Source organism: Malania oleifera, chromosome 3, assembly GCF_029873635.1.
Source record: "Malania oleifera isolate guangnan ecotype guangnan chromosome 3, ASM2987363v1, whole genome shotgun sequence".
Lineage (NCBI taxonomy): Eukaryota > Viridiplantae > Streptophyta > Magnoliopsida > Santalales > Ximeniaceae > Malania > Malania oleifera.
The window spans coordinates 34,988,089-35,060,177 of NC_080419.1; the positions used below are offsets into that span (position 1 = coordinate 34,988,089).

At 35.6% G+C, this 72,089-nt stretch overlaps 1 protein-coding gene across 4 annotated transcripts; it reads left to right on the forward strand.

The window, feature by feature from the left end:
* Positions 1 to 12,906: 12,906 nt before the first annotated feature.
* Positions 12,907 to 34,255, forward strand: LOC131150549 (glycolipid transfer protein 1). 4 transcript variants are annotated; one of them, XM_058101333.1, is made up of 8 exons: positions 12,907 to 13,195; positions 13,299 to 13,357; positions 14,716 to 14,842; positions 16,264 to 16,319; positions 31,109 to 31,239; positions 32,123 to 32,258; positions 33,561 to 33,692; positions 34,058 to 34,255. In XM_058101333.1, the coding sequence occupies exons 3-8, from the start codon at positions 14,725 to 14,727 to the stop codon at positions 34,091 to 34,093; spliced, it is 609 nt and encodes a 202-aa protein (XP_057957316.1). In that variant the 5' UTR covers positions 12,907 to 13,195; positions 13,299 to 13,357; positions 14,716 to 14,724; the 3' UTR covers positions 34,094 to 34,255. The 4 variants fall into 4 exon arrangements, with proteins under 4 accessions (XP_057957316.1, XP_057957318.1, XP_057957317.1 ...); XM_058101334.1 differs by having other exon boundaries at positions 12,968 to 13,195; positions 13,282 to 13,357; XM_058101335.1 differs by lacking the exon at positions 13,299 to 13,357 and having other exon boundaries at positions 12,914 to 13,195.
* Positions 34,256 to 72,089: the final 37,834 nt, after the last annotated feature.

Below are 72,089 nucleotides of genomic sequence, written 5' to 3' on the forward strand. Positions count from 1 at the left end.
GATACAAGCTTATGGCACCGTAGACTTGGTCACGTGAGTGAGAAGGGGATGAAGATGCTGTTGTCAAAATGGAAACTACCGGAATTGAAGTCCGTTGATTTTGACTTGTGTGAAAGCTGCGTCTTAGGAAAACAGAAAAAGGTGAGTTTCTTGAAAAGTTGTAGAACACCAAAGGCTGAAAAATTGGAGTTAGTGCACACAGATTTATGGGGTCCTTCTCCTGTTGCATCCCTTGGGGGTTCAAGGTAATACGTTACTTTCATTGATGACTCAACCAGAAAGGTATGTGCTTATTTTCTGAGAAATAAATATGATGTATTTGAAACTTTTAAGAAGTGGAAGGCTATGGTTGAGACAGAGACAGGTTTGAAAGTAAAGTGTTTGAGGTCGGACAACGAAGGAGAGTACATAGATGAAGGGTTCAGAGAGTATTGTGCTGCACATGGAATCAAAATGGAAAAGACTATTCGTGGGACACCACAGCAGAATGGTGTGGCTGAGCGCATGAATAAAACTCTCAATGAGCGTGCTAAGAGTATGAGGTTACATGCTGGACTACCAAAAATTTTCTGGGCTGATGCTGTCAGTACTGCAGCTTATCTGATAAACCGAGGACCTTCAGTTCCCATGGAGTTTAGACTTCCTGAAGAGGTTTGGAGCGATAAAGAGGTAAATTTTTCTTACTTAAAAGTTTTTGGTTGTGTTTCTTATGTTTATGTTGATTCTGATGCTCGTAGTAAACTTGATGTAAAGTCCAAAATATGCTATTTCATTGGCTTTGGTGATGAGAAATTTGGCTATTGATTTTGGGATAAACAAAACAGGAAAATCATCAGAAGTAGAAATGTGATATTTAACGAACAGATTATGTACAAAGACAGGTCAACTGTAGTGTCAGATGTCACAGCGATAGATCAGAAAAATTCTGAGTTTATTAACTTAGATGAGTTGACTGAAAATACTGTCCAAGAAAGGGGTGAAGATGATAGGGAGAATGTAGAATCGTAGGAAATTCAAATTACACCTGTAGCTGCGGTCCTTAGATCTTCCAGGGCCACTAGACCTCCACAACGTTATTCACCTGCTTTAAATTATCTTCTGCTAACTGATGGTGGTGAGCCAGAGTGTTATGATGAAGCCTTGCAGGACAAAAGTTCAAGCAAGTGGGAGTTAGCCATGAAGGATGAGATGGACTCCTTGTTGGGGAATCAGACATGGGAACTAATTGAATTGCCAGTAGGGAAGAAGGCTCTGCACAACAAGTGGGTATACAGAATAAAGAACGAACATGATGGTAGCAAGCGCTATAAAGCCAAGTTAGTTGTCAAAGGGTTTCAGCAAAAAGAAGGCATTGACTTTATAGAAATATTTTCTCTAGTTGTGAAGATGTCAACAATTAGACTGGTACTGGGAATGGTGGCTGCAGAAAATCTACATCTTGAGCAGCTAGATGTGAAAACGGCATTCCTTCACGGTGACTTGGAGGAAGACATCTACATGATTCAGCCAGAAGGGTTCATTGTCCAGGGACAAGAGAATTTAGTCTACAAATTGAAAAAGAGCTTGTATGGTCTAAAACAAGCTACAAGACAGTGGTACAAGAAGTTTGATAGTTTTATGCATAAAATTGAGTTCAAGAGATGTGAAACTGATCACTGTTGTTATGTTAAGTTCTTTGACAATTCTTATATCATCTTACTGCTATATGTAGATGATATGCTTATTGCAGGGTCTAGCATTGAGGAGATTAATAATCTGAAGAAGCAATTGTCAGAATAGTTTGCAATGAAGGATTTGGGAGCTGCAAAGTAAATTCTTGGAATGAGAATTATTAGAGACAAGGCTAATGGTACATTGAAACTTTCACAGTCAGAGTATGTGAAGAAAATTCTCAGTAGATTCAACATGAATGAAGCTAAACTAGTGAGCACACCCTTGGGTAGTCATTTCAAACTAAGTAAGGAACAGTCACCAAAGACAGAAGAAGAAAGGGACCATATGAGCAAGGTGCCCTATGCTTCAGCTATTGGCAGCTTGATGTATGCTATGGTGTGTACAAGGCCAGACATTGCATATGCAGTGGGAGTTGTGAGCAGATTCATGAGTAGGCCAGGAAAGCAGCATTGGGAGGCAGTAAAGTGGATTCTGAGATATCTGAGGGGTTCATTAGATACATGTCTTTGCTTCACTGGTGCAAGTTTGAAACTGCAGGGTTATGTAGACGCTGATTTTGCCAGTGATAATGATAATAGAAAGAGTACTACTGGATTTGTATTTACTTTGGGTGGTACAACTATATCTTGGGCTTCAAATTTGCAAAAGATTGTTACTTTGTCTACTACAGAAGTTGAGTATGTTGCAACACATACAAACAAAATACCACTTTATCCGTTATCTTGTTGAAGATAAGCTAGTAATACTTGAAAAGATATGTGAATCTAAGAACCCAGTAGACATGTTGACTAAGGGTGTTACTATTGAGAAACTGAAGCTGTGTGCAGCTTCAATTGGTCTTTTAGCTTGAGGAGTGGAGGTTGAGTTGCAAGGATGAGGGATTGTTTGTTTAGGAGGATTGTAGTTAATATTGGTGATTGAACTAGTCTCCAAGTGGGAGATTTGTTGGGCTTTTGTGGAGCCTAGTTGTGTTTTAATTTGGACGATGACCTGACCTCTATTTAATTAGAGATTTCTATCCTAAGGCTTAGTCCATGAGAGTTGCGGCTTGGGCTGTAAGGCACAAGCCATACTCGTGGGGGTCCAGGGGCAACGCCCCAGGGAAATTTTTTTGGAGCACATTCGGAACGGAACCCTAGGCGCAACATATAAAAAGAATTGCTTTCGGGTGATTAGGGTTGGCGTTGTTGTACCTGCGAGAGAGCGAAAGGGTAAGCATTGTATCGTCGCACTCTCTGTGTTTTCTTTCTGATAATATTGAAATCCCTGCAACTTTGTGGACGTAGTCAAAATTTCCGAACCACGTAAATATTATCTTGTGCGTGTGATTGATTTTTCTTTGGCATTATTTTTTCTCTATTTTTGTTTCTCACAGGTTTCGGGAATTTGTTCTTTATTCCCAACAACGACCAATAGTTTTTTTGTGCTTAGATATTTTTGCATGCATTAAAATGTGAATGGAGATTTGTGTGAGATTCATTATGAAGAGGAAGGGATGGGAAGAAATTTGGAGAGATCATAGCAAGGCTAGAGGAATTGAAGAGAGGGCGAGATGGGTGTAGCGAAAAGGAACTTAAAATGTGAAGGAGATTTGTGAGAGTTTTGTTATAAAGAGGAGGGGATGGGAGGAAATTGGGAGAGATCATAATGAGGGTTAAGGGGATTGAAGAGAGGGCGACATAGGTGCTGACGAAGAGGAAGATTCTGATACAACTATTAGCCATCTTGAATTAAGCAATTCAATAATTCAAAATTAATGAAAAATTTGAATTAATAAGTTAGTCAATAACAACTAATAAAATTGTGCATAAACCAATCATAAATTAAGAAAAAAATTTCAGGCTTCCGAGGCCTGGTTGATGTCTTTTAATATATTAATATAGATTTGCATATATGTATGAATGTCAAAAGAAGCTCTAAAATACTTATATATTTGCTATAAATAAACCATATTGAAAATAAATATTTATATATAAATTCATATTAGTAGAGTAATTTAGTTATTGGCTACTAATTTAGTGGTTTTTTTTTTTTCCAATTCGGATGATGGGTTTAGGTTAGAATTAAATCCTTGAGTTCAAATACTGACTCCAAACAACAATAATTCTTATTTCTATTCATGGTTCTTATGAAGGATCATAAGTCATACATAATAATTGTTGAGGAAGATTTCAAAACAAATTAATTAATTGTCCCATATCTTCCCAAATTATGTAATATTTATTATACCATAATTTAAAATTTTAATTAACTGAACACATTGGGTTCAATCCTAAATTAATACATCTTCTAAGAGGAGGAGGAGGAGGAGGAGGAGGAGGAGGGGCAACGATTTCCTTACAAATGAAATTAATATTTATAAAGAACATGTCAAAGTAAATGAAGAGCTACTGGTCATCATTTTATCAATTTTCATCATGGTTCAAGGGTTTGAATAAGAGATATTAGAATAAAGGAGAGGAAGAGTTAGTAATGAGAGAAAAGCATAAAAGGGGTGGCAATTTCCTTACAAATGAACTTTGCAGTTATGAAGAACATGTTAAGAGTAAATGAAGAACTATTGGAACGTCAGTAGTTGTGAAAACATGACATGCATTCATTTATAGATAAAAGAGAAGGGGTTTAGGCATAAATAAGAGAGATTTATAATATTAGATATACATAAAATATAAATAAATTTTGATTAACCGATAATATTCAATATGTATGTATTTTAAAATAAAATTTAAATGCAAAACTGCAAAAAAATAATTAAATTATTAAAGAGCCATTAATAGGAATTCAAAAGTAAAAAAAAAAAAAAAAACTAACCAATTAGAATTTAGTTAAATAATTAAGAAATTTTAAATCACGAGAATTAAATTGTTAAATGAACATTAAAAGGAGTTCAAGAGTTAAAAACTAAGTAATAAAAATTTTAGTTATATAATTAAAAACAATTAACACTATAATAAAATTAGATTATAATTTTGGAGACATTTGAGAGCAGAGTGACCTATTTTAGTATATAGTTGTAATTATATTATATTTAAAGAAATCAATTTGTGGATAATGTTAATGGTCTTGACAATAAAAGAATATGATTTGAACATGACAATGCATTAGTATTTGATCTCGTGGATGTTGGCAAAGAGGTTGGCTAGCTAGTGTCGATACCTAATTAACCTAGAGGCTTTTTACAATGATTAATGAGCTTAAGAGAGCTTTAGGCCCCTTTAGGGAGTTTTTACTACAATTTAGTGTCTTTCAAAGTCTCTAAAGGCCTTCAAGGCCTCTATGGTCCTTTTTTTGGGACTCTCTAAGCCTCAATAAGTGTCATAAGGGGGTTCTTACAACCTAATTGGGCCTATAGATCCTCAAGAGCATTAGCCTTGAAGGGCAAGGAGGCAATTATCCTGCCCCTTAGGATGCTCTAAGCATTCTTAGTGGAATCCTAGCTCCCTCTTGCCTATAAATAGGAATGGAGAGCTGGAGGAGAGGGGGCACACACATGAGCTAAAGGAGAGGGGAGCTTACCTAAAAAATCAAGGGAGAAAAAAGATAGAGAAAGAAAAAAAAGGGGAAAGAGTTGACATGAAAAAGCAAAAACACAAAAGAGAGAGTGCTTACACAAGAAGCAGAGAAAAAGAGAGAGAAAATAAATAGAAGAGTATCTATATATCTATATATATATATATAAGAGTTGACGTGAAAAAGCAAAAACACAAAAGAGGGAGTGCTTACACAAGAAGCAAATAAAAAGAGGGAGAAAATAAATAGAAGAGTATATATATATAGAGGGAGTGCTTACACAAGAAGCAAATAAAAAGAGAGAAAAAATAAATAGACGAGTATATATATATATATATACAAAAGAGTTGAAGTGAAAAAGCAAAAACACAAAAGAAAGAGTGCTTACACAAGAAGCAAAGAAAAAGAGAGAAAATAAATAGAAGAGTAAATATATATAATGCACGACTACAAGGTTAAAATTTAGAGAGTAGGAGAGAAGAGAAAGAAAACAAAGAAAAGAAATAGGGACTGTAGGGAGTCGTTTACTACACTGAATAAATGGTAGAGCTAGTAGTAACATTGGCCACAAACTCTAGCTACAGTAGTAGTTGCCAACAACAACTATAACTACTAGTTTTTGGGTTTCAATAGGTGGATATAAAATGATTTGGGAGGAGAAGGAGGTGGCTAGGGTTCCTAAAGGAGGAATATAATAAGCCGTTGAATGAGGTTTTTTGTTTTGATGGCTTAGTTAGTATTGGGATTTTACTATTGCTTGATTTGCGTATCTCTCATTCACATAGAGTTTAAGCTTTCATTAAAATTGAATGCATTCAAAGTACACATTGTTGATGATATATGGTCTAAGGTAAATTTGAAAGTATGATTGTTAAGAATGCTTAGATTGCTCATGTATACTTGTTAATGATGTTCAAATTGCCCATGTATGTTTATAAATGATCCTCAATTGCTCATATTCCTTGATATTGCATTTTGTGTGTCTCCAAAAGTAGTTCATGACTTCTTAATCCGACTAATGAGATAGGGAAGATCTCACCATATGGTAACCTCACCCTTCTTAACATTAGGTAAGAGACAAGTGCTCACACTTAAGCCTGTATGGGTGAATGGGAGCCGATGCTTGCACTGCGAGATTGAGAAGCTGAGAGTATACTTGTAATTCTATTACCAAAATCCTTCTTATTTAAAATATCATTTAAACAGTTTCTCTCAATGGCCATTAATTAGTTTATAAAGTTTTTGAAAACATTCTCTTCTTTATCAAGCATATCTCCTAAAAAATGAAGCATTCCTTTTTTTTTTTCAAAAGGTCAAACTCCCTTTCATAAATATTGATTGCCCCAATGAAAGAGACTCAATCCACCAATTAAAAGGATGAAACTAATAGAGAGAAGTCTCCAAGCTGTGGTCATTAGTGATGAGTGGTATTCTTATAGAAAATACGATATTAGGGAAGACATGCATATGAATGAAATCATTTTAAATGATGTTTGGTAGAGAAAATAAGATTATACTTTATCTTTCACCTACCTTATCTATGATATGCTTAAAGCAATTGATATTGATAAACTTATGTTGCTCTTCGTATATGAAATGTGGGACACCATGATTAAGGAAGTAAGGAAGACAATATATCAACGTGAAGGCTTGGTGGCAGGGGATTCATCATCCTTTTATGAGGTGGTGTGTAATATATTAGTTGCTTGATGGAGAAAAAATTGCACACCACTTCATTGCTTGGCTCACTCTTTGACTCATATGTGACCTCTATATTTTTATTTTACAGTTCCAAAAATTATATGCTTGTTACTCCCTTTTCTAACAAAGCTATGTAAAGTATTAGAGGTTTTATAGCCAACAATGGCTTACTGTGGGGTTGCTCCAAATGTACATAGTGAAATTTCTTAGGAAAGGAACAAATATATTTGAAGATTTTTTCTTTCCTAACCTTGAGGAAAGCAAATGCAAAATTTGCAAGATTTTCTAGTTCCATGGATGTTTTTGGTAGTCCCTAATCAATACAAGATGGATGCACTTTGGAACCAAACTATTAGTGATATGTCCAACACACATGCTTTAATTAATATCCTTTAAGATTCTAGGACAACCTTGCTCATCCCCTTGTTGCGAGAGGAATTGGAGTACCTATTCATTTATCCACTTGTTTAAGATAAACAAGATGGTGACAAAACGTGTTGAAGATTTGGTAAATATGCATACTAATCTTCCGATTTTATCAAGAAAAATAAAGAATTCAAAAAAGAGCCAAACAAGTTATGGGATATTGGAGGAGATACTTAGGATGAGCCATTTGGAGGTGCTACGGTGCTTAAGATTGTGTGCCTTTCCCTTGATAAACTATATATTGAGGTTGTGTTTTCCAGAGATGGTGATGTTGAAAATGATGATTATATATATTTGATAGATGTCTTATGACTTATTATGTTAACTAGATTTGTCACAATTAATGGATGTATTATAACTCTTTTTGTATTTTTTTTTTATTACATATGAACTCCAATCATCAACAAGCCTTTCAAACCCCCTGGTGCGGCACCAAACCTATGGATCAACGTCCTCTGCCCCTAGGTCTCGCTGATCAAGGTAAAGTCCAGATGCAAACACAACTTCTGTGCATCAGTTGGACGTTCGGCCAACCCGACTCCCAGGACACATCTCCACTACCATCCACGATCCCCGCTGGCTCACAAAAAACTCTCACCATCCACGGTCCCCGCTGGCTCACAAAGTGAACTCTCACCATCCACGGTTCCCGTTGGCTCACAGAGTAAACTCTCACCATCCACAAGTATCGCTGGCTCTATGAGTGTATCTATCTGGAATTGAACGTTTGATGCTCCTTCTTACTTGCTGATGCCTTTCCACATGCGTCATGCTGTGGGGGCAACTCTTTTTGTATTTCGCTTGGAAGCCTTTAAGGTTTTGACCACTCTTTTTTTTTTTTTATTGTTGATGAATGACGAATGTTTCTTTAAGTTCTTTAATATCAGTTGTTAATGATTATGTAAGTAATAATTGAGCAAGAATAATACCCATTACTTTCAAGGAAAAACATGCCTAAAGATATGTTTTTATTAATTAACTAACATATCCCCATCGTTTTGTATCCTTGTTTTTACAAAATTACCATATCGTTGTATCAGTATCATATCATATCCATATCTCATTTTAGTATCAGTGCTCCTTAGGATTTATAATAAGACCACAAAAACACTTTGTACATCTATGACAACTCCATAATTAATGAGTGTTTCCCAATAAAACTCCCAAACTACATTAGGCCCATCAAGTCCTTTTAACACATGCCATAGATGGCAAAACGACACCTATAACGCTAAACTTCAAGAGAAGAAAATAAAATGTTGTGAAGCCTCATAGAATCCTTGACCTAATTATAGATGTCTATAGTTGCAATGCATCCAAGAAAAAAATGATCTATAGGCTTTGGTGAGTTATGACAAATGATACAACTATGAGAATTAACCTTGCCCTATAAGTATAATTTATCTCTTTTTGTTAGGCTATCTTAACTAGCCAATGAACAATAATGTCTAAGAATATAATGCTTAAATCAAAAGGCAACATGCCAATCTACTATTTCTTTTCTTTCCATGAAAGGTCTCAAGGAGTGGAAAAAGAAATCAACCATTCATTGTTAAGAAACCAACAAATTTTATCACACACGACTGAAATTGGAAGGAAATAGAGGTGGATTAGTAGCAATAACATTACAATATAACAATATTTTTCCAAATCATGAGTCTTTAGTGATTATGTTTGAAACTTTAGTAGAATTTGCGAGTTGAAACTCAAAAACCAATATGAGAATCATAAAACTCATTATAAAATTGCAAAGTGTCCTTGCCTATGCAAATATGAGACTTGAAACAATAAAAAACTAGGGCCTAACTTCTAAAATCATTTTCTCGGTCCAAGTCAACTTGAAGGGGTTTAATGGCCTCTATGCTCTTGCCCTTTGACATATGGGTATTAGTCCAAAAAACTTGAAAAAATATTTTGAAATGTGGATGTTCCATAACATGTTCAAGGATGAAGCCTAATTCCAATACTCAATGAGCTTGAGGTCCAGCCCACCCTCTCAGTAGGCTTTACAAACATTTATCCAACTAAATTTACGTCACCCTTGTTTGATCACTTCCTTTCTAGAAAAAACCTTCAAAAAGCTATTCAAGACCCTCTATAACTACTTTAGGAAGAAGGAGGCTAGAGCTCCAAAGTCCTTGAATACTAATAAAGATTGATTTAATTAGTTGTGAACAACCAACACAAAAAGGATAAGAGTAAAATAGTTATAAATCCATGGAGTAATCCTTTCAACTAAGAAAATGTAGTCAAAATTGCTAACTCTCACTGTCATTAGAGGGAAACCAAGAAATTTGTTTTGATTATTTTGTACCTTTGTTCTTTCAATGTTTTGAAATAACTTCTTTTTTGTTGTTTATTTATGGAGAATAAGTGACAAGATACTAAAAAATAAGAAAATGCTTGATCATGCTTTAGATTAAATATCATAAATAAGTCATGAAGAAAATGCTTGTTAATTTATGCATAAAAAAATAATTAACATAAGCATATTCTAGTTTTAGTACTTATGCTCCTCAAGTTGGCTTAGCAGAAAATCTTAAGAGACAATTTTGGGAAGATATGGATAGTATTATATAAGGCATACCAGGGACTGAGAAACTATTTATAGGAGGAGAACTGAATGGACACGTTGGAAGAGATAATAAAAATTATGAAAGGATACATAGAGGATATGGATATTGAGAAAAAAATGAGTCAGAGGAGATGATCTTAGACTTTACTATGTCATATGATTTTAGTATAATGAATACTTGCTTTAAGAAGAGAGAAGAATACTTAATAACCTTTAAAAGTGAACAAAATAGAAGTCAAATAGATTTTTTTTTTTAACTAGGAGGGTAGATCGTTTATCATGCAAGGATTGTAAAGTTATTCCAGGTGAAAGCCTAACCACACAACATAGAGTCCTAGTGTTAGATATATGTATTAAAAAATGGAAGAAAAATGATAAAATAAACCAGTGTAGGAGAACTAGATGGCAGAACCTAAAAGGAGAAAATATAATAAAATTTAAAGATAAAATGATCAAAGATGGGGATTAGACCTTAGAGGATGGGATAGATACAAATACTCTTTGGAATAAATTAGCTAGTTCTATTAAAAAGATAGTGAAAGAGATTTTAGATGAATCAAGGAGAAGATTCTCGAATAGCAAAGAAAGTTGGTGGTGGGATAAAGATGTACAAAAAGTCATAAAGACAAAAAGAATTTGGTATAAAACGTGGCAAAAATGTAGAAATAGAGATAACTTTGAAAAATATAGGGAGGCAAGAAAAGATGCAAAAAGGGCCGTTAGTGAAGCTAAATATAGATCATTTAATAGTTTGTATGATATATTAGGTACAAAAGAAGGGGAAAAAGATATATTTAAACTTGCTAAAGTTAGAGAAAGGAAGAGTAAGGACTTAGGAAATGTAAAATGCATAAAAAGTGATGATGATATTGTCTTGGTTCAGGACGAAGATATTAAAGAAAGATGGCAAAGTTACTTTAGTAAGTTGTTTAACGAAAACTAAATAGAAGACTTAAACTTAGAGTTGTCAAATGAGGAAAAAACTAAAAATATAAGATTTATTCACAAAATTAGAGTTAACGAAGTTAAATTTGCACTAAAAAGGATGAAAAATAGGAAAGCTATGGGACCAGATAACATCCCAATTGAAGTTTGGAAATGCTTGGGTGATAACGGAATTATATGGTTAACTAATTTATTTAATACAATTGTAAAAACTAAGAAAATGCTAGATGAATGGAGGAAAAGTACTTTAATACCTATATATAAAAATAAATGAGATATTCAAAATTGTAATAACTATCGTGGAATTAAACTTATGAGTCATACGATGAAACTATGGGAAAGAGTTGTTAAACAAAGATTAAGGTTAGAAACGAAGATCTTAAAAAATCAATTTGATTTTATACTTGGGAGATCTACCACAAAAGCTATTTATCTTTTAAGAAGATTAATGAAAAAGTTTAGGGAAAAGAAGAGGGACTTGCATATGATATTTATTGATCTTGAGAAAACATATGATAAGATACCTAGGAAAGTTCTATGGTGGGTTTTAGAAAAAAAAGGTATATGTTGTAGGTATAACGATGTCATTAAGGACATGTAGGATAGAGTAATGACTAGTATAAGGACTATATATGGAGATACTAGAGAATTTCCAATTACTATAGGTGTACATCAAGGATCTGCTTTGAATCCTTATTTTTTTGCTTTAGTGATCGACCAATTGACTAAGAGTATTCAAAAGGAGGTTCCATGGTGTATGTTGTTTGTAGATGATATTGTATTAATTGATGAAATTAGGGATGGAGTAGAGGCTGAGTTAGAATTATGGAGAGAAGCTTTAGAATCTAGAGGCTTTAGGATAAGTAGAAATAAAACAGAAGATATGAAATGTAATTTTAGTAATGATAGGAGGAATGTTGGAGACAAAATTAAACTTGATGATGAAAAAATAAATAGCACTTGTAGATTTTGATACCTTGGATCTATTATACAAGTTGAAGGAGAAATTGAAGATGATGTAGTGCATAGAGTTAAAGCAGGTTGGGTAAAATGGAGAGATGCTTCAAGTGTGCTATGTGATCGTAGAATATCCTTAAAATTGAAAGGGAAGTTTTATAGGACAGCTATAAGATCAGCTATGCTATATGGATCAGAATGTTGGGCGATGAAGAAACATAATATCCAAAAGGTAAAAGTTGTCGTGATGAGGATGCTTACATGAATGAGTGGTATAACATTGAAAGATAAATTAAAGAATGAACATATTCATGGTAAGTTAGGTGTAGTTCCTATAGAAGATAAGATAAGGGAGGGACGACTCAGATGGTATTGACACTTGCAATGTAGGCCTTATAGTGCACCTGTGAGGAAGAGTGACTTAGTTACTGTGGAGGGAAGTAGAAGGGGTAGGGGTAGACCTAAAATAACTTGGGAGGAGATAGAGAGTAAGGATTTAATATCCTTAAATCTATCAAAAGAAATAGTCAATGATCGCATAAATTGACGGAAAAAGATTCATATAACCCACCCCACTTAGTAGGATTAAGGCTTGATTTTTTTGTTGTTGTTGTTGTATATGCTAGTTTTAAAAAATATTGAGCCCAAACAAAGTGTAAAAAAAGGTTATTCTTTCTTTTATCTTGTCATTTATAAATGGAACACGCCACATTTTTTTTTTTGAAAATTAAGCTATCAAGATTTATTTGGTTGATTTTAAATGTGAAGATCCATTTTTATGCCTAGAATTTGATCAAATTGTTCTCCGCCTCTCGACAGGGATGACTATTAGTTCTACTGATATTTCATTCTTAAAAAAAAAAAAATACAATTATAAGATGTTTCTCCAAAGTGTTTCATGTAATGAGAACTTTTCTTAGTAAGCCAAACATAAATATTTTTTTAGCACAAATATAATAAGAGAAACATATTTATTTATTTATTTTTATGCACTCCCAAGCAATATTAAGAATACTAAATCCATAACTTTTAGAAAGAAATTTATAAAAGATGAGATACTTTAAAATTTTGAAAAGAATATTTACTAAACTCATTATTCCTAATTAAAATAAAATTTCATCCAAAAAAAGAATGCCAAACTCACTTTATGTTGATCACACTTTTAAAAGTTGACTCATAAAAAAAATATTGTATCCAATAATCAATTTTGTTGGAAACCTTGTCAAACGGTCCCTTAATTAATTATTCATCCCTCTCGCAGATTATGGTGGCCGTGTTACGGGGTGCATTTACTGACAGTGTGTTTGAGCTGCAACGCGGGCTGATCCTCTCCAAGTCTCGTCTATAAATACTTCCATCCAAATCGTTATCAGAATCCGATACCAATCCAAACAAATCAATCACAAGGTCAGATATCATGAAGAATCGATTCGAAACTACATTTTCTTTGTTTTTCTCTCTCTTGATGTTGATTTTAATTTCTACAATTATAGTCTGCGATCTCTCTTAGATCATCGCTGTTCAAACCAAGCCTTTCGATCTTGTGAAAACTGCAGAAGCTTGTACAAGGCGAATGCTCGGCTCTTTCCTCTCTCTCTCTCTCTCTCTCTCTCTCTCTCATCATCATCATCATCATCTTAAAAATTTACGTTTTGATCTAGTTGCTGTTGATAGATCTGATTGAATTTGAATTGTTGTAGATGGGCTATATTCAGATTAACTGAATTCAAGCTGACACACACACGACATTGGTTTTGGTCTTGACTAGAATTGATGTGTTTGGATAGGCGTGCGTGCTCTCACAGAGATTATGTGCGATTTGATCAATGCTATGCTATTATGAAATTTCCCTGCCTTTTATTTCGTTGCTGAGTTGAGCTGGGAAAATAGATGAAGTTTTGAATTTTTTGTTTTAAGGAAAAAAAAAGTAAATGATTTAATGAGGCTTAAACGAAGAGAGTTTTTTGTTTCCTTTGCTCCCAAATGTGGAATGACCTCTTATCTGTAGAAGTCTCTAGACTCTGTTTCTGTGAGTGAGTGCTTTATTAAGCGTTCTGTTGGGTTGACAACGGTATTCTGCCCTAGATGGCAAAGGTTTTCTATTTTCCCTTGTTTTTTTAGTTCAAGTGTTCAAGTGAGGGACACATGCCTTGGCTTGTGGTAATATGAGGGAAGCATGGATAAATTGATGCGGTTTCAACAAATAAAAATAAACATTCGAAATTGATTTGGTTTTTTCCTGTGGATGAGGAACCGTTTTATTTACAGTTCTGATTTGCTCTATGGAAGTGTATGCAGTTCCATGGGGTCCTTGGTTGGAACGTAATGTGTTGATTTTTCTAGGAAGAAGTTGAATTTGTATTTGGTGTGGGAAAAGATTCAGTTCTTGACTTCTTGATGGTGTATCAGTTTTGGAATTATTTGAGAAGCTAGCTTGCAGGATTTAAATAGGGGGATTGGAGGAATTAGTTGGTTTGATTTCTGTTTTTGATGTTTTAGTTTTTCTCTGGTTTGTTCCAAAATTTTTTGGGAGATGCCTTTTCTCCTCCTTGTAAATTCTCTTCCCATTAATGAGTTTATTTTGCTATAGAAAAAAAACCCTGGATTTGCCAGGCCAACTGACATGGCATGTTTGCTTGCTTGGAAAAGGGGATAGTGACAGTCAATTTTGTTTAAAATGAACATTAGATTTAAAAGATTTAGTTCTGTGAAATTGTTATGTATTGTAATTTTTTATTGATTTGAATTTTATTGTGCATGAATAAATTTCATTGGTAGTGCCTTAGTGGCAATTTCTGTCAAAAACTGGGTTGGATGTTTTCTTTTTGATGCACTTCTCAATGCACTAGACATTCACTGGTTAATGGAGTGTCTTTTTGGACACTAAGGCTTATTCTGCCATTTTCTGAAATCCTCTGATTATGCAGAAGTGTAAAATGGAAGGAACTGTTTTCACCAATGCTTTGGAAGGAATGAAAGATGTGAAGACCGAAGAAGGGAAAATGCTGACCAAGCCTTTTTTAGAAGTGTGCAAACATATATTGCCTGTCATAGGTGTGTTTACAACACTGAGCTTGGTCATGATGAAAATTGGGTGAAATGTATGTTTATTAGAAATGCACTTGAAAAACATGCACTTGTTGGTTGGTTTGTTAAATCCTGCATGCAGTTTGGATAGTAAATTTCATTGCTCTGTACTTGTTGAACTTACGGACATTTTGTTTCAGTATGAGAGGCAGCAGCAATGTGATCCTTTGATGAACTATAATTAACATTACCATTGCTGCATTTATACTATTTGTAATGGGGAACTTTGTTCTCTCTTCATTGTGAATTTCTCTCCCATTCAATGTCATGAAATACCTGCTATAGTAGTTAAAATGGTAAACAATCACCATCCAACTGCATATCCACTATTCCCTTGCCATTGCTTGTCCAGACACCATATATGATCCACTTCTAGCATATTACTTACACTAAATGCAAGGTTCAACATGATCACTTCTTACATGTCTAATGCACATCACACATAAACACTACAAATGTGTTCTCTGCTTGGCTATTTGAAAGCTGCTGTCAGTGTATAAGTCTTTGAATTTTAGAAGGTATCCAGTTTCTAAATAAATCATATGTGCTATATTAGAATTTATACTTTTCTTTCAACTTTGCCTGGTAGCATGCATATGAGATATTTGTCTACTTTTCTTCTACATGCACAACATGATTACTTCTTGATTGAAAAAGGAAATTGTCATTGAAGAAATGGGGAGTCACCTATAACTCATGTATACTGGGCATATTCAAGGTAAAAAATTAACAAAGAAATTATGTCCACAAATTTAAAATAGAGCATTACCATTTTTCTCCAGTTGACCAAAAATTTCTGTTTGGCATTATTTCTGTTACTTGTTTTTTGTTTTATGCATTGCTCTTTGCTAAAATAAAGTTAACAAATTTCCTAAAATATCTAAAACTTTGAAAAAAAATGAAAAAGAAAGTTCATGGGAAAAAAGAACTCCTCCAATTTTCAACCTTCATGCATAATAAAGACTGCTTAGAGGACTAAAGAGAGTTAAAAAATATAATTATTAGGTAAGATCATTATTAAATGATACCTTTTTTTATTATAATTTCTTTGAATTTGTATTTCATTTGCATTTTCCATTTTTCTAATCATATTTTAATTGATTTGAATTTTAAATTTATATCTAATGTATTGAGGTTTAATAATGAGACCATTAAATTGCTTAGTACTTGATGAAAAGTTTTATGGTGATTGAAGGATAGTATGATTGTTAATTGTTATCTGATTAAGGGGAAAAAATGATCATGTATATAATCACATTTTTAATTGGTTTGGTTTTGGTAACATAACCAAACAAGTTAGTTTTTAGTTTATGTTTTCATAATCTTTGACAATGATACTAGAATGGCTCCATAAAGTATAAATCAACTGTTATTATTTCTGATCGTAGATAAGTTTGGAGCTGCTTTGGCCCTTGTCAAAAGTGATATTGGCGGTAATATAACAGTAAGATCTCTTTCATATCATTCCCAATTAAATATTCTTTGATATTTTCCAATTAATTATTCTTTGATATTCTTATGTTTAAACTTTTCTATTTTTAGTTTTGCATATTAGAACTCATCATTTGCCAATATCTGCTAGTAGTACTATGTGACACTGGTTTTGAGATTCAAAGAAGAGGGCCAAGCATAAGCCTTTATTTTTTGGGCTGAAGCATGTCAGGACTTGGATTAGATTAGCTTAGGAGGGGTAATTTGTTGACCTGTCTTAGAACTTTCAAGCTTGTTGTGTTCCCATACATAAATTTGAACCGCTGCCAGGATTGAGAAAACCAGCTAAACCATATATGCAGAGGTTGGAGGTCAAAATTGCTTAGGCATATTGGTAAGATTGTATCATCATTTGCTTGTCAACATGGGTTGTTTAAAAGAGAAGTTTTGAAATCGAAAGCTGGAACAAACAAAATTAAATTTGCATTTCTTGTTTAGTCTTCGTCAATTTTGATGGTCTTAAGCTTGTTTCTGTAAACTGTCTCTAGCCATTGATTTTGACATGTAGAAATTGTTATAGTAACAGGCTTATGCTGATAGTTTAGTTTTATTTTGTTTAAAGTTAAACATGCCATAATATCCAAGGAGAACATAGAAATGTGTCGCGACGTTCCCGAGAGCAAGGGTGCTCCGGGATGGGCGAAATAAAAAGTGTTTGATTTTCGTGAAAAATAGAGGGTGGAGTCGCCACTAACCTTTTAGTGTGTGGTTAAAACACTTGATTACTACTCAATTAAGGGTAGAATCGGTCTGCGTATACCAACAGGGATTAGAAATTCGGTTACGTGAGGGGAAAGGTATTAGCACCCCCTACACGTCTGTTCTACGAACGGTACCTAATTAATAAAAAATTATCCCTCACATTAAATTCAATAGCCTTTTAAATTGCTCCTTTGAAAAATTGCAAAAATACACATACACATGCAAAATACTAAACCACAAAAATATTTACATAATATACATATAAATATTTCCCTTAGAACTGAGGCATACAATACTCCAAAGAGCCTATGCCCCCTTTTAAAATCATATAGACAAAAAATCGAGAAAATATTTAACAAAAATAAACTCCCAGATTTTTTGAAATTTTATGGCATTTTTCTAAGTATTAAATGATATATTTTTTTTGAAATTCTTGGGAGGTTTTTTGGAATTTTTCGGGATAAAGAGTGCAAAAACAATTTCTCGATCTCAAAATATTTTTCTAATTTTTCTCAAACTTTTCTGAATTTGTTGTGATTTTTCTATATTTTTCCCAAATCATTTTATAGAAAATAAATAATATACTACAAAAATTATTAAAGAAAATAAGAAAACCGATTTGAAACCGGTTCAGTGGGTCAACCATGAGAGTGTTCGCGGCTGTGTGTTAACAGTGTGTAAATGTGTGTGTTAACGGTGTGTGTAAGAGTGTGTTAACAGTGTGTTAAGTGGGTGTGTGTGTGTGTTAGTGTGTGTAAAAATGTGTGCAGGAGTTAAGAGTGTGAGTTAGTGAGTGAGTTAGTATGTGAGTTAGCATGAGTTAGTATGTGAGTTAGCGAGTGAGTTAGCATGTGAGTTAGTGTGTGTGTGTGAATGGTGCGTGAGTTCTTTCCTCCAGTTGATAGAAGAATGACAATTCTAGTGCACAGACCAATAACAAGTGCGGTGACTGACTCATTCATCCATCGGTTCTTCTCTAGACGATGACCAATTACAATGCAAGCACAAAGTAGTGCTACAAATGGATTCAGAGAATGTATGAAACCTTGATCAGAGGTCGGAGTTGCCCCCATTCTCAGCAAAACAGAACCCAAATTAATAACAATGTAAGCACTTCAGCCTTCAAATCTCAACACAGTCAAAAGGTTCACTCCGCCCAAACTCAAGAAATCAACTCACTCCAATGTAATTGCACACGATTTACAACTTTGTACATTACCTTTCACACCAAGCCAAGGGAACAACCTTTTTTTCTGCAGCTTTCTCGCGAACCAAACGCAGACAATACAAAAACGTAGATAGAGAAGGAGAGTGGAGAGAGACGGCAGGGGGAGAGTTGGTGTGTAGTGATGAAGGCTTTGCTATTTGAATTTGGGAAGTGAAGTAGAGGAGGCGAGAACCGTCTTTGCTGAAAATCGACCAGTTGATGGATTCGATGATGAAATTGGGTGCGTTGTGAGGAAGCCGTGATTGTTTGGGGACGAAGAAGGGCTCGACTTGGAGAGTATCTGAGAGAGTCTCATGGATTCGTGGCGGCAAGGAGTGGGGGAGTACATCTCTATCTTCCTGGGCTCTCTGGGAGCCGGAATCTCGAAGCTCTTCGTTGGCGGTGCTCTATTTGGCGAGGAGGGCAGGTCTAGGGTTTCTGTTGTTAGCGAGATTATCCAAATCGAAGGATTTCTTGGGCAAAGAGGAAGAATGGAGGAAGCCAGGTATGAGATTGGCGAGAGGTGTCGGAAATCGCTGTGAAAGGTGATGATGCTAGCTCTAGGGTTGAAATTCGTTCAATTGCGATTGAATCATAGAGATAAATCGAAGAAGAAATGAGAAATGGAGTGATTGGTGGAGAGGGAGACAGAGGGTGGCTGTGGTGGGCAGCTGGAATGCTCAGCGCTGGTGGAGGGGGAGACAGAGGGTGCGGGCAGTGTGTGTGAAAAGGAGGCGGAGAAGAGAGAGAGATGCAAGTGTGTTGTGCGAGGACTGACTGAGAGAGAAGAGCTGTGGTGAGCAGTCGAGGTCTCCGTAAGGCCATGGGTGTGAGGGGAGAAAAAGGGAGAAGGTGAGAGTGAGAGGGAAGAAAATGGAGAGTCCCCCCTGAGAGTGTGAGTGAGTGCTCTGTTTATAGGAGGTTTCGGTGCGGTATTCCTGCCAGATTCACTCTGTTCTTTTTGCTAACACATGCCTTTGTTATATTTGGCACGGACAAAATGGGGTGTCTACAAAATGAATTATGAAATATGAACAATTCAGCCAAACCTAAATAACTGGAATAAGGATTTGTCAATAATTCAACAAGTCAAGTTTAGAATAGTGTGTCAAAAATCATTTTAATTGGAAGTGTTGATGTTTGACACTAGCCTTAAAGACTGGGGAACAGAAAATTGATATTTTTTGACCTAAAAGGCTTGATTATTCTTATTAAAATTAGATGACTTGTAACATATATTTGAACTCAATTAAAAAATGAGTTAAAATTTTTTAAGAATTTCTTAAGATTTGTTTTATTTGTTATGCTTGTGTGTTTGGTTTAACCACTCTGAAAAATATTTGTAATTCATTTTTTGCATAGGAGCCTGGGCAGTTTAACCCGCTATCAATACTCCCTTCTCTTTCGTATACTCCTCTTCTCTAGGTCAGTGACAATCACATTGACAAGGTGATGCAATATGCAGGATGAAGAAGTTGATTTTTGTACTTTTTTACTATTTTGTTCTTGTTTTCTTTATTTATGATATTCTTAATTTTTAATGGGGTCATATCTTTAAGATTTAACTATTCTAGGATATATATATATATATATATATATATATATATATATCATATCTTGTTTCCTAAGCAGTACAAGCCTATAGTATTATAGAAGGCTTGTATGTGTTAGAATTATACTATTGTCTGCAGTTGAATTTGGAATCGAAGTTCACATTGGACATTTGTCCCACATCAAGTGGTATTGAAGCATCTATGATCCAACATTGTTGTCAATGTTATTTTGACAGGGCCTGCAGTTCCAACTAAAATTTCCATAGATGTGACTGTTTGATAGGGTGGTTTGTGATTTTCAACTTAAATTTGCATGTTTTGCAATTTTAAATCAAATCACCTTTGTTGTCAATTTGTGGAGTCCTGTTGAGATTTATCCATGTCACATGTAGTTGCTGCTACTCCCAATCCATCACCACCATCTTCCTTAACACAATCAGTTCCTTTTTAAAAAAGAAAAGATAATTTTTTTCCAGAAGCTTACTCTACAATTTCTGCCCCTTGGCACTGCCACTTCCGTCAAACTCTTTTGCAGCACTGCCACCATGATTGACACCAAGTCCCCTTGATCAGCCAAGCACTGAAATATCTTGCCACCATCTGACCATGACAATTCCTTAATGTGCCATCTGAAAGCCACTGACACAGGAGTGCTCAATGAGTTCAAATGAGCTTGAGCTGTTGGGAGATGGCTTAACAACACATACATTCAGTTCTGGAAGTTGTGGGCCAACAGGTTTTGGCCTAGTTTTGAGCCCATTTTCGTAAAGGTTCTGAAACTTAAAAATTTGCATGGCACATATGGAATTGAAGTTGAATTAGTGATCTTTTCAATGGTTTAAATTAGACATTAATTAAAGTTGTCTACTAGAAGTTATGATAGTTTAAATTTTAAGTGTTCAATCTACCAGTTTAAGCTTTTTATGTGTCTTTTCTATTCCCAATGTTAGGAAACATGTTAGGCTCTTCTTTTGAGTCTTTTTCTTGCCAAAGTAAATTATATTTAGCTAGAAAACGTGGAGTGTTATTTTCCTAAGCCTAGAGGGTTTTTCCAAGACTATTAAAGTACCCGAGGCATGTATTAGCAAAGAGAAGTGTGATTTTGAACGAAAATTGGAGACTTTGGCCTTGCCTTGTTTCTCGTCACTTTTGATGTATCTCCTTTGTGAGTGGTGAACTTTATTTTTTAAACTATCAATAAATTGGTGACTTGTCCGTATCTTTAGAGTGGTGAGTTTTCTTTGTTTTTAGCTCTTTGGTGGATTCCATTGAGTGGTGCAAAGCTACCTGTGTGTGCATGTGATATGCTACTTCCTCATTTCTAGCAGCCTGGCATTGGTTTAGTATCCGAGCACAGTTCTCATGGCTGTTCATGGTTGTTTTGTGCAAGAACAATATAAGAGAGAGATTCGTTATCTTGAAATAGATGAGATGAGAAGGCAAATCCAGGAACTCCAGCAACGTCTTGAACGTTATGAAAATCACATTGGTGATGATACTAGTTCTAAAAATGGTTCCAAACAATAATGATGGCGATGTTAATCCTTTCCATCATGTTCTAGATCATCTCTCAAGTGGTGACTCTTCTTCTCTTCGCTATAGAAGAAACAATTGGAAGTTTTCTAGAGATTATGATGTGAAAGTTGATATTCCAAAATTTGAAGAAAGAATGCAACTTGATGATTTCGTTGATGGGCGTCAAACTGTTGAAGGTCTTCAATTCCAAGGAGTTATCAGATGAATGCAAAGTTGAAAGTAGTTGCTGCAAAACTTAGAAAATATGCTTCTTTATGGTGGGAGAATCTCAAGAAGAAAAGATCTCATGAAGGAAGAAGCAAGATCAAGTCATGGGAGAAAATTAGAAAGGAGGTAAAAAGGAGATTTTTGCTAGAACATTATAGGCTAGAAACTTTTCTAAAATTTCATAATCTGAGGCTAAGAGATCTATCTGTGGAGGAGTACACAACGGAATTTTGAGTGACTAATGTTGAAATGTGACAGTTGACCTTGAAGAACAAACAATAGATTGCTATTTGGGTGGGTTAAAAGAGGAGATCACTCAAATAAGTGAAATGGTTAGTTTACAGCATAAACTTGCTCTGAAAGTAGAAAAGCAGTAAACTAGAGTTCAAAGGAGTGGTTTAAAATCTGGAGTCAAGGAGAGCTCTTCAAACCAAGGGAGTGCATTCATCTCGAAGCCTAATACATAAACTAAAACCTCTTCTTCTATGGCACCAGGAAGGGGGTACTGTTAGGGATGTCCCTAAGTCGGCTAGTTTATCAAATGGTAGCTCAAAATAGTGTTTTAAGTCTCAGGAGTATGTAGTATGAGCATATTACTTCTGATTTTCCAAATCACAAAATTTTCTCTGTTATAGAGGAAGAGATAAAAGATGGAGATGGCTCACCAATTGGCTCAGATAAGAAAGAGAAGTAACTTATGCTGACCAAGGAGATTTGCTTGTCATTCAAATGAGTTTGAGTGTTGCCTAAGAGGAAGATGAAGACTGGGCTTGCTGCAACATTTTCCACACCAGATGTAGTTCTAATGGGAAGGTTTGTGATGTTATTATTGATAGTGTAGCTTGTGCTTATGTTGCGTCCACAGAAATGGTAGACAAGTTGCAGCTTGAAACAATGACACATCCTTATCCTTACGAATTGATGTGGCTTAAAGGCATGAACTATAAAGGTAAAGAGGAGGTGTCTTGTTTCATTTTCAGTTGGTAAGAAGTACAATGACCAGATCTTGTGTGATGTTATACCTATGGATGCATTTTATTTGTTGCTTGGCTGTCCATAGCAGTATGATAGGAGAGGTTATCATTATGGTTACAAAAAAACTTCCTCTTTTGTAAAAGATGGTCTTAGGTCCTTCTAACTTGAGATTATTTCCAAACCTTTTAAAGGGGCGGAAATTAATATAATTACATTTTTTGAACTAGAAAAAAATTGGGTAATTAATAAATGACATATGCTCTTGTCGTTGTTGAAGAAAAATGTAAAAGTGAGTGGGTTGCCACCTACGGTGCAACCTTTACTTGATGAGTTTAATGAAATTGTTCCTGAAGACATACCTCCAGGTCTTCCTCCAATGCAAGACATTCTGCATTGCATTGATTTTATTTGTGGTTCTCTGCTTCCAAACAAGGCAGCCTATAGAATGAGTCCAAAGGAGCATGAAGAATTTCGAAGACAAGTAGATGAGCCTATGGCAAAGGGTTTGGTGAAGTAAGAGCCAATGTGCTGTACCAGCTCTTCTTGTGCCCAAAAAGGATGGATCATGGAAAATGTGCATTAGAAAGCAGGGCAGTGAACAATATATCTATTAGTTATTGCTTTCCGATTCCTTGCCTTGATGCTTTATTAGATCAACTATACAGTGCTGCCACGTTTTCATAAATTGATCTCAAAAGTGGTTTTCATCAAATTAGAATGAGGTTAATGGACTTGGTTCCTATTCCATCTATCAATAATTTTAGTGAAGAAGCAGAAGAAAGAGCTGAATACATTTAAAAGCTAAATGGACAGAAGATTGTGAAGCAAAATGAGAGGTATTGTGGCCAAGCAACCAGGCATTGAAAATATGCTGAATTTAATGAAGGTGATCTGGTTTGGGTTCACCTTGGAGAAGGGTGTGAGCGGAATTCAATTTCAATATTTCTTGAATTCTTAAAATATGTACATCTCAATCTTACAATATATAATACAAACAATGACTCTAAACAAGGAAACAATCTCCCTATAGAATAATACAATTTTCTACATTTACCTACTTTCCTAATTTACTCAATATTGTCAAGGATACTCGGGATTTCAACACTCCCCCTCAAGTTGGATCATAGATATTAATCATATCCAACTTGCCAATGAAATCGTCAAAGTTTTGGCGTGCTAACCCTTTAGTAAAGATATCTGCAGCTTGTTCCTTGGTAGGTACATAAGTCATACAAATGATTCCTTCTCCAACCATCTCTTTGATAAAATGTCAGTCCACTTCCACATGTTCATGTTTAGTCCTATCATGTTGAACTAGATTGAGAGAGATACTGATGGCTGCTTTGTTGTCACAATTGAGTTTGATAGGAAATTTCACCGAAACCTGTAGCTCTTCCAAGGGTATCCGTAACCATAGTCCTTCACATATCCCCTGTGCAACTGCTCTGAATTTAGCTTCAGTGCTACTTCGAGCCACCACATTTTGTTTTTTACTCCTCCAAGTTACCAAATTTCCCCATACAAAGTTGCAATATCCAGTGGTTGAACTTCTGTCTTCTGCCGATCTTGCCCAATCCGCATCTGTGAAGATTTCCACGTCCTTGCTTTCACATTTTTTAAAGAAGAGTCCCTTGCCTGGAGAACCCTTGAGATACCTGAGGATCTTATACACAACATCTAGATGAGTCTTTTTCGGTGAATGCATGTGTTGACTTACAACACTTACCGCAAATGCAATGTCGGGTCTGGTGTGCAATAAGTAAATTAGTTTACCAACCAATTTCTGATACCTGTCTCTTTCTACTGGTATTCCACATTCTTCGACCTTCTTTACTGCTTCAATCGGAGTTTCACTAGGTTTGCATCTAAGCATGCCAGTTTCGATCAAAAGATCAAAGATATACTTTCGCTGAGAGACACTGATACCTTTCTTTGATCTAGCAATTTCTATTCCCAAGAAGTATTGCATTTGTCTCAGGTCTTTAACTTCAAATTTAGCAACTAGGACTTTCTTTAATCTTTCCATCTCCACTTTATTATCTCCGGTTAGAATTATATTATCAACATATATTATTAGAATTGTTTTCTTACCATTTTCAGACTGTTTGAAGAACATAGTGTGATCAGATTTCCCTTGTCGATATCCCTGATTTTTAATTACCTTTGCAAATCTGTCAAACCATGCTCTGGGGGATTGCTTGAGTCCATACAAGGACTTCTTGAGTTTGCATACTCTGTTTTCTTCACCTTTCTTACTGAATCCTGGTGGTATAGTCATGTAGACTTCTTCTTCTCGCTCACCATTTAGAAATGCATTCTTAATGTATAGTTGCTGTAGTGGTCAATCCAAGTTAGCTGCTAATGACAGGAGTACCCGAACTGTGTTTAGTTTTACCACTAGTGCAAATGTTTCCGTGTAGTCAATGTCGTAAGTCTGTATAAATCCTTTTGCAACGAGTCTGGCTTTATATTGTTCAACTGTCCCATCAGCTCTATATTTCACTGTGAAAACCTATTTGGAGCCAACTGGTTTCTTTCCACTCGACAGGCTCATAACATTCCAAGTTTCATTTTTTTCAAGAGCCCACATTTCTTCCATAATGGCTTCCCTCCATTAGGACTTTCCAGAGCTTCCTGAATATCTTTTGGAATTTTTATCTTGTCAAGGTTAGAGGTAAAAGTACAATACCCTGTAGACAGAGTTTTATAGGACATGTATTTTGACCAGGGATATAGAGTATATAACCTAGTTTGTTTTCTGACTGCTATGAGTAAATTTATGTCATTGGGTGTAGACTTATCAGAAGAAAGCTCATGATCATTGATTACCTGATCAGGATTGGGCGTCAACTCATGGTTGCTTGGAGCAATCACCGGTTCCAACTCTTTTGGTGCCTTAGGTATGAGATTCTCCCTGTGCTTTGTTTTTGGCTATCTGGAGTAAACAAGTATTTCCTTTTGTTTTTCTACATCTCCCCCCGAGTTTAAGTGATCATTTGTATATGGTAGGTCAAGATATGCAATGGGAGACGTAATAGATGGGTCAGGGAATGAAGCAATGGGAGACTCATTAGATGCCACAGATTTAGTATTTAAGAAATCAAAGAACCGATCTTCACTCCACTTTTCCCCCCTAAAGAGAGGGCTTTTGGAAATAAGGAGTGGTTTCAAAAAAAGTGACATTAAGGCTAACAAACATTTTTTTGGAGACTGGGTCATGACATTTGTAGCCTTTCTGGGTAGGAGAGTAATCAATAAAGACGCATTTAACGGCACGAGGTTCCAATTTATCTCGGTTGTGAGCATGAACATGAACAAATGCAGTACATCCAAAAATTTTCAGAGGAAGACTGGAGTGGAGTCGAGAGGTAGGAAAATATTCCTGGAATTTCCGGAGAGGAGTTGTAAAGGAAAGAACTCGACTCGACATGCGATTAATGAGATGTGTAGCTATTAAGATAGCATCGCCCCAAAAATAGTTCTTCATATTTGAATGCTCGAGCTACTTTAAGTATATGTCTGTTTTTTCGTTCAGTGACCCCATTTTGTTGAGGGGTATCCACACAAGAACTCTGATGTACAATTCCACTTTCTTGAAGATAATTTCCTAGACTATCATTAAAACATTCTGTACCATTATCAGTATGTAGAATTTGAATGCGAGTTTGAAATTGTGTTTTAATCATGGAGTGAAAACTCACAGAAATAGACTGGACTTTAGTTTTATCTTTCAACAAGTAGACCCAACAAATACGAGTATGATCATCAATAAAGGTAACAGACCATTTTGTATGAATGCGATTGGGGGAGCGTGAGGGTCCCCACAAATCACTGTAAATCATAGTGAATAGGCGGGATGATTTGTATGTGGATTTTGGGAAAGAATTATGCTGGTGTTTTGCAAGCTCACAAACTTCACATTGAAAATCAGAAGACGTTTTATTTAAAAAAATAGAAGGAAATAGACGTCTTAAATATTGAAAATTTGGGTGACCCATCCTATAATGCCATAAAAAAAGTTCCTTATCTCTAGAAATAGATGCAGAATCACAAATTGCAGTATTACATTGTTCACTCGTATTTGCCTCCTCAAAGTAGTAGAGTCCCTCACACGCTTTAACACTACCAATCGTCTTCCCCGATGATAGGTTTTGGAAAACACAATGAGATGAAACAAATTTAGCAGAGCAATTGGAATCTTTTGTCAACTGACTAATGAATAACAAGTTGCAAGATAGCTTAGGAACATGTAGGACAGATTTTAAAGTTATAGAATCGGATATGTGAATACTTCCTTTGCCAGCAACAGGTGATAGAGATCAATCTGCAATTTTTACTTTTAGATTTCCAATACATGTTGAATAGGATGAGAACAATTGATAAGAGTCATTCATATGATCAGATGCACCCGAGTCAATTATCCATGGTGATTTGTAATGGGATATAGTATTTAGGGCTGGCAAAAAATTACCTCGGTCAGCTAGAGAACCAGTGGAAGACTGACCCAATGTTTGAATTGAGGGAAACATTTTATATAGCTGATCCAACTGCTCAGGACTGAATACACCACTTGGAGTGGTATTATTGGTTTTTTCACCTTGTGATTTTTCAGTTGAACTGTCAGTAGTAGCTTGATACCCACGATTTTTTTGATATTGTCTCGGCTTTCCATGAATCTCCTAGTAGGTATCTTTTGAATGACCTGGCTTTCGACAGTGCTCGCACCATATTTTACCTTTTTGTGATCTTTGCCCAGATCCCGCAGGGCTTTTTGATATAAGGGCCGAGATGTCATGCCCATTGGGATTCGGTCCATTCCCATTTGTACTCTGATTTTGGACGGACAGGTTCGGCCTGATGCGATCTCCTTGGGGCCTCAACATCACTCGTCTCCTGTTCTCCTCCCTCCTTACCTCGGTGAATACTTCTTGGGTTGAAGGCAGAGGTCGCCGGCTGAGGATTCGTCCTCGCACGTCGTCCAAATCTTGTTTGAGGCCGGCCAAGAACTCAAAGACTCGTTCGTTTTCAAGTCTCCTCTTGTGTCGCGTGCTATCACCGGAGCACTCCCATTCCTCTTCGATGCTCAGATCGAGCTCCTCCTAGAGATGGGTCATCTCCATGAAATACTCTGTGACATCTCTGTTGCCTTGCCTTATCTGCCACAATCGTGTTTTGATTTCGAAGATTTGCGAATAACTCTCGACATTAGAGTAGGTTTCACGAATGGCGTGTTAGGAATATACGATCAAATTCCGAAACCTGTGAGAAACAAATAGAGAAAGAATAACGCCAAAGAAAAATTCAATCACACGCACAAGACAATATTTAAGTGGTTCGGCAATTTTGCCTACGTCCACGGAGTTGCAGGGATTTCAATATTATCAGGAAGAAATCACAGAGAGTGTGGCAATACAATTCTCTCGCTCTCGTTCTCTCTCGCGGATACAACCACCGAAATCCTAATCACCCGAAAGCACCCTTTTATATGTTGCGCCTAGGGTTCCGTTCCGAATGGGCTCCAAAAAATTTTCCCCGGGGGCAACCCCCACAAGTACGGCTTGTACCGCTTAGTCCATGAGCGTTGCGGCTTGGGCCTTCGCTCCATGGACTAAGCCTTAGGATAGAAATCTCTAATTAAATAGAGGTCGGGTCGTCATCCAAATCAAACATAACTAGGCTCCACAAAAGCCCAACATGGCGTCCCAGACATCCTTCGCCGTAGGCAAGAACAAGTAAATTTTTTCAGATCTCCGACTTCATTGAGTTGATGAGCCAAGCTGTGACCATGGAGTTTTCGAACCTCCATTTTTGCAAGGCGACAACATAGGTAGGGTCTAGTCTCTGTTCGCCGGTAAGGTAACCCAATTTCCCTTTTCCTTCAATCACCAATTTTATAGATTTGAGCCCATTCACGGAAGTTTTTTCCGTTCATTTTCTCCATTGAGAGTGGAAAGGCTGTATTGTCCAGCCCATTCAAACCCCCAGTGGATGTAGCCTCCAAATCCTCGTCAGGTTTTCTAGAAGAGGTCGACCCTCTACTGGTGCTGCTAGCCATCTTTAGCTAAGGTTGAGAAACCCTAGCTCTGATACCATGTTAGATTACCACTTTACCTATAAGTTTGAGCTGTTAGGTTGTGGGTCAACAATGTATATCAAGCTTTAGCACTCTCCCGCACGTGCAGCCCGACAACACGTGGAGAGATAAACACATGATAAATAGCACCCATAATAAGGAATGCAATATTATTTTTTTTTAAAAAATTGCGGGCAACAAGACTAGAACCCAAAACCTCTTGATAACCAGCTCTGATACCATGTAAGTGGAATTCAATTTCAATATTTCTTGAATTCTTGAAATATGTACATCCCAATCTTACAATATATAATACAAACAAAGACTCAAAACAAGGAAACAATCTCCCTACAAAATAATACAATTTTCTACATTTACTCACTTTCCTAATTTACTCAATATTGTCAAAGATACTCGGGATTTCAACAAAGGGCGATTCCCTTGTGGCAAATTTGGAAAGCTCAAGCCAAGGGCTGGTGGTCCAGTCAAAGCTGTCAAGCCAATTGGTGAAAATGCCTGTAATATTGAACTTCCTATTGATTATGATGTTTCAGACACTTTCAATGTTGTTGATTTATATCCTTATTATGGTAATGATAGCACATGACTCGAAGATGAATCTTCTGCAACCAGGGGAGCATGACACAGTAGTGTGCTCAACAAGTTCATATGAATTTGGGTTGTTGGGACATGGCTTAACAATGCATACAAATTCAGTTCTTGAAGTTGTGGACTAGCAGGTTGGCCCAATTTTGAGCCCATTTTCATAAAGATTCTAGAGCTTAAAAATATGCATGGCATATATGGAATTAAAGTTGAAGAAGTGGTATTTTCAATTGTTTAAATTAGACATTAGTTTGAGTTGTCTACCAGAAGTTATGGTAGTTTAATTTTAAGTGTTCAGTCTGCCAGTTTAAGCTTTTTATGTGTGTTATATTCCCAATGTCAGAAACTGTGCTAAGCTCTTCCATTGGGTCTTTTTCTTGTCAAAGTCAATTATATTTAGCTAGAAAATGTTAAGTGTCATTTTCCTAAGCTTGGAGGGTTGTTCCAATTCTATAAAAGCATCAGAGGCATGCATTAGCAAAGAGGAGTGTGATTTTGAATGAAAATAGGAGACTCTGGCCTTGTGTTGTTTCTCTTCAGTTCTGTATCTCCTTAGTGAGTGGTGAACTTATCTTTTAAACAGTGTCTCTAAAGTGGTGAGTTGGCTGTATCTTTAGTGCGGTGAGTTTTCTTACTTATGTATCTCTTTGGTGGATTCCATTGAGCGGTGAGCAAAGCTAACAGTGTGTTTGATCTGCTAGTTCCCCATTTCTAATGACCCGGCATCAACCTCTCATTACTGTCCTGAATTATGTCAAAGACCCAGTTTATGTTTTGACTCTGCATGTGTTGTGCACCCCATGGAAAAAAAAAAAAAAAAGCAGCTGGCTTGGAACTTGCAAGAATGAAAAAAATTGGTGATTAACTTCGCTTCTATTCTGTGAGTTTGATGCTGGGATGCACAAACTTGAATTCATGCTTTGCGATCTCATCTCTGACTTCAATCCTGATAGGAATATGCCAAAAGATTATCATTTAGACAAGAGGCTTACATTTGGGCTCACAAAAGAGGAAGTACTCGAAGAAGAGGGGGTACTTGAAGACACTATTACTGAAAATGAAGCACCAACTAAGAGAATAATTGAAGAAGCATCAATTAGAGCTTAAACCATATCATATTAACTTTTATCATTCTAGGCAAAATTTTCAGTTGTGCCTCCAGTGACTTCTCTATCATACATTTGTATTGTGTTTTGAGTCTTGCAAACTGCATTAGTATCTTTCAAGTCTGCTTGCAATCTTGGTTCTTGATCCTGAACATTTTAAAAGGTTCAAAAGTTTTTTTTTTTATTATATAAATTTTAATTAATAATTTTTGTTTTCATCATCTTTTTGCTTTCCTTATTTGAGAAATTTTTTTATTTGAGATATTTTTTATTAGGATCATGTCTTTTGAATTTTCAGACATTTTAATTTAAGATAGTATTTTAATTTATTTTGGATTTAAAAAAAATAATTTTCTTGTTTTGCTTACATTACATTCCTATAAAAGGCCTCCATGTATTATTATTTGCATTGGGCGCTTGTTTTCTTTGTTCTTATGTTGCAACATGCTTGGCAGTGGGTGTTTTCTTTGGACTCATGTTCTTGTTTTTAATTTGTCAGTATTTTTTAATTCAAATATTTGTGCTTGTTGGTTGAGAAATTGGAAACTCATCACATGGGGCATTTAGGCACCATATGTTGCACCCAAGCCCCAAGTACATTATGCTTCTTGGCATGCCACTGTGCCTTGCATCTTTGATAATTGTGAGATTGAGTTATTGTTACCCTACAACTGATCTTATATATATATATATATATATATATATATATATTATGTAGTCTAGTGTGACATGTAATTTGAAATATTGATACATATTCTACATTGATTTCACTTGTAGAGGTTGGAATCTAAATATTCTTCAAATCCATCTGAATTCAACCTCTTGTACAGTATGGTACAAGCAGAGGTTGAAGCTAAAACAGCAAAAGGATCATCCAGTTATACCAATGGACTTCTTTGGCTGACAAGGTACTTGATTGATCAGTATATTCTGGTTCTGTTTCTGGGTCATTTATATTTTAATCTGTGGAAAAAACACTTCATTAAGATGACAAGTTTAAATTGCGGAAATGTCATTACAGAAGGAAGAAAATAATGAAATAGCACAATATTTATCTCCTCCCTGACAGAACAGAATATAGCTAGAACTTTTTCTTTTCCAAAAAGAAATAAATTATTGTTGAGATTCTTAGCCAGTTGTAGCAGTGAGACAAAAAGGTGTTCGTCAAAGTGCTCCTTGTTATCACCTGGTCATCACTAGTCTATGGCTCCTTCACAATCTGTGGCTGAAACTTATATCATATATATTGCAATGAAGCAGGTTAGCTGACTGGCTAGTAAACTACGGCTGTAGTGTTCCGCAATGCTACATGGTCACTGCTTGTCCGTGGCTCCATTGCAATCAATGTATTTTTAAGTTATGCCACATATGTTGCAAATGTAACAGATTGTCTGGCTGGCTTAGTGAATTCAGTTGTAGTCTGCCCCTTCTGTTCCCTGGTTTTTTGGATTTCTTGATGTCTTCTATACTTCAGATAGATATAATGGGAATTATGGCTGCCGGAAGGTGTGCTTTGTAGTTTTGTGGCCGACCCCCTCTTAAAGCTTCTTTTTAAAAAGAACTTTTAAATCTTTTTGGATCCATAGCTTCAAGAAATTAAGCAAAAAGGAATAAATGAAGGAAAATTAGCCCTCTCTCTCTCTCTCTCTCCGCCACCCACCCTTCCTGGGGCGGTAAGGCATGGCGCATTTTTCCCTTTTCTAATGTTTTCCGACGAGACAAGTCACACTTTTGTATGCTTTGTGATAATGCTAGATGTATGATATTGTTTTGATAATTTTCACTGTGCAGAGCAATGGATTTCTTGGTGCAGTTATTTCGCAACCTGATTGATCATCCAGACTGGACAATGTCACAGGCTTGTACTGATGCCTATGGCAAGACACTTAAAAAATGGCATGGCTGGATTGCCAGTTCAAGTTTCACTGTAATTCCTTGTGCCTGCTGACTTAATTCTGAAATTTCTCTATAGAAATGTACATTATTCCATAAGCTGCTTTGCTTACTGCTCGCTTAATTAATTCAATTTATCCTTGTATGCTTGACTTTGAACTGCTGTTGTGACGATTTATTTTTGATATATTTTCTGAAATTGAGTACAACTTTAACCCCATGTATGGGAGTTTAGGCTCTCTTGTTGCTGCTGTCTATTTCAATGTCATCTGAAATCTGTTTCTCCTTTGTATTATGACTCTTGGTTGTTGGCACATTCTTTTGTTTTAGGTAATGTTTTAAAAGGCTAGGCTCGCCTCGAGGCTGAGTCTAAATTATCAAATCCCAAAAAAGGCCAATGCATTATATATGGAAGTTTACTCATTTGTACAGAAGGCCTACATTTGGTGAATTGTTAGTTTTTAGTTGAGACTTGCATATGTCATGTGTGTAAATCCAAAGTTAGATTTGTTTAGAAAATTTAATCTCATATTTATAATTGTCCTAATGCGAGTTGACGGCTCAACCTTTCGAAAATAATTCAGAGTTGCATATTACTTGCATCTCAGATCATGAGAATAATTTGAACCATGTAATATTATGACTACTGTCTTGTAGAATGAATTTAAGAAAGTTAGAATTCTTGGAATGGACAAGAATTAGTGTAGAAATTACATATACATACATACATATACATATATATATATATATATATATATTTTAAAATTCATTTTCAATTTTCTTTACTTTTGTTATATTTTAAAAACATATGTAATTTATTGCATATTTTTTTTACCTAAAAAATAAATTTCCCAAAAGGAATATGCCTCAATCCCTTGAGGCTTTTGCCTTACCTCATAAGGGGTTATATGCTTGCTCTAGCCTTTGCCTTTCAAAACATTGGTTTTAGTTATTTCATCTAGTTTAGTGAAAACTTGAGTACCTATCACTTCTCTTATTAGTTTTAGTAATGTAAATGATTGAGAGAACATCCTAGATTGATGAGCCATGAATGCCTGCTGAATATTGACAAGATTTTTCTTTTCTTTTTTCACCAACCTTTTTCTTGGATAATAGATGAAAATTTTATTGAGTAGGACACAGTCTCCTCTCTCTCTCTCTCTCTCTCTCTTCAAAAAAGAAAAGAAAAAGAAAAGGTATAACGTTTTTGTTAGAGAAAAACTAAGTGTGACTGAGAAGTCCATCAAATTTTCTTCAATGGTAACCAAGTTCTTGACATTATTTTTTTTTTTGCCTAAAAAACTTCTTAATGTCTTGGATATTATTATACATACAGGTGGCTATGAAGCTTGCACCGGAGAGGAAGAAGTTCATGGAGGTGATAGGGGGTAAAGGTGATATTAATGCTGACATGGAGAAATTTTGCACAACCTTTTCTCCTCTCCTTGAAGAGAACCACAAGTTTCTGGTATGTCTCATGTTATGAAATGGCTGCTCCAATTTCAATCTCTCTCTCTCTCTCTCTCTCTCTCTCTCTCTTCTCTCTCAAATTTGAATGCATTTTTGAGTGTTGAATTTGAGAGTTTGGCCATTTTATGACCACAAAATTTGTTGTTACTAACCAGTGCAAAATTTTCAGTTTACAAACAACTGGGGCTTATATTTTGTTGCCATCTGTGACATCCAAAATGTGCTTTGTAAAACCATATTGTGAATCCTGACTCCTGAGGGGGTTGTTAGATTGAAGAAGGAATAAAAAGTTGGTTTCAATTGTCTTTTTTGGAGGGGTTGGAATTTTTTGAGGTGTTTCATCGTAATCTTCTCTTGGCACAGGCTAGCGTTGGCATGGATGATCTGAAAGCTTCATGATGGAAGATGGCTGCTGAAGAGTAGCTCTGGCTGCTTTCTTACCTTTTCTTTCTTCTGCTGCTGTCTTTTAAGTTCATTATTTTGTCATCTTTCTATGTATTGTGTAATGACTATAATCCTTCGAACTCTATAAATGACCAATAAATCTGGACTGCTTCCTCATTTCTCATTTTTTTCTTGAGTCATGTTTTACTTGGCCTTTGTTGAGAGCCACTTAAAAAAGTACTTATTGTAAAAGGTACTCAAAAATAAGTACTTCTATAGTAATTATTGCGGTGCTTGTTGATACAAGGCAAAATTTCTTATCAGGTTGATCCAGAAAACGATAGGGGTACCAAGGTTCTAGTGCTTCTATGATTTTCTTTATTTATATTTTACACTTTATTTGGTAGTGGTTTTCCCATATTATTCGCTTACCTTGCATTTGGGGTTCTAGGATTGTGGAGCCCAAACCTTGAATTTGGATTTATGTAGATTTAAACAAATTGTATAGTGAAATTGTATTAATGCTGCATTTAGGAGCATAGATTTTAGGTTTTAAATTTGGATTGGATGAATTTGGATAAAACTCAATGCAATTTTGTATTACACTTTGTACAAGTTCATGCAAATTCAAATCTAAGGCGTTGCCAGTCTACATATTTAACATTCGGTAAGGCTGTAGTTGGCTTGTGAAAAGGAATGGATTGAGAAAATAGAGAATATCATGCTATACACATTCGGTAAGGTATTTATTCGGTAAGGTTGTAGTTGGCATGCATGGTGAATGTATTTATTCTCCTCCCTCAATCTGGCTTTTGACGGCGACTCTGTCTATCTAGCTATCCACTAGCTCCTCTCCTTTAAATTGTCTTTGTCCGGTGCAACAAATAGCAACTAGGCATGTGGAGACGACACAATAGACAAAGAACAATCAATATACTAATTGGACTAAAACGATCTCGTTTTTATATGAAAAGATAGCAGTTAAATTCTGTCTGCTGATTATTTAAATTATCACATGACAAGTCGCTGGACATGCAGAGGACAATGGTCCTTTACTCCCTGCCAAGGAGAGGATCCAAGCCAACCCAGCGGGATAGGCAAGTCAAGCTTGCTAACAGCTACTATTCGAACCAAGGGAAAAACTCTTTCAGACTTGAGTTCCGTGATCATAGGAAAAGGAGAGGGAATCCCATCATGTTTTAGGTTTTAGGAAATTCTTCTTGCCTGAGAAATGATTCTATACTTAACTCAAATGTTGTAAAAAATAAAAAATAAAAAAAATCTGAAACAGGGTATGAAAAATAAAATTGAGAAAATTTATCGGTTGAAGCATGCGTAGCACTGCTCTTAGGAAGATTTTGCTCCACCAATGTGGTGCAAAAGGCTCATTGCCATCTACCCCTAGCATATACAATCCTTCCAATTGGCATGCATTCATTAATTAGAAGACATGAACAACATGACTTGGTTAACCAAAACATATATAACAACAATGACAAAGAAAAAAAGTTATAATCAGATCAACAACAGAAGAATTTTCGAAAAGAATAATTTTATAAGAAAGAAGAAGAAAATTGTAGCAAATCACGTTCTAAATATATATATATATATATATATATATATATATATATATATATATATATTGTTGACCTAGTTGGTCATATCCCATTTTGATAATGACAAATACACTTAATACTGATGTTTGCACTAAGACTTGCATGCAGGTTCACTCTATGCATGGAATTGAAAAAAATGCTATATCATGATGGCGTATGATGATATTACAGAAGACTGAAGAATATTGTACCTTATTTGTAATTGTATTTTTTTATATTCTTCATTCTGGGTTGTAATTAATTATGGTCTGTAACATTATATGACCTGTAATAATCTGCATTATGCATGGTAGGAAAATATGCTCAGAATGACCTTAAATAGACCTTAGGTTCCAACACAGTGCACAAAGCCCCACTATACTTTACATGTTATCAGAGGTCAAATTATAATCAAAGAATGAACCTTAAGTTAAAATCATGAGGCTTTGGTCGACCAAATCTAGCAAGTCAAATTGCCTCGGTCGACCGAACTATGGACTGGTAAAAAAGTTGACCAGGATTTGGATGACCGAACTCAAAATGACTTGAGTGTCCACAGTTAACCGAACTTGTACCTTGTACTTTTCCATCATCCTCGGGCGTTTGAACTTATAGTTCATTTTACCCTTGGGTGACCGAACTTGGCAGTTCAGTAAGTTGAACTATGGTTCAGATGACTGAACCTCGGACAGAATGGAAATCACCTTTGGTTAGCAAACCGAACCTAAATTCAGGCACTCGAACTTCAAAAATCACTTTTTCTATTGTGTCTGTTCGGGAGACCGAACCAAGGGACAAGTGCCCAAAACTCTCGGGTTGTTTTAATTTTTATCTCAATTAATTAGGGTAAATCAAGGTTAATTTCTTAAACTCATTTAAAATATTTTTAATAATTCCCCGTGTATCCCTAACGGTCATAATTTTGACCCTTTATATATATATGGGTTCATTTGCAAAAATTAACCAATATTAGCATATCAATTAGCCAAAAATCCTCTGTATTTTCAAGATCATATTTTTCATACTACTAAACCCATACACTCTCTGTTTGTCATTCCTTTGATAAATCCAACTTCCTAAGAGTGTTCTAAAGTGGTTCTTGTTGCTTAAACTCTCATTGTTTTAGATTGATTGAGTATTTTTATAGAGAGTTTTTCTAGGATTTTCCCCCGATTTAATCATTAAATCTTTGTGTGGGAAAATCCTTGTAGCTAGGGAGTCTTTGCATCTTGGTTGCAAGACTCATCAAGTTTGTGTGTATTTGACTTGCAAAAATATTTTTCATAAGCTTACATTTTTCAAATATCTCTTGAGCTATTATTGTGAAAAAAATCTTGTTTAAGATATTTTGAATATTCTTATTGAAACTTGTGGTGATTGATTTACTTTGATTATTTGTTTCAAAGTTGCTTGGAAATACACTTTAGATCTTGACTATATATTTACATTTGATTGAGTGTTTAACACACATTATTAAGCACTGAGCATATTTACTATCATCTGTGCTTGCATTATTATCTGGATCGTATTGTGGTACGTTTATTCTTGTTGAGAAACATATTTCCATGTACGTAAAATTTATATTGAACATTTGTTGTATTCCAGGCGTGGGCTTGAAAAGGGAGATTAGCCTTATTGAATAGTCCCGGATTGACTTAGACTTGGTTAGGAAAGTTAGGTGCACCATCCTAATAAGGTGTAGTTGTAGGTTAAGGTCAGCCCCATTAATTGACCTGATTGTATACGGTGCCGCTCCACCCATGAAGTGGGCTTATAGTGGAATCCTTGTACTGGTGAGCCAAGGTGGGGAAGTAGGCACTTTGGCCAAACCTCGATAATATATCGTGTGTGCAATTTACTTTTTTGCAATTTATTTACCACATGTGTATGTTTTATTGTGAATGATTGAATTTATAATTGCATAGACAGACTCTAAGTTGCATTATATTGTTGTTAGACTGTTTGACCTAATAAAGTATTTTTAAATATCCAATTCACCCACCTCTTGCGATTGCACCAAAGTTAACATATTATATATATATGTGTGTGTGTGTGTGTGTGTGTGCGCGCGCGCGCGCGTAAATAACTATTAAAAAATTGTCAACAATGGTCCTAAAATGGTCACAAAATGAATAGTAACGATGGTCACAAAACAGTCATAACCATTTTTGTAACTGTAAGTAAAATTAAATAAATTATTTAAATAACCATTAGAGGAGAGAAGTAATAATAATTTTTAAAATATTATTTTTACAAAATACCAACAATCCCCATCTATTTTAAAAGACTAAAGAATATCTTGGTTAACTAACTAAAATGTAATGTATCGTATCTAATGCCTTTTGGGTTATGAACCAACCTGAGAAGATAAGTCGTAATCCATGAAAATATGGTGAGACATTAAGATTCTATGAACCATAATTCCTATTGCAAGTCATACAAGCTTGCCATCTACATTACAATCTAAAGCTTAGTTGTTTAATGCGGGTTGACATGTCTAGGCCATGCGTCTTTCCAAGATTTCATGAGTGCTCTAGCAATCCTACCGAGTATTACATAGGAGCGGCCCTACACTACACTCATAAAGGTAAAATCATCAAGTGTGCACTGATATTAAGCACACCCCTATAAGGACTATGAAATCCATTAAGAGCAAGTTTTCACACATTGCAGTCTTACGCTATTCTCACCATATGAATGAACATTTATAAATTTAATTATAGTATATGCAAGGACAACCAATGACTTGTTATTACCCATATAAACCTACTTCATGGGATCTCTAATTACATAGGTTGGGTTATGATCACCTTTGACTTTTGGTTACAGGCGTAAACCCCATTCTCGTCGATGAGTCACACACTTGCTTTCTGCCTAAAGGTTTAATCAAAGGATCTTCTAAATTCATCTTTGAGCTTACATAGTATAGGAAAATTACCCCCTCACTCCAATTGCTTCATAGCATCATGACTTGGCATACATGTTTGTTTGTCTTATTATAAGTTTTATTCTTTGACTTTAATGTTCCTCTCTTATTGACTTAGGTTTTATAACCATTATGTCAGGTGACTCACTTTAAAAATGAGTAGAGTAAAGACATCCCAAGTATAAGAGTTTTGTCATGTAATAATTAGTTCAAAGGGTTAGATCATCTCCTCAGAGAATGCAGATTGGTTTTAAACTTGCACAAAACAGAAAGAAGAAAATAAGAAAATATTTTACTAAACATGGTTCAGATTCAATTTATGGGGTTTTTGGAAAATTTGTGATGGAATTAAAATGACGCAAACGAAAATAAACAAAACTTAACACCGACTCAACTAAAAATAAACTTAATCTAGCAATGTCTTAAGCATAAATAAACCTAACACTAACGTAAACAAAAGTACCCAATTCAATAATCAACTCGACTAAATATTAAAATAAAGAATAAAAAGTAAATAAACAAGAAGGAGTTCTTCAACAATGAAATTGGCTAAGCACACTAATTAACTTAAACAAAAGTGTAATTCTAATATTAACTTTAAATGAAGACAACAACTCAAACAAGCATTCAATTCCAACAATGTCACTAAATAAAAACACAAATTGACTTTAATAATAATAACCCAACAAATATTTAAAATTCCATTAGAGACCTTAAATAAAAGAAAACTGAAATGAATAATAACCATAACTTAAACAAATATTTAAATGCAGGAGAGAGAGAGAGAGAGAGAGAGAGAGAGAGAGAGAGAGAATGGGAATGGCCGTGTGGGAGTCTTATAGCTTCCTCCTAGCTCCTCTGTGTGGCGCACCACTCTTCAGAACCACATATTATATCGCGAAATCATTTGTCCTCTGCTCTCTCTCTCTCTCTCTCTCTCTCTCTCTCTCTCTCTCAGATTAATCAAGAGCACCATTGAGAAGAGTAAAGTCGAGTGTTTCAGCTAACAAAGGGAGTGTCTTTTGGGTGTGTAGGTCTGATTGGTTGGTTGCAAATGATTTTTCAGAAATGGAACTCATAAATGGGGACTACTGCTAGCTATGTGTTGCATGGGGCTGGGGTGGGGCTGGCCAAAAACGTGACCTATCAATTAAGAAAGCTGTTTCGTTCATATATATATATATATATGCGTCCTAAATGGACTGCATTGCAGTACGAAGGGGAAAAAAGATCGGATAATTTTGAGCTTGTGATGTGTTTTTCCTTTTTGGTCATTTGGAGGGCTCTGTTTGTCTTACTCTATAATGCTTTGGCACTCACCAATTAGATTTGTCAAAGATACTATGGCCTACACACATTACATATTATAAATATATTATAATGGAGCAACATCACTTGTTCCATCATTCTGCATATTAATAATTAATCTCTCTTTCTCTGTCTCTTATCTTAAAAGGACAGAGACACATTAGCAGATGAAATTTCATGATTGGCCATTCATTCCCTCTTAAGATTTTTGCAGAAGGGTGTCTTTGAAATTCTGGAAGAAGGTGAATAGGCTGAATTTGTGACATACATAAAAATATTGATGGAGTGGTAGTTTGCATGTAAGTGAACCCGACTATTATGGTAATTATAGGGTAACACCCTAGAATAAGTCACAACCTAATGTGATAATTGTTGCTGCCAAGAATCGAATGGTATTTGTTAAATCGTCCTTCGACCACGATCATCTGAAAAGAATCAAATAAGAATGGATTGTATGACCCAAAGTGTACTCCGGAAGATCACTCTAATGCCTAAATTAAAAAATGAGAGATTCAGATTGCAACAATAAGTGAAGAGTAAGTAAAAATAAGATACTTACCTCCTCCAGAGATCCCCTTTTTATAGTGATGGAGGCAAACCTTCCTTCAACTTAGTATTTACAAGTGTATTATTATGTTTAGGGGGGTTATAGATAACTTAAGAGCAATTATGTAGGATATCAATAGTGATTTTGTAACTATATCGGGGGATTACGGATAACTCAAGCGCGATTATGTGAGGTATCAATGGTGGTTTTATAACTGTATCCCCTCATGAATAAGTCTACTAATCTTGGGTGTATTAGTTGCCCCCCTCATTTACTCTTGAATATTTGAAAAAAAATTCTTTTATTTGAGAGTGTTTCGAGGTCCACTACACGAGCATCCGACATAATCTGAATCGGTCCCCAAGCGTTCCAACTTAGTATAACCAACTACGAGGCTTCATAACTTTCCCAGATTACAGAACCTATTAGCTTGATCCGAGCCGATGTCTTCATTGTCCAGCTCAATCCGAGAAGATATCTTCACTCTCTGGCTCAATTCAAGCCGATATCTTCATTTATCGGCTCAATTAGAGTCGATGCCTTCACTGTCCGGCTCAATCCAAGTCGATGTCTTCACTGTACAACCCAATCCGAACTGACATCTCCATTGTTCAACTCAATTTGAACCGATGTCTCCATTGTTCAACTCAGACTGAGCTAACTTCTTCCTTCAAGCTGAGGTCTACATTATTTGGCTCAATCTAAGCCGATCTCTCCATTATCAGGCTCAATCCGAGTAGATATCTTCACATATTGGCTCAATTAGAGTTGACATATTCACTATTTGGCTCAATCTAAGCCAATGCCTTCACTGCTCAACTCAATTCAAGCCGAGCGCTTCACTATTCGGCTCAATCCAAGCTGATGTCTTCAATGCCTCATGAGCAGTACTCATCAAATGGGTCATTAATGGTGGGTCGTGCTCACTCCTGAAAAGTAAGGTGTAGTACTAAAACGGGGGTGAATTAGATTTTTAAAATTTTCTTTGAACTCTTTTTATAAATTCCCAACTTATAATAAGTTTAGTAATCACACAAGGATGATTTGAATCACAATATCACCTAGGAATCAATAATCACTTTTAAAACTTTATGAATTGAGTATATTGATCTTGCAGCAATTTTAACTTAATAACCAAATAATAAGCCAATCTCAATTCACAAGTTAGTCAATTAAATGAAGTATGAATTTCAATTACAATATCAGTTGAAAACCAAATTTACTTTTAAATCTTAATTAGAAAGTATATTAACATGATCTTGCAACAATTTAAATCCACATCCAATCAATCAATCAATCAATAAGCCAACACAATCCACAAGTTACTTAAATAATATATGAATTACAGTAGTGCTTTCAAGATTCAAACTTTGTTATCAATTAGGTTTCTTGATCAATGTTCTTCCTTTAATCAAGATTTCCGTAAACGATTAATCAACGTACTCCCTTTAAGGTTTCCGCAAAAGATTAATCAACATACTCCCTTTAATTAAAAGTTTTCCTCAATCTCAACATCAATTTAATTTCCAGCACTTAAATAAATATCCACGCAATTTATATATGCAGAAAATAAAGAGTAGGGAAGGGAGTGAGACTGAGTTTTTTACAAGGTTCGGCTATACCTGCCTACGTCCTCGCCTTAGGCGACACACCTAAGGATTCCACTATACCACTCCTTTACGGGTAGGAGCAACCTTACAACACTCCTTAAATAGGTTGGAGCCCTCCTCTTCAAGTGATACCCCACGCTAGCTACAACAATTCAATAGTCCTAAACCATCAAGAAAACAAGAAAGAACTTCTTACGTATAAGAATTACTCTCAAAAAGTGCAGATTAGTACAAGTTATAGCACAACTAAGAATACTTCAATTTAAATATCAATGAAGAATAGAATTAAAACTCAGAGATTATATCACCGGGATCTTTCTTTGGATTAATCAAACTCAGAGTTTTATGCTCAAAGATCGATGAAAAATAGCCCAGCAAATCTCAATAAAACTCCACCAAGTATGTGAGCAAGAGAGCTTTTGGAGTATGAAAGTTGTACGTTTGATTACTATTATGAATTCTTGGTAAGATTTGATTTGTGAAATCATGTATTTATAGGCTTAAAAATTCATATTTTCATGTTGCCCAAGTTACTTGGAGTGTTTCCCAAGTTTTTACAAAGTTTGGAGCACAAGCAACTTAATTTGGAAACATTTAAAAGTTGTTTTAAAATAGTTGTTACGAACGTCAGTCGCCTAAATTCATTGAGGTCAGTCGCCAAACTTTAAATACAGTGTATTATCACAGTCAGAATAGGGTCAGGCGCCTGAACTCACAAGGGTCAGTCGCCTGTGCCTATACTGTCTTCCCATTTTAATTCAGCAAAATTGTCAGTCACCTGACCAGACAAAGGTTAGTCGCCTAGGCAGTTAAAACATTGCTTTTTAAACCTTATTTCCAAAAACTCTTAGCAACTTGTTTTGATACTTTTGAAAGATATTTTCAAGAATTTTCAAAATAAGGTCTCTAGGTCCATGATTAACCCTAATAAGCTTTAAAGCATTCATTTTGATATTTAGTTGAAGTACTTACACAAGATTTTCTTAAGACTTTAAAACATTCTAAACTTAAAGTTTTTATGTATATGTTTGCTTTCAGTCCATTTTATCTTGAGCTTCAATATCCTTAAAGCTTCCACAAGATTTGTTTGTCTTTGACCTTTTAAGCTTCCTTTTGTTCACTTGTTGTGGAGTATGAGCTTTTAATAATCACTTGTGATCTTGGACTCTTAATACTTGAACTTTTGAACTTCATATACTTGATTTCCTGAAACATCATTACTTAAACCACAACATGTTAAATTTACCTTGATTTGTTATCATCAAAATAAGATTTGAAAGTCATGTTAGGCCAACAACTCCTTTGTTGCCTTATGAGTTGGGCTCATCAAATGGGCAATTCTTCGGGGCCTCATGAGTGGTGTTTATCAAATAGGTCATTACTTGTGAGTTGTGTTCACTCCTTTGTTGCCTCATGAACTGTGTTTATCAAATGGGCAGATCTTTAGGGCCTCATGAGCGGTGCTCATCAGATGGGCCATTGCTAGTGAGCTTTACTGACTCCTTTGTGGTCTCATGAGTTCTACTCATCAAATGGACAGGTCTTCAGGGCCTCATGAGCAGTGCTTATTAGATGGGATATTACTAGTGAGTTGTGCTCATCAAATGGGCATGTCTTCAAAGTCCTATGAGTGATGCTCATCATATAGGTCATTACTAGTAAGTTGTGCTAACTCCTTTACCGCCTCATGAGTTGTGCTCATCAAATGGGCAGGTCTTTAGGGCCTCATGAGTCGTGTTCATCATATGGGTTGTTGTTGGTCTAAGAATGTCAATCCGCGCCATTGGGATTCACATGATTGGGATTCGTGCCATTGGGGTTCGTACGCCATGAATCTATAAGTTGCTTCCTTCCCCTTCTTAGTCGTTTCATCCAAGTCTCTCAGACTCTTCCTTTTTAGATCAATCTGACTCCTTGTGGTCATGACTTCTTCTAGATTAATGTATTTATGGGCTCATGTGACCAGTTCTGCTATATTGGTTGGGGGTTTTTTCCCAAAGAGTTTAAGAAGTCCCCTGATTGAAAAGCTATTGTCAGAGCTGCTATCATTACCCTATGATCCAGGTTTCGAATTTCTAAAGTAACGTTGACAAAGCGACGCATGAACTCCTTAAGTGTCTCCTTTTTCCCTTAGACAAGACTCATCAGATGAGCTGAAGTTTTCGCCATTTTCCGATTGCTGACAAAATGCCCAACAAACTGCTGCTCCTTTTCAAAAAAGGATCCAATAAAGTCAGGTTTTAGGGTTCGGTACCACACCCTGGCATTTCCCTTTAGGGCGGCTGCAAATGCTCAACCTACAATTGCATCGGGCACGCCTTGCAATTACATTAACACCTAAAAGGAGTCAAAGTAGTGCAAATGATCAGTCAAGTCATCATACCCTTCAATACTTAGCAATTTGAACATACTTGGCAAAGGGATCTCCATGACCTCTTGGGTAAATGGAGGGTTTGAAGATTTGGTTGATGATTCCCCCACAGAGGGAAAGTTGTGTACTTTCTTCACCAGATTTTCCAATTAGTCAATTTTTTTAAAATTTTCCTCCAGTTCACGAGACCACTGTTCATAGATGTAACGACCTGCTATATATTCAATTTTTTTTTTATCTATAAATTATATATCATCTGTCTGAAATACTACTAGTAACATCCCAGGCCCAAAGAAGTACTGGGAAATACTCTGTACATCATACAACACTAGGCAGCGGTAAACAAAAATGGAAACTGCTATATATAATACAACATACCTGAAAACTATAGAACTCTGAAATATATTTACAATGCAAATGATCTGAAAACTATCCCAAAACACTATTATCCCAAAATACCTACCCTTCCCACAAGGGCAGCTCAAGTCAACCTCTACCCGCGAGCCTGATCTGCTCGCCCAGTTGGATCTCCCGAAAAATGGTAAGTCACTGGGATAAGACAACGCTCAGTAACTGGAAATATGCTATTGGTAGTGTGTGGCGGCTGAGTTAAATAGTCAAAATACTGAAATAATACTGTAATCTAAGAAAACTGAAAAACTGTACAAAATATATCTATCTATCATGTAATCTTTAAAATATGACTGTGTATCTGAGTTTGCTATTTGAAGGTACTGCAAGTATAATAATATAAATTGCTGCTGTGTGATATATCTGTACATAAGAACTTTTATTATACCCTGAGATCTGTATATCATAATATATCCCCTCATGATAGGGTTGTGCAACCCGTAAGCTGGACTTACTCTGGTCAACCCTCCAAATAAGTCAATCTCTATCCTCCACCAATCTGTAATGATTTATGTAGATCCCGACCCACTGCAATCACTTCGGGCAACGGAGTCATGTGGTTGCACATGTCTGAAACTAACAACAGTACCGTGCTCTGCGGTAATTATATCTGTCTGTAATTTTCACAGGGATCTAATATCGTGTAATATTGTATACATATATAAATATATACTCATCTTATTGTTTTTAACATGATTTCAAAAACAACCATAACACTATAATTCTGAACTGTATTAACTGAGATATCTGACTAAAAAATATATATGTATATATATATATATATATATATATATTATCTGTCTGTAACATCTGTGTTTTCTATCTGTACTATCTGTAATTTCTGTATATAATATTTGTATACTCTATATATAATATCTGTATGCTCTGTATATAATATTTGTGTGTTCCGTATATAATATTCGTGTGCTCTGTATATAATATCTGTATACTCTGTATATCTGTTGTAGCATCTTGATGCTATCACTGTATAATCTGTCTGAATAAACTGTCTGAGTGTTATGGTTTAGAAATCATGTTTTCTCAAAAATGCTGTAAGTCTCATTTATTTCTAATATTCTAAAATATCTGTATAACTGTAATACTGTAAAACCTATACATATTGTACTGTAATAAACTCATGTCATACATTTGAATAAACGTAGTCTCATGCTCAATTTCTGTAATTCTGCTATAAAATAATATTCATAATTCTCTGAAAAATAATCTGATATACATGCTTGAAACACTCATTCATAATATTTTGTATACATATTAAAAATTACTAGCATAGCATATATCCATTACCTTAACTCTGAAAAGCCCCTACCAAATTCTGGCCCTATACCCGCAGGGTTCCTAACTCAACATCTTGAAAATAATATCCCCCAGAACAAAACATCAGTATTTTCCTACCTATAATATTTCTTATAACTACAAGGAATGCATAACCTGAATAAATTATCTTACCCTGAATTTGAGATGAATTTCAAACCAACTTTTCCCACAATCTGCTCTGGCAGACTTACAGAGAACTTCGTCATGAGCCTCGTGGTTGCCTTAGATCTTCAATCCAGCGAGAAATGGGGCCAGAATCAAAAAGATAAGGGGAGGGGGTTGTAGAAGAGAGAGAGAGAGAGAGAAGAGTTTTACGCTGAAAATTTGATTAAAATCTGAGTTTCAACTATTTATAGGGCTGGATTCGTCGACGAGACACGTCACCTCGTCGACGAGTTTTAGTCTATTTTAAATCCTCTCTCAGTATCTTCTCATCGACGAAACCCATCCTCATCGACGAACTCTTCTTATATCCTTGTTGACGAATCCCCTGTGTTCGTCGACGAGATGCTGAAAAAATTCTTCGGGTTATTACAATAAATGCCCACAATATTTCCATCTTCTACCTTCTTTACTGGATCTAAAGCCTTCACAGCAACTTCTTATGGGGCAGTTGTCTTCCTATCAAACACTGCTTCTATCTTGTTAGCCTCCGAACCATGCTCCACATGATCCCTTTTTTTTTTAAGCAAGATCATAGTGAACATGTTTTCTACCCTTTTCTGGAAGACTAAAAAGTCACTCAGTGGCACACTTGGGTTATCTATTGGAGTGGAATGAATTGACTGGGGCGATTGATGAGTCACACCCTTGCTTTCTGCCTAAAGGTTTAATCAAAGGATCTTCTAAATTCATCTTTGAGCTTACATAGTATAGGAAAATTACCCCCTCACTCCAATTGCTTCATAGCATCATGACTTGGCGTACATGTTTGTTTGTCTTATTATAAGTTTTATTCTTTGACTTTAATGTTCCTCTCTTATTGACTTAGGTTTTATAACCATTATGTCAGGTGACTCACTTTAAAAATGAGTAGAGTAAAGACATCCCAAGTATAAGAGTTTTGTCATGTAATAATTAGTCCAAAGGGTTAGATCATCTCCTCAGAGAATGCAGATTGGTTTTAAACTTGCACAAAACAGAAAGAAGAAAATAAGAAAATATTTTACTAAACATGGTTCAGATTTAATTTATGGGGTTTTTGGAAAATTTGTGATGGAATTAAAATGACGCAAACGAAAATAAACAAAACTTAACACCGACTCAACTAAAAATAAACTTAATCTAGCAATGTCTTAAGCATAAATAAACCTAACACTAACGTAAACAAAAGTACCCAATTCAATAATCAACTCGACTAAATATTAAAATAAAGAATAAAAAGTAAAAAAACAAGAAGGAGTTCTTCAACAATGAAATTGGCTAAACACACTAATTAACTTAAACAAAAGTGTAATTCTAATATTAACTTTAAATGAAGACAATAACTCAAACAAGCATTCAATTCCAACAATGTCTCTAAATAAAAACATAACCCAACAAATATTTAAAATTCCATTAGAGACCTTAAATAAAAGAATACTGAAATGAATAATAACCATAACTTAAACAAATATTTAAATGCAGGAGAGAGAGAGAGAGAGAGAGAGAGAGAGAGAGAGAGAGAGAGAATGGGAATGGCCGTGTGGGAGTCTTATAGCTTCCTCCTAGCTCCTCTGTGTGGCGCACCACTCTTCAGAACCCCCCCTCACAAAAGCTTGCCCAAAACCCTAACAGCATAGCCTCTCTTTTTTAAAACCCTAACACAAGCAACCCCCAGCGCACGGCCCAAGGGAAAAAAAAACATCCACAGCTCCCTTTTGAATTCGGTGCCGCAGCTCCCTTCAGTGCATGGATGGGCCGGTCTTGTCACACGACCCCTTCTTGCATGTATTTCCAGCTCATGCCTCACGCACGACTGCTTTTTCATGTGAATGGCCCATTCTTCAACGCATGCATGGCCGAACTTCACGTTAATGGCCGGGCTTCCATGTGCATGGCCGAGCTTCTCTTTCCCATATGTGCACACCAGCGCATGGCAGCTCATGAACGGTCCTTCAATTAGGCCTTCAGCTCCACACGAGCCAGCTATGAATGTATGCATGCACCGTCTCTTCTTCATTATTTTGCTTTTGAAACCCACGTTAATTTGCACACATGGCTGCAGCTTTCACACACGCACGCGGCCCATTTGATTCCACGCAAGGCTTTATGCAATTCTCGTGCGTGATCCATTAAATGCATGCTTCTTCACGTGCATGCGGCTCCTCCAAATTTCCTTTTTGGCTCCACTTTCGAAAACTATTGTGCAATAATTAAACATGATGATTCGTAAGTTTATAGTAAAAATAGGATAATTAACTTAAAATTATTAAATGAGCTCAATGATTAAAATATTGAACATAATTAAGTATTTAACTAAAATGGTAACACTCACTTAATGTATTTAAATACTTAATTGCACAACTCTGACACATAATCATTAGGGTTACATGCCTTTTGCTTTCTCTTGAGTTAATATGTACCACTCTATTTTCTAGGGATTGCCTAAAAGCCTTCCCATTTATTATCATTGATTTCTTGACACATATGTCAAATTTTGGTTCCATCATACCCGCCCCCCCAATTCTTTAACCTCAAAAGGCATTTTCAAGTTTTGGAAGTACATTTTGTTAAACGTCCCAGCTGGGAGTGTATAGTCTAGAGGGGGGGAGGGGGTGAATAGACTCTTTTCACGTATAAATGATTTTCTCTACAAAACCAAAGTCTTGGTAAGATGCAAGAAATTATATCACAATATATGAAATTTAAATCATGCATAAGACAAATAATAAAGAGTATAGGAAGAGAAAATCAACGCCAGTATTTTTATGTGGTTCGGCATTAAGCTTACGTCCACGCCTTAGCACCAAGCTAAAAATTCCACAATCCACTATGAATACTCCTTCATCGGTGGAACAAGCCTTACAACTCGGGAACAAACAATGCTCACCAAGAGCCTTCACCAAATGGTTCACCAAGAATCTTACAACTGGATTCACAAAGAACCTTTACAAGAAGATGATTAAATACAAATAATGCTCCTTTAATTTGAGCTGATAATAAATACAAAACAAACCTCACACTTAATCTCTCAAGGATTGAATAATTTAGAGAGCAAGAGAGATTGAGCACTATGAAATGAATAACTAGAATGCAAGAGAGCCTAGGTTTTGGATTCAAAGAAATCTTTCACTAAATGCTTGTATAAATCATCAAAACCATGTCTAAACAAGCCTAATAGTTTGTATTTATAGTCAAAATATCCAACTAGCCGTTGTTGGACCGTTGGGAGTAATTTCCAAAAAAAAAAAAAAAAAACTAGCCGTTTTTGTCCGTTAGCGTCATTCTGCCCATTGTACTCGTCGACTAGTCTCCTGCACTTGTCGACTAGTGTCAACTATCACTCATCAATGAATCCCATGTTATTGTCAATGAATGCCATGAATAAGAAAAAGCCATCAACATGAAAGTTGTGGTATTTTTTCTTAGCTTTCTAAGGACACCAAGATCGTCCCTTTTGCAATTTTATAGAAATAGTTATTGCCTAAATACCGAAATGTGTTTAGGAAATTTGATTAGTGCATAACTATAACACCTCGATCCTCTAGGTGGGCCCGAAGTGCTACTATACATACATAACATGCATATCTCTGATACCATACATATACTACCCACCCAAATAAGGTAAATCGAGTGTTTCATACTGAACTTCCCATTCATACACAGTGGAAAAAATAAACATATATCATCTAATAAAACTTACCAGAGTTTCTAACTTTTTCCTCACATACATCCATACATACTAAAAACATAACCTGCTATTACAAACCCCAAAAGATATCCTAGCCAAAGTCTAGTACATATATAAAAACTTACATAAACTAACAAAAACTCTACCTCTAGAATCCCTCTAGAATGCTAGGATCGGTTTCCTACAAGAACCGAAATAAGATTTGTATATTAGGGTGAGACACTTCTTAGTAAAGTAGATCATATTATATCAATGTGTGACCATATGAGTTTATTCCAATAGAAACCAATTACACATTTAAATAATTCACAAACCTGTAATATAGAAGATATTTGTATAATTCCTACATAAGATAATTTGGCTCATTACACGCGAAAGTCCTTGAGGTTGGGGTACGATATAGGTCCATACACTGTACGATCCCTCAGCTTGGTACTCAAACTTGTAACTTTACTTGTTTTATTTTTAAATCATGTATATACATAATGAACTCATCTCAACTTTGAAATGTCATGGCTGCACCATTTACTTCCCTTATGGCACGGGTTTGTGCGTTTATAATGCTCTGATCTAGACCTGGGGGCACTAGGCTAGTCACGCTACTCTCTTTGGTCCAACCTAGCCCACACCACCCTGGTCCATGATTAACTAGTGATCCTTCTTACCAAGTTGACTAGTTCGATACCCACACTCAAGAATAACGTGTTGTTGCACTGTACCTTTCATGCTAGCAACGATACCATGCTTTTCTGGTAACAAGCTTTCTCAAGCAGTTCATATATCATATATACAATTTATAACAAAAGCACAGTAACCTGGTTTCATTCATAAAGCATTTAAGAAATTCCAATATTTTTCACATTTCATTCATTCATTCGTTCATTGGTATAAACCGGCACACACAACTCTCGGTTTAACCTTGGTACATACATAGCTCGGTATTTAACCGACATCTCTTTCTACATTTCCAGATAAGAATTTTTGGAACTTTATTTCTCATATCTCATAATCATATTTCTCAGTTCAGTATATTTCCATTTAACATCTCATGCCATACTCATTTGGTTTAAAAAGCATTAGTATAGCATATGGTTCTTAAAATATAATTTAAATTGAAAACAAGGGTTTCAAGCATCTCCTACTTTAAATTTAGTACAAATAAATGAGTTTTAGGAAAAACGGAGACCATACCTCAAAACCCTAGATTTCCTAAAACCGTAAAACCGAAAAACCAACAATTCCACCTAGTGAAATTTTCCAAAAAAGCTGTCATATCGTACATAATATTATAACCTATAGTTCTACCAGTTTAGATTTAAAAAATAACTGATGTAAACAAATTTCCTTACCTTTTTACAAAAAAACGAATCCAAACAGCTTGAAATAGGAAAACCCTAGAAGTTCCAATCGGTGAAAACACATGTATTTGCTAGACGGTGGATGATAGAGACAACCAGGAAGCAAAGATGAGCTCGGAAAGGCTTTGTGGTGAAAGAGTTTCAAAACCCTAGGAGAGAGAAGAGAGAGACTTGAAATTCTCTAAAAAAAAAGAGCTCAAACCTATTTATAAGTGAGCAAGTCCAGAGGAGAACCGGCGCTAGTTTCCCCTGTCTCCACAAAACCGTCGTTGGTTTTGTGGTTGACTCGCCCTATTGACCTAAAACCCGCGATGATTTTTTTTCCTGCTCAAAAAACCGTCTACAGTTTTTGTCCTACCTTACCGAATTCCTTCTTTTTGTCTTATTTTCCTTTATGTCTCTCTTATATATTCATTTCCTTTTATTTTTTGGGTCTGGGATCCTACAATAACATAGGTTTTAAACCCAAGCAAAAAGTCTTTTAATCACTTAAAAAATTCTCGGACAAAAGTATATGAAATATATTAAGTCTAATAAAGTTTAATACTTGTCCAAAAGTGCTTCCCCTTGAATATAAGATATCTTCTTAATAAAAACACATTTGAAAAACCATTTTGATATCTTATATGCTTAGTATGTCCTTGTTAGCTTTGGTGCAATCCCAAGGGGGGGGGGGTGTGAATTGGAGATTTAAAAATTTATCCCTAGGTGAACCAGTCTAACAGGAGTATTACACAACCTAGGGTATGTCTATGCAATCATAAATAAAACATACACGTGTGGTAATATAGAGTGTGGAAAAAATAAATAGCACATGCGATATGTTATCAAGGTTCGACCAAAGTGCCTACGTTCTCGGGTTGGCTCACTAGAACAAGGATTCCACTATGACTCACTTAACGGGTGGAGCGGCACCGTTTACAACCAGGTCAATTAGCAGGACTGACCTTAACCTACACCTTACCAGGATGGTGCACCTAGCTTTCCTAATCGGGTTTAAACTAATTTGAGACTATTCCATAAGGCTAGTTTCTTTCTTCAGGCCTATGCCTGGAATACAACAAATGTAAAACTTTGCGCACATGAAATTATGCTTCTACACAGCAGATATGTACTACAGTATAACTCAAATAATAACGCAAGCACAAATGATAGTAAATATGCTCAGTTCTTAATGATGTGTGTTAAATACTCAATCTAGTGTAGATAAGAAATCAAGATCTAGAGTGTATTTCTAAGCAAACTTTGAACCATAGTATGAAATATCATAATATCAGTTTAGGGTTTCAAAGGATGCTAGCAAGATGATTCAAACAACCTCAACAATATGTTCTCAATATACTAAGCACAAGAGATGCTTGAATGCAAGCTTAAGAAAATATTTTGCACACAAAAATAAGGGTTAAGGTATCTTGCAGTATCAATGCAAGCACCCACAAGCCACTAAATTTTCCCACACAAGATTTATTAGATAAAATTAGTGGGAGAACTTAAAGTTAACTCTCAATATCAAAATCAATCAATAAACCACACAAATGAGAGTATTAAGCAATATGGAATAAAGCACAAGCACTCTTAGGCACACTCACAACACTTGGATAATCAAAGAAATTGAAGCTTTTGAGTGTATGGCAGTAGTATAAGCAAAAATAAGATTTGAAATTTTGAGAGAATTTTACCTTAATGATTTTGCTAATCCTTTGCTATTTTTGCAAATGAACTTGTATATATAGGCAAGGGAAATTTTATGATCGTTGCGGACTTAATGGGAATTATTAAAAATATTTTAAACAAGTTTAATATTTTAACCCAGTTTAACCCCTTTTATCTCGGTTAAAAATTAAACCAACCTGAGAGTTTTGGGTGACCGAGGCTAAATTCAGCCGACCGAATAGACACAGCAATAAAAGGCATTTTCATGGTTCGGGTGCTTGAAATAATGTTCAGTTTGCTGAATGATGCGATTCCTCAAAAAGACCGCGTTTTAGGTGCCTGGTATGAAGTTCGATTTGCTGAACTTAGAAGTTCAGTCGCCCGAGGGTAAAATGAACGTGATGGTTCAAGCGCTCGAGTTGGTGGGAAAGGTGCTGACACATGGTTGGTCTTCCATGGAAGATATATTCATTTTGATTCGGTTTGCCGAACTCAGGTCAACTTTTTGACCTGTCCATGGTTTGGTTGACCGAGGCGATTTGAACTGCCAGGTTTAGTTGCCCAAATGCCTTTATATTTTACCTAAGGTCCTTTTCTTTGCTTTAAAATTTTCCCTGATAATATGAGAACTATGTTAGGGTTTTGTGCACTTAAGTGTGGGAACCTAAGGTCCATCTAAGGTCATTTTGAGCATATATACCTACCATGCATGATGCAGATTATTACAAACCATACTGAGGTACACTCCATAATTAAATTATAGCCTAGAATGAAGAATATAAAAATAATTACAAATACAATACAATTTTCTTCATTCTTTTGCGTGATCACCATACACCATCATGATATAACTTTCTGTTCAAATACACGCATAGGGTGAACCAGCATGATCACCATAAGCCATCATGATGTAGCTTTCTGTTCAAATACACGCGTAGTGTGAACATGTAAGCAAGCTCATGACAAACTTCAGTATCAAATGTATTTGTCATTATCAAAACCGGAATATGACCATGTAGGTCAACAATCCTTTAACGAAATATACTTTACTTTCTTTGCACCCTTAGGACATAAGACTTGTTTTGATAAAATCGGGACTAAGTATGAAGATGTTCAAAATACCAAAATGTTTGAAAACTTGTCCCTTTAGAAAACTTATTTGAGTATAGGATTCATTTAACAAACTCATAAGTTTAACTTTGAAAACCATGAAAGTTGAGTTTGTGATTTTAGTGTAATCCTATAAACTCATGTGTTGTAGTATGCATGTACATTTGCTCAACTCTTGCTTAGAAATTTTGTATGAAACAAAACCGCAAGAGTTACAAGATATAATACCTCAAACACACACCCATTATATAAAATACAACATTAAGCTCCCTTTGGTTGTGTTTGGGTTCTTTCGAGTACGTGTTCATTTGATCTTTTTATTCGAGCATCAACTCGGTCCGATCTTTGCCTTTTAACCAATACTTTATGTATTCGACACTTGTACCTGTACTAAGCATGATCTGCAAAGATGGAAAATACTAGAAACCACATATAAGTTAATATCATCAAAACACATAAAACATGATAGTGTAGTCACGAAGGCAACACATTTAGAATTTTTTTCATTTGCATAATTAGTTTTGCTTTTGCGTTTTAATCTCGAGATTGATGGCTTACTCTAAGTAACAAGTTGGGCCTTTAATTTGTGCAAAGCTTGATTTTGTATTTGAGTCGGTTCAATTCTTCTATCTAAGTTGTAGCTAGGTTTTTATGCTTGAGAAGAGCTCATTTCATTTATCTAAGCTAAAGCTTGGATTAGACATGCAAGTTACCACCTTAGGCGGTGGCTTGCCATCCAAGGTTATTTGTGAACGTTGATTTTGGCATTTAGTACTTGAACTAATTTGTCAAATGGCTTTGTTCCTAGCCATGTTGCTAGTTTTCTTTAGGTGCGCTTGTTTGACCTTTTTGTACTAGATTAATCTATCAAGTAGGTCGATTTGGCCCTTTGTTCCAAGGTATAAAAAAATAATTTTTAGAATAGTACAATAATTATTAAAATAATAATAGCAAATTCCCAAATCAATCACAAACACATGAACATAAAACATAAATTGATTTCAAGATGTGTACCTTGCATTATAGGTTTCGTTGTTGTGGTCTAAAGAGTTTCGCGATGTTTGAGGGAAGCTTAATATTCTCTTCCCTTATTGGATATGTGACTTGATGGGCAACTACACTAAAATTAGGGTGAGGGTAGGACTCTCTATGTTACTTAAATATAAGCATAAGGAAACTCCACCCATCACAGACTCCTTGTGCAAACAAGGTCCATAGATACTTAAATTCCTTGGACTGGTGCTTTAAGCCCTTAGCCATAATATGGTAATCATTTACTATAAGACCCATTAGTTCCATGCTCCCAAAAATGTTTGATGTTCATATAGTCCAAGTTTTACAAAATAGACCGTGCAAGTCCACAAAAAATTATAATAGTCTCCCACTTAGACTATGTAGCTAAGGTTTTACGAACAAGAAAAAACCTCCAAACTAAGATACACAACATGTGGCCACAAAAAAGAATATTGAAGGTGACCAAGCACTATCCAAACATGATGGTCTAGGATAAGATCATACATATACAACTATGTAGAAATTCATATCCCATAAGGATAGTAAAATCATGCAAGTCAAAACGCACATAACCTTGTGACCATAAACATAAGTTTAGAATGAAATCATGTATACTAACATTACATGGTCAAAACATACACAATTTTGCATACACGCAATATGGAGAGTGTGGCCAAAACAACATCGCAAAATGTGACAAACATGCCCGTTTTAAAAATAGTCCAAGCATTTGCCCAAGATGCTCCAACTTCAAACAAGCTCAGTAAAACTAAACAAAAATACCTCGATACATAACCAAGATAAGACTAGGCCAAAATGTCTCTAATAGCCTTTACATCCATCAATATACGTATGTTTCTCATAGAAGCCAATCAAGACCCATACCAAAATGTTTCTAAAATATACCATGATGAGTCTAAATTAAAATGCCCCAATGTTTTATAACTAAGGCTACTTCAAAATATCAATTGAGATTAATATTAGTGTCTCTAAATACGTCATAATGAGACAACAATCTTAATATTCTATAAACGAGGCCAAACAAAATGCCTCAACATATGCAATTCATAATATGGTTATAATCAAAATTTACATAAGTGTGCACACATCATAACAGACACAAATTAAATTGATCAATTTATATAATTCTTGAAAATAAAATAATTGCTAAAATATAACTAGCATCTATCATTATGAGGCATTCCCACTAACTCAAAACATCAAAGGGTTTTAACTACACTTATGTTAGTTACATGTTCCTGAAAAATTTTAGAGCTTAATCCCTTAGGACTTGTTTGGTATCATTGATGTTTTCTATTTTCCGTTTTTGTTTCTCCATAGTGAAAAAAAAGATTAAAAAAAAAGTATTTGTTTCTATTATCAGTTTTTTTTTGTTTCTATTGCTAATATTCAGCTGTTTTCCAAAAAAAAAAAAAAAAAAAAAGAAAACTAGATTTTATAGTTTTAAGTTGTTTTGGCAACCTATTGCTAGAAATATTAATGTTCATAAATAGTTTTTATTCATTTTATATAATTTTAAATTAAAATTAAATGATCATATGAATTTAAACATAAGTAAAAGAAGAATATACTTGGATTTCAAAAAATAATAATAAAGCCAATTACAAAATACGTTTACTATTTTTCAATTGTCATGTCTAATAAAATTTTTACTATAAAGTAAATTTTGAAAGTAGAACAATTAAGTAAAATAATTATAATAAATTTTATTTTTATTATAATAATTTTTTAATGTGTACTATTTATAATTTTATTATTTTAATCATATTTTTATAAATATTTTGATCTAAAGATGAAAATGTGCATTTTTTAATTAAATTTTTAATTTGTATTAGTTTTATAAATGTTAACCAAACAAGTTGCTGGTTTTTAACTTTTAGTTTTTGTTTCTAGTTTTTGGTTTTCATTTATCTAATTTTTTATAGTGATACCAGATAGTCACTTAGTTGGTGGATTGCAATCATCTACTCCCTGGCTATATGATCAATATGACTTTGTTTATTATCACATTATATTAATAATTGTCTAAAAATGGGATTAACCATGTGGAATCCTATGGTAAAATTTTGCAACACAATGCCTCACAAGTTGCCTCATAACAGACTACAAATTTTGCATTCATAGTTGAGGCAGTTGTAGTTTTTTCTCAAGATCTTCTGAGATACAACTCCTTTGGAAAAACATCTAGAAATTCCCATACCACTGGGGTGCTGTCAATTTTCAATTCATTTTCAGATGCTTCTTTCACAAATGCTATAAATCCCCAACCTCCATCCAGGAGTAATCTGCTCGCTTGCACGGCGTACACTAACTGTGTTGGAGCACGTACCCGTGAACCAACGAATCTGAATTCCTGCTCTCCAGGAGGTCTGAAAATTACTTCTTTCTGGAAGCAATCAATGCTAGCGTGATTGGTAGCCAACCAGTCCATACCCAATATTATTTCGAACCCACACATATCAAGTACAATAAGATCTGCTGGTAATACTTTTCCCTGAATCTCTATCGGATAGCCTCTAAGTTCCCTCTGACATCGGATCATTGACCCTGATGGTGTAGCTACCAACAGTGCTATATCTAATGACTGGGTCTCATTCTCAAATAATTTAACATAAGATGCAGAAATGAAAGAATGAGTAGCACACGAATAAAAAAAAACAATAATTGGGTATGATAAAATGGTAAATGTACCTGTCACCATATCCGTAGCAGCCTCTGCATCTCCTGGCGTCAGAGCATATACTCGTGCTGGAGCCACATTCCTCTGCTGGCCACCCTGAGGCGCCTGGTATCCTCCCCGAGCTGCCTGATGTCCTCCTTGATAAGGCCTGGGTGCTGGAACCTGATCCTGCTGACCTAGGCATTCACGTATCTTGTGGCCGGGTTTCCCACAACGATAACATACATTGCTCCCCACTCGACACTCCCCCGGATGACGTCTCCCGCACGTTTGAAATACCGAAACCATCGACATATTTTGATTCCCTCGAGGTCCTGCCATCTGTCTCTGATCCCCCCTATCACGACCTCCTCTCCATGGACCCCTACTGGAGCCAGCCTGAAACCCCCGAGGCATAGGCCTCTTCCCTTGACTCTGAGCTTCTACACCCCTCCGTATACCACTCTCAATGATCGCAGCTCTGTCTACAACCCCTGTAAATGTCTGAGCCCTGAAACCAATCACCTGCTCAAACAGATTCTGCCTCAGCCCCTCTTCAAACTTTCTCGCCTTCTTCTCTTCATCAGGCGCTAAATGTGGAGCAAAACACGACAACTCGACAAACCGAGCCGCGTACTGGGATACCGACATCTGCCCCTGTACCAAATGCAGGAACTCTGCTGCCTTCGCACTCCGAATGATAGCAGGGAAATACCGCTCAAAGAACAACTTCTTGAATCGGTCCCACGTCATTAGTACTGGAACCGGCCTCTACTCCTCTATCAGATGCACTGCTCTCCACCAGTGCTTCGCCTCCCCCGTCAACTTAAATGTGGCGAATGCTACCTTATACTCGTCTGTACATGGAAGCACTGCCAATGTCTCCTCATTATCTTGGACCCAATTCTCAGCTACAATCGGGTCATCTCCTCCAGCAAAGGATGGGGGCTTCATATGGGTAAACTGCTCAATCGAACAGCCACGCTCCCCGGAACTTCTGGCCATCTCAGCCATCACCTGCTGAGTGACACTGTGTAGTACTGCATCGGTATTTGCACCTCCCATACTAGATAGACCTGCTCCATCCCTCCCAGCGTTCGTACCGTTACTTCCTAGATCCATCTTGAAAACAAGAAACATACTTAAGCATCTTATCTCCTATACGGACCTATACCATACCAATTCTAAATTAATTACCTTCCCTGTCTCTACCAAATATCCAGTCTTGTCATCTAAACACACAACCCGACAATAGTTTACTATGGTTTTCCTGAAATCGTCACCCCAGGAAAAGCACAGAAACCACTACAGTAATTCTGTACCCAGACACAGAGTAACCTTAAATCTTTTTCTTATACCCTGGTATTGCTTCTGTTGCATTCTAAAGTCTACAGAACCTAGCAAACCTAGGCTCTGATACCAAACTGTGGTGACCTGCTTAAATTAACATGATTTTTTTCCCACTGTAATAATTATCATACTTTGATATCATAACATTATCCTAAGCAGCGAGAAATATAATACAAATAAACATTTCCATACATAATAATATACCATACTGTACAATACCAGAGTGCTATCATGTTTCCCAAAATAATATATACATGTGTTACTAAATCCCCAAAATTGCCCTCAGCTAGCTAAGGCAAATACAAAAGCCCTCCACTGTACTCACTTTGCTATCAGGGCACTACAGACGCCCCTTTACCTGCGAGTCTGATCTACTCGCTTACCTGGATCACCTGAAAAAGGTTTCAACACTAGGATGAGTCAAAGCTCAGTAAGACGATATATGCTATTACTAGTGTGTGGCAAATGAGTCATCATATCATAAAAATCCGTTTCCATATAATCATGTATATCTGGATCTATAAATACAGTACAAATCATAATATTCATTACCATTTTCACGTCATTTAACACATTTGTATTTAAGTTACTATTCAAAATACTTCTAACATACATAAGTAATTCCCTTGTCTCTGTAAATTAGAATATATATAATAATAACTGTAAACTTTCCCCTGTGGATATCTGTATGTTATGATTTAACCCCTCATGACAGGGTTGTTCGCCCTATAGGCGGGATCTACACTGCTTGGCCGACCAGGTAAATCACTATACTCCCTCGGTCTATCTGCCCACCTCTACCCATATCTGATGGGGAGCCTGTCCACGTCAAGGGCACTATACGATTGACCTACAGCCTATTATCTGAATAGGCGGTTGCACTATGTAAACTGTATACTACATGCAGCGACGGTACCGTACTCTGTAAACTGTATGGTCCAACAAGGTCTGATACTATATACATATTCATATATATATATATATATATATATATATATATATATATATATATATATATATATATATATATATACTCTTTCACTGTTTTCATCATGTTTTCAAAATTACCATAACGCTATCTTTCTGTTCTGTACATACTATAACTGTAGCATCTCGATGCTATCACTGTATAACTGTCTATATATTCTGTAAATGCTCTATTTGTATACTTTGAATTTTATGGTAATAGAAAACATGACATGCTTTAAACTCTGTAAATCATAATACTGAAACTACGTAATCATAATAATGTATCCGTAATTCGTATAATCATGGTGTTAAAATCTCTAAAATCATGGTACTGTAATTCACATAATCATAGCACTGAAATACATAAAATCATGAAACTATAATTCATAAAACATACTCCCATACTACATACATATTCTCAAGCCACACCATACTTGAGTACATAATTTTCATAAATAAATACACTGCATAATATTTAGAAATTTCCTAGCATAGCATATATCCCTTATCTTATCTCTGAAAAACCCTTACTGTATTCTAGCCCGATACCCGCAGGGCCTCCTACAAAACACCCTAAAACGAATATTTTCCAGAACTAAACATCAGTATTTTTTTTGTTTGTATCATTTCTTATAACTACCACAAGGCCAAAAGGAGACTAAAGGTCTTATCCTGAATTTGGGATGATTTCTAACTCTGATTTCCTGACGATCCACTCCGGTAGATGCGTAGAGAACTCTACCAGGAGCATCGTGGTAGCTTCAGATTGTCGATTCGGCGATTGGTGGGGCCGAAAATGAAGAGAGAAGGGAGAGAGAGTCGTAGGAGAGAGAAAGGAGAGAGAGAGCGGCAAGAGAACTGATAAAAAATCTCGATTTTCCTCCTTTTATAGGGCTAGGTTCGTCGACGAGACACGTCACCTCGTCAACGAGCCCTTCACAAATTTCGTCAACAAGGCCTTGTGTTCGTCCACGAAATTTAGAGTAGCCCGAACCGTCTTTCGGTATTTTCTCGTTGATGAGACCCTGTGTTCGTCGACGAAGCTGGGCAATTTCCTGAATTTATGATTATTTAATATTATCTCCAAAATGCAATGTCGTCAACGAACGCAAAGTCTACGGCCTTCTTCTGTTTCTGTTTCTATTTTCTCTCCCTCTTTAATACTTAAAATGCTATTATTCTTCAGGTCACTACATTCTCCCCTCCTTATAAAATTTCGTCCTCGAAATTTACTATCTGTATTTTTATCTATATTCTCCATCTTCTAATAAAGAAAATGGTCTACTTATTTTATTACCTGCTTTCACTTATGGCAGAGGAATACCGTGGTTACATGGGTGGTTCTGGGAGGATACAACCATAAAAGAAAATCTCTCCCAAAACAAAATACTATCTACTAACCATAATCAATGCTTGTACCTGCAAAAGAAACTCTTCTAACTACTATACTTTACTTGAGTACTTCTATACCTCAAAATATTTTTGCAAGCACAAGCACGTGAGCCTTTGAATCTTACAAAGGATGTGCAAGATTCACATGTAAAGAATGATTTACTCCCAATGATACTTATCAAATAAAATATGTGGGAGAAACTATGAATTTACTCTCAAAAGATATGATTTGAAAAATGAATGCAAGATGAGAGTAAAACAAAATGCCTAAGATAAATAAAATACTCTCATTGAAAATGATTTTCCAAATAAACAACTAAGAAAGGATGAAAATCTAGCTTGAAGGGATAAAAATAAGGTATAAAAATTTGAGAGAATTTTTGGACTAATTACCTTACTAATTACAAGTTACGAGGGAGTATATACAGACTTTAGTCAAAATTTGACCATTGGGGACACACTGGTCATTTTTAAAATTATTTAATTAATTTTTAAGCATGTTTAAACATTTAAAAAATGGCCTGATCTAAGAGGGTCGGTCGACCAAGGCTCGGGCCGATTGACCGAACATGGGAATTCGGTTGGCCGAGGAGAATTGGCGGTCGGTTGAGCACTTATAGGGAATTTAAATTTTAAATGGTTTGGTTGACTAGGGAAATCAGCGATCGACCATTGTTGGGTGATCGGAACCCTTCCTAGGTTCGGTCGACCAAGATAAAAGGCTGGTCGACTGCTCATATTAGTTTGGTCAATTAGGGCTATTTTGACTATAAGTTCAGTTGACCAAGTAGTTGGAAAAAGTAAATTTGTATAAGTCGGTTGACCAAGGAAGGTTAGTTCAAAAGTAGTTCGCTTGACCAAGACATGATCAACACTTTGACTTCAAGGCAAACAGTGGTTCGGTCGACCATTGAGTTATAACACAACAGTGGTCGGTCGACTGAGGGTACTGAAATTTACTGTTTTGCCCTCAATTCGACTCCAAGGTTATTCTAAAATTTTTTATAAGTTTTAAGTAATTTTGAAAAGTTTTTAGGCAAAGGGTTTGATTTCCCTATGGATAGACTGTGGTCTTTGAGCTCATTCATATAATGTATGCCATGTATTATTACAGACCCAATTAAAAATAATAATGCATTTACAATAAAGAACAAATGTCTTATTCTTCCTCTTTTGCTCCTTGGATTCATCATGGAATGCACTAGATGATATGGTCTTTATGTTTCTCCTGGCTTCCATCTCTTCCTTATGTGTGTGCTTGTATTAAGCTCGTTTCAAGCACTAAACACACATAAGTAACTTGTGATTTGTCATTATCAAAATTAGGGATCAGACTCAAAAAGTTATCAAAATCATTACTAAAAGTGCAACTATTAGTGACAATTTGTGAATCCGTCACTAATAGATTAACTTTTAATGACGGTTTTCAAAAAGTCACTAATAGTACCCCTTTTTGTGACTGTTTTTAAACCATCACCGATACTCACTAGTGGTATTATTAGTGATTGTAGAACCATCACTAAAAGTTCAAAATAATTTTTTTTTTGAAATCATCCATTATATCCTGTAAAAACCTATAATTACATTTCTGCATACATAATATTGAACCAGAATGAATGAAAAATTCATAAATTGTTCAAAATTTATATACAAATTGTTCGGAAAAATCATATACATGATCTATTTAGATAACAAAAAATATAGAAAAAAGCTACATTTGGCTGTAGTACTCGACATCGTCTACATCTTCTTGTGACAGCTCGTAGACCCTACAAAGTAATAATTATACAAGAAATTAGTATACAAATATATATGCACGTACTATAAGTAAAAATGATTTCATAGAAAAATGATCGGACATAGTAAAACAAAAAATGATACAATTTTAAATTTTAAAAAGCTAAGTTTGATTAGTCGGAATTAACCCCACTCGGTGGCTACCTTGTATGCCCGACTTGGATAACTGAGTGCTTAAATCAACCAAATTTTCTTGGTTACCTTTTAAGCGTATAGTTTTCAATCAAGGAGGAGTTTTTGGGCACCGTCAGCTCTAGCACATCAAGCGCAATATCACAGATGTGTGGGGACTGACCCTACTCGGTTTGGACCTCGTATGCCTGACTTGGACACCTGAGTGCTTAAATCCACTAAGTTTGCTAAGTTTGTTTGTATTCTAACTTTGTTTCTTAGTGTGCAAAAAGCTCTCGGGGAGGAGTTTTTAGGCACCGTTAGCCTCGACACATCCAAGTCAATGCCATAGATGTGTCGGGACGGACCCCACTCGATTTGGATCTCGTATGCATGACTTGGACACCTGAGTGCTTAAATCTACTAAATTTGTTAAGTTTGTTTGTATTATAACTTTGTTTCTAAGTGCGCAAAAAACTCCCAGGGAGGATTTTTTGGGCACCTTTAGCTTTGACACATCGAGCTTAATGTCATAGATGTGTCGGGATTGACCCCACTCAATTTGGACATCGTATGCTACAATTGGACACCTAAGTGCTTAAGATTTAACTAAGTTTACTAACTTCGCCTCTAAGCACGTAATTTTCAATCAAGGAGGGGTTTTAAGGCACCATCGGCTCTAGCACGTAGAGCTCAATGTCATGGATGTGCCCACTCAGTTTGGACCTCGTATGCCTGACTTGGACACTTGAGTGCTTAAATCTATTAAGTTTTCTAAGTTTTTTTGTATTCTAACTTTGCTTCTAAGTGTACAAAAAGCTTCCGAGGAGGATTTTTTGGGCAAAGTCAGCTCCGGCATGTCTAGCTAAATGTGACGGACATGTTGGGACTGACCCCACTCGGTTTGAACCTTGTTTGCCTGACTTGGACATCTGAGTGCTTAAAATTAACTAAATTTACTAAGTTCGTGTCTTAGTGCATAACTTTCAATCGAGGAGGTGTTTTTGGGCACTGTTAGTTCCAGCACGTTGAGCTCAATGTTATGGACGTGTCAAGACTAACCCCACTCAATTTAGACATCGTATGCCCAACTTGGACACCTAAGGGCTTAAATACACTAAATTTGTAAGTTTGTTTGTATTCTAACTTTACTTCTAAGTGTGTGAAAAGCTCTCGAAGAGGAGTTTTTGGGCATTGTCAACTCAATGTCATGGACGTGTGGGGAATCCCACTAAGTTTGGACCTCGTATGCCCGACTTGGATACCTGAGTGCTTAAATCCACTAATTTTTCTAAACTTGTTTGTATTCTAACTTTTTTTCTAAGTGCACAAAAGGCTAACAGGGAGGAGTTTTTAGGCGCCGGTAGCTCCGGCACGTGTCAATACTGAACCCACTTGATTTGGACATCTTATGCCTAAATTGGACACCTAAGTGCTTAAATCAACTAAGTTTGCAAAGTTTGATTGTATTCTAACTTTGCTTCTAGTTGGTTTGTGACAAAAACATGCATATTTCACGTTTTGGACACCTAGAACCCTATTTTGACGCCTAGCTATTTTCTTAGCTATCCTTATTGTCATCTTTACTCACTCGTGAACCTCCTTTTGCATCTCAAGCTTTAACAAAACCTAATGAAAAGAAACCTTTGAGAACTAACTATAGAAATGCTGCTATAATTGCTCTTAATAGAGCCATCGTTTCCACTTTCATAATTGCCTGAATCAACCAAAGCTGCATCCAGTTTGGAAACTTTTCTTCTCCCTAACCTAGTACCCCTCCTATTTCCCTCTTGATCAACACCTCCTCTTTTCTTATTTGTTTCTTCAAGAAGACTACTTCTCTTCTCAATATTACTGTTGTCAGCAACCTCAACTTCTTCTTCTTTCTCCTCCTCCTCTCGTACAATTCTTTGAAAATTAGGGCTTCTCTTAGCCTGGTTCTCTTTGCTATTAGCAAGCTAGAATAAATCCCTACCTCCTTTCTATCTTTATCAATCTCTGTTTATTTTCCCATTCTATAAAAAAGGTTAGAATGGAGAAGTTGCATGACCCAATCATGCGCTCATAAGATAAGATTGTCTTATTTTACATATAAGACGGTCCCATCTTACATATAAGATGGTCTTATCTTACATATAAGACGATCTTGTCGTACATATAAGACGGTCTTATCTTACATATAAGATGGTCTTATCTTACATATAAGATAGTCTTATCTTACATATAAGACGTGATAGGAATGGTGTATTCCCAAGAGGAGGGTGAATTGGATATTTAAAAATTTCTTCCAAGGTTGACTTCAAATCACAATCAGTATAGCGCATTTTATGGTCTTTCTAAGCATTCACCAATTTCACAGGTATTAAGAATATGCGAATATTTAAACCATGCACAATAAATTTAAACATAAACATGCACGTGATGGAATGTAAAGAGTATAGGGAAGAGAAAGAACACCAAATTTGTTATCAAGGTTTGACCAAACCAGATTACATCCTTGCCTTAAGCCAGCAGCCCAAGGATTCACTAAGTGCTCACTTTAATCGGGCGAAGCGATGCCACTTACACTGTCCTTATGGGGCGGACACTCCCCACCTCAAATTACGGGGCTGAGCCACAACCAAGACGCCTTACAGGACGGTGCTCCTAGCTCTCCTAACCAAGTTTGAACCATTCCGAGACTTTTTTAATCGGATCTAAGTCTATCCGAGACTCTTGATAGGGCGAGTCTCCCTTTTTAGGCCACGCTTGGAATACAACAGATAATAAAATTTACGTACAAGTAAATGCTTCTCAAAAAGTAGATGTGTAAAAATTGAAATACTATATGCACTCTCATATAATTTAAACATGAAGCTCAATAGAGTACGGTTTTTCCATTCAAAAATATTTTTCAAATAAAAACGTGAGAGTATGGAAAATGATTTTCTCTTTTAAAATGACCTTAAAAAATAATCAACAAGCCTTCCAAGAAAATATGTATATGATTACAAACATGCTCAAAACTTTTCTCAAGAACCTTTTCAAGCCAATATATATTAATTAAATATATGCTCAAAGTTCTTGAATAACCCAAAAAGTTCTTCTCTGAAAATATTTTCAAATAAAAATAAGAGAACTTGGGTTTTCTTTCTAAATGATTGACCTTAAAAAGTAAGAAGACTTAAGAGCAATATATATATTTATGAGATTTAAATATATGCCCAAGCATTACTTGGATAAACAAAATATTTCCCCAAAAATAATTTTTACAAAGAAGAAAATGGGAGAAATATTGTCTTTGAAAACCATACAAAGGTTATCAAGCAATATATATATATATGCTCAAGCCTTTTAAAACAAAACCCTAAAACATTTCTCTCCAAAAATATTTTCAAGAAGTGAGTGTAGGAGAAATTAATCTTTGAAAAACACAATTATAAAAGGCTATGAACCACAATATATATGAAAGATAATATATGCTCGGGCATTTTAAAATTAAATTACCTCAAGAAAAAGGAGCCTTTGAAGCAAAAATATATGAGTGGATATATGCTCCAAGCTTCCTTCAATAACCCACAAAATTTTCTCCCAAGAAGAATTTTTAAAGTGAAAGAGTAGGAGAAATATGAAATTTAATGCACAAAGGGGTATGAAAAATGAGGGAGAAACAAATGTAGATATGCTTTCAAGATATTTCTCCTTGAATTTTTAAGTTTCTTTGGCTTGTATTTATAGTAAAAAACCAAAACTAACTATTTTATGGCCATTGAGGTATTAAAATATGATTTAATTTGAAAACTAGTAATTTTTCGGTCGTTGGGGAGCTTTCTATGCAGAGACTCTTAAGTTTTTTGCCCATAACATTTTCTATACAACTCCAAATTGAACATTATTGGTATCAAATGAAATTTAAGAGAAAATACCACAACTATTATGTTTAACACTTTTTAAGATAAGAAGTTATGGACTGAGAAAAATGCCTATCAATGAGACAAAAGAAACATGAAGGGAATTTTTCTACTATGAACACCTTTCAGTGTTTTCACCATAACGTTTTCTATACAACTTGAAATTGAACATTCGTGGTGGCAACAGAAAGCTAAGAGAAAATTCCACAACTTTCATGTTGAACATGTTTTAAGATGAGAATAGATTGATCAAGAAAATCGCTCATCAATGAGCCAAAGGAAACATGAAGTGGTCTTTGAAAAGCTTGCTTTAAAGTTTTTCATTTAAAAAAAAAAAGATTTTTGCACTTGAAATAATTTTTGCACATTTTTAAAATGATTTTCCATGAAATATAGAGTACCTAAAGTCAGTCTAAGGTCAAGTATAAGTTTCAAATTATATCATGAGATGCGTGTACAATTAAACCTAATTAATTATTACAACTCAAAAATAAATAAAGTCTTCAAGCTTGCTCTCCCGATTCCCATGGAATACGCCGATTGGTGTGAGCTTGAAGTGAATTTACGGCTTCCATTTTGCATCCTTCACTCATGTTTCCAAAATTATAAACCTGTATATTCACTAAGTACACAAGTGAGATGCTATTGTTTGTCATAATCAAAATAGGGATCGGACTCAAAAAGTTAACAAAACGGTCTCGTATTACATATAATACTATCTTATCTTGGATATAAGACGATCTTAACATACATATAATACGGTCTTATCTTATATATAAGACGGTCTTAACGTACATATAAGACGATTTTATCGTACAGATAAGATGGTATTATCGTACATATAAGACGGTCTTATTTTATATATAAGATGATATTATCTTTCATATAAGACGAACTTATCTTACATATAAGATGGTTCCGTCTTACATATAAGATGATCTTATCTTACATATAAGACTGTTTTATCTTACATATGAGATTGTCTTATCTTACAAATGAGACGATCTTATCTTACATATAAGACGATCTTATTTTACAAATAAGACGGTCTTATCTTATGAGTGCATGATTGGGTCATGCAACGTCTCCTTTCTAACCCCTTTTACAAAATGAGAAAATACATAGAGATTGATAAAGATGGAAAGGAGGTAGGGATGGATTATAGCTTGCAAATAGTGAAGAGAACTAGGCTAAGAGAAGCCCTAATTTTCAAAGAACTATATGAGAGGAGGAGGGGAGGAGGAGGAAGAAGAAGCTGAGGTTGCTGATGACAGTAATAATAGGAAGAGAAGTCGTCTTCTTGAAGAAACATATAAGAAAAGAGGAGGTGTTGATAAGGAGGGAAATAGAAGGGCCACTAAGGCTAGGTTAGGGAGAAGAAAAGTTTCCAAACTAGATATAGCTTTAGTTGATTTAGGCGATCATGAAAGTGGGAATGATGGCTCTATCAAGAGCAATCATAGCAGTGTTTTCTATAGTTAGTTCTCAAAGGTTCCTTTTCATTAGCTTTTGTTAAAGATTGAGATGTAAAAGGAGGCTCAAGAGTGAGTAGGGATGACTATAAGGATAGCTAAGAAAATAACTAGAAGTAAAAAATGAGGTTCTAGGTGTCCAAAACGTGAAATATGCATATTTTTGTCACAAATCAACTAGAAGCAAAGTTATAATACAATAAAACTTTGCCAACTTAGTTGATTTAAGAACTTAGGTGTCTAAGTTAGGCATACAAGGTCCAAATCGAATGAGGTCAGTCCCGACATGTCTTTCACATTTAGCTGGATGTGACGAAGCTGAAGGTGCCTAAAAACTCCTCCCCGATTGAAATTTATGTGCTTAGAGGTAAACTTAGTAAATTTAGTTGATTTTAAGCACTCAGGTGTCCAATTTGGGCATATGAGATCCAAACTGAGTGCGGTTAGTCCTGACACGTCCGTCACATTGTGCTAGACGTGTCGGAGCTGACGATGCTCAAAAACTTATCCCCGAGAGTTTTTCACACATATAAGTCCCCATGCATGCTAGCAAGGCATGCATACCCATTAACCGACAAACAACGCACTCACTTACACAATTATATATATATATATATATATATATATATATTCATACTCAACCTCTATGATGAAATTTAGAAATATTTACTCCTTATCTATTCCTTATTTTGAACTCATAAAATATTCATTATGTGTGTGCGTAGACACATCCAAGGTCTTGTGTTGACTTAAAATTAAGTAAAATTAATAGAAAGAGGAAGTACTTAATTTATCAGAATATTCATTCATATTGTGTTGTTTAATAATATTTAACATAGAAGCACAAAGTTCACCACAACAGTTATTAGGAAAGCACCATGTTAAAAGAGACACATACTTAATCTGCTCTCTGGTGATCGTCAAGAAGAATAAGAATGCATGTAAATGGTAATGGCGCAGTACAAACTAATAGTAGGGTCCTAGGAAAATAGGATGACTTTTGCATGGTCTAAGAGTTGGGACTTTGATAACTACTAGTATTGCAAACATTTGCACATTCCAATATTCTGCACAAACTCAACCAACATTAAACTCTATCATAAATATAACAATAGATAAGATTAAAACCACCCTATTGCTTCTGGTACAGATTCAAAACTACACTCACTAATAGTCTACTAGTAGTGACGGATCACAACCGTCACTAATACTCAAAAAATTGTTGCTAATATTTTCTCGCAATAGTTTGAGCGAGAAAAAGGGTTTTTAGTGATGAAAGTATTAGTAACAATTTCAATTTTATCACTAAAAGAGCATTATTAGTGATGATTTTAAAAATTGTCACTAATACTTAGACTATAAGTGACTAATTTTATTTTCGTCACTAATTGTAGAGACTGAAACCCGTAATAAGTTGGGTTCATTGACGAAGGAGTCACATTCCTCGACGAAGTTCTTTAGAGCCTCGTCGATGAAATTCAGAGCCTCGTAGACGAGCAAATACCAAGCAGGTCAGAGAAATATCTGGAATTCGGCTCAGCGACGAAGGAATGACTTCGTCAACGAGCTGTGTGGCAGATTCGTCGACGAAGACGCCGCCTCGTCAACGAGTTTGACTCGATCAAAGGCCCTATAAATATCTATTTTGGTTGCTTAGAAGCTAAATTTCTCCCAAAGCTCTCTCTCTCTCTCTCTCTTTAAGGTTCTTCACCGTTCGACGTCCGTTTCTAAAAACGGAAGTTCCTGCGGGAATCAGAGGAGGAAGTTCTACAACTTTAGCGGATCAGATCGTTGTTTTGAGGATTTTTGGGTTTTTCAAAAAATCAAGGTAAGGATTTGATTTCAATTTCGATTGAATATTTGGATAGTAGTCAAAATTATAGTAAGATTATATTCTATGGTTTTAGGTTTTGAGGATCTCGGGTTGTCAGTTTGGATCGATTTTCGCACATAGTTTCGTTTCAAGTTTAAGGTAAGGAAAATTTGATTACAACATCATTTTTGGAAAACTAAACCGCTAAAAAGTTAGTTTATACTTATATGTATGATTTAACTACTTATTTTCTAAATTCCACAGAGTTGGAATGCCGGTTTTACGATTTTACGATTTTTGGTAAAAACGAGGATTTTGGCGTATGATCTCCAAATTTTACGAAAATCACGTATTTGCATTTATACTGTAGTAGGAGATGCTTAAATTCTTTACTTTTTCATTTAAATGTTGTTTACTGGACTCTTTATCATTTAGCGGATTTTTGGATTAAACTCGTGTGATATATGTTGAAATGGAAATGTATGAATTTTATATACTTTGTATATGAGATATGGGAACTGGAGTTCCACTTTACTATACTGAAAATGTTGAAAATAGGGGCCAGTTATACACCGAGCTATATCTGTGAAAAAGGGTAAACTGAGAGGATGTGTGCCGGTTTATACCCGATGTGATTATCTGAATTTGTGAAAATACTGGAATTGCATAGGTTTCTATATTTTGTTATAAATTGTAGATATGATACTAGAACCACAACTTGCTACCAAATTAAGTTGAAAAAAACTTCAATGAAGAAGTTGAAAAAAACTTCACTGACGAGGTTGAAAAATATTCTAAACTATTATAAGCACGGTTCCGTTGCTGGCAATATAATGCAACCACACATGAGTGAATAGTGTGGGTACTTAAGATAGTCAACTTGCGTGGAGTTAGTAAACTGCTGGTAAAAATAAACCAGGGGGCGGTCGAACTGTAGAAGATGCTCGACATTGTTTGTACAAACAGGACATTGTTAGAGTTATCAGTGCACAACTCGTGCCATGAGGGTAAACATGCAAACTTGTCATACCAAGCTGGTAGTTGTTCTAATATTCATATGCATGATTTAAATACTTGAATGTGCAGGAAAATCCTACATGTTACAGTATTATTAAGAAATGTTCAATATGTATGAGTTTTTATGAAAATATGCATATATGCAGTCACACACCATTGTAACACCTTCTTCCTTACTGATAAGTGTCTCATCCCATTATACAACCTTTGTTTTTTGGTCCAACAGGTCATCAGTCCTCGTAGCTACAGGGACTTGGGGGATTGTTTTTGATTTAGCTTACGTAAGCGTTCAAATCATGTATCAAACTTAGATAAAGTTCCTTTTTGGAGGGTTGTAATAACATGTTATGTATTTTATGTTTGAATTTATGTACTTGAGGATGTAATAGTAAGCTTTGGTATAAGTCTAGTAGAAATCCTAATAACTATTTATGTTTTTCCGTAACATTT

Excerpts from the sequence above, each read along its gene's own strand:
- LOC131150549 (XM_058101333.1), top strand. The coding sequence starts at position 14,725 with ATGGAAGGAACTGTTTTCACCAATGCTTTGGAAGGAATGAAAGATGTG. Across the intron at positions 14,843-16,263 it reads ACATATATTGCCTGTCATAG|ATAAGTTTGGAGCTGCTTTG; the intron begins GTGTGTTTACAA and ends TTCTGATCGTAG. Across the intron at positions 31,240-32,122 it reads GGACTTCTTTGGCTGACAAG|AGCAATGGATTTCTTGGTGC; the intron begins GTACTTGATTGA and ends TTCACTGTGCAG.